Source organism: Taudactylus pleione, unplaced genomic scaffold (assembly GCF_031769625.1).
Source record: "Taudactylus pleione unplaced genomic scaffold, aTauple2 ptg000370l, whole genome shotgun sequence".
Lineage (NCBI taxonomy): Eukaryota > Metazoa > Chordata > Amphibia > Anura > Myobatrachidae > Taudactylus > Taudactylus pleione.
The window spans coordinates 2,587,269-2,659,357 of NW_028284771.1; the positions used below are offsets into that span (position 1 = coordinate 2,587,269).

The 72,089-nt window shown below is 42.3% G+C and overlaps 1 protein-coding gene across 1 annotated transcript; it reads right to left on the reverse strand.

The window, feature by feature from the left end:
- Positions 1–1,641: 1,641 nt before the first annotated feature.
- RGMB (repulsive guidance molecule BMP co-receptor b) lies at positions 1,642–35,554 on the reverse strand. The gene is made up of 3 exons (XM_088444623.1): positions 35,141–35,554; positions 19,552–20,060; positions 1,642–5,405 (listed from the first exon to the last, which is right to left on the reverse strand). The coding sequence occupies exons 1-3, from the start codon at positions 35,244–35,246 to the stop codon at positions 4,740–4,742; spliced, it is 1,281 nt and encodes a 426-aa protein (XP_088300749.1). The 5' UTR covers positions 35,247–35,554; the 3' UTR covers positions 1,642–4,739.
- Positions 35,555–72,089: the final 36,535 nt, after the last annotated feature.

Below are 72,089 nucleotides of genomic sequence, written 5' to 3' on the forward strand. Positions count from 1 at the left end.
AACGGAAAAAAATTGGGCGCTACATTCACCATCCATGGCACTGTGAGCCCACCGGATGACTGTGATCCTCCAGCGCTGGAAGACATCATCACAAACATAAGGGAATGATGCTGTGTACAAGATATTTTTTCTGAACTGGGGATATGTACCAAATATATTTATCATCCCCAGACAGACAGCTCATTTAATCATAACTTGCCGTGGTAATACAACTACCCAGAAAAAAAATACAAAGCTTCTGTGCCCTACTACCTCAACCTAACAGAGTGTCCAAACAGGAGGCAATATAGGAAGAGATGCAGGAAGCCTTCTGAAAAGTGGGAGGCTTTGCCTACAGCATCCAATCAGCTTCTACAGATCATTTTATAGAAGATACTTGATAAATGCTACCTTGAAGCTGATTGGATGCTATGGGCAACGTCTTACACTCTTTAGAAGGCTTGATACATCTCCAGTCTTTAGAAGGCATTATACATCTCCTTCTAGTTCACTTACTATTGGCGGGATGCATGACGCATTGCATTCGGGATGAGATGCATCCAGTCACCCTTCACATGCATGCCGGCGTTGGTAACACCGGTATGCATGAAGAAGACCGCAAAGGATAGCTCTCTCGGTAAGAGCTGTCCTTTGCGAATGAGGGACTTCCGGGTCTATGGCCCAGAAGTCCCTCTGGTGTCCTTCTGCACATGCGCAGAAGGACATGCCTGCTGTGGGGGGTGCTGGAAGGGATCAGTCTGGATCCTTCTCACAGCACTCTCCAGACAGAAGCCCATAGGCTTCTATAGGATAACGCCATCTGAAAATGGCTTTACCCACCGCATTCTAGCTCTGGAATGCATCGCAATGGCGCAATTTCTGTGTTTAACAGCGTTTCTCCCTTTGATGCATCCCGCCCCCTGTGCTACACCCCCACCTCTATCGCATGCATAGCAGCGTTTAATAACACCGGTGTACATGAATATACCTTCCTCCTGGGATAGCTCTTCAGCTAAGAGCTAAGTTCTGACTTCCTGGTTTGTGACCTGGGAGTCCTATTGCACCTGGGCGGCCAAAGGGGGCTTTGTGTGGAAAGAAACCTGTAGGCTTCTACAGTGCAGAAGCTCCAGAAAGTTTTGCGTTCCAGAGTTTGCCGCCTACTTCTGCACATTACAGCCCCAAATAATTTTATGGGGACTGCAGTGCCATATCTGCTGCGGACCATTTGAATACTACTGGAGAACCATATGTATTGCGGCGAATCTCATTAAACACCAGTTTTTGGAGATTTTACCATCTTTGTTTGATTGATACATCCTGTCCCATATCAGAGGTCTTCCCCATTTCTCCAGAAAAGGTCACAAAATAGTTTAGCGCATAATGAAGCATAATGTCTTTAAGACTCTAAGCCAGCGAGACATAACTCAGAGTTATAGTAAAATAAAGGAGATCAATGATCATCAAGCACACACATGGTTACAATTACCAGGCATTGCTAAGATATGAGTCACAGCATATCTGCAAGGTGCGTAACAACTTATCAGGACTTGTTAACCCCACCTCACACCTTGTCTGGTGAACACACTGATTAATCAAGCATGAATTTTAATCAAAAAACAAAAAACACAAGGTCACTATTAACATGACACAGGAGACTTATTACTTTAGGGTAAATCAACTTTATTCTTGTAGCATAATAAGTTAAACTATTTACACAATGCACATTCACTCTTACACAGACAGATACTTATTGGCGTAACTATGAACCACATCTAAAAGTTTCTGCAAAAAACACATTGTGGGTTTCTCCAAGCATGAGAAGAGGCAGCCATTTTCGGCACATCCTCTCAAAGTTTTTAAGCTCTCACCAGAGACCATTTACTAAGTTCTACGTATCCATATGTTTGGCATTATCTAAATCTCCCTTCGCTACAACAGACTTCAAGAACATGTGCAAATAACATTTTCTTAATTCCCAGAGCTGGGCCAAGAGTGAAAAAACTAAGAAGTGCTAAGCTAAAAGAAAGATACATAACTCACTTAGAGTTTTCTGGGCACACTTGCGTCTTCGGTCACTGGTTGTTTTTCCATAATGAGATTACAAAATGAATTTTAGCCATAATCCTTCAGCAACAGTTTTTAGGTTGCTGTGACAATGTCACAGTGTAGGCACCAGTTTCTAAACAGTACATATATACGTTATGCAACGTTTTTATCAAACCCATTTTTAAGAAGGTCACATTCCAAGAATTTGCAAAAAGTTAAATAAAAATGAACATGTTTTCCTTAGGAAACAGAGAGTGATATTTCAAGGCATAAATATCATTGTGGGTTGTGTCATTTTTTTTATTGCTTTTCCTTTTTGTTCACTTGTGAGGAGCAAGAGTTTTACTAGGTCAACATTTTCAGAGTAAGGAGAAAAAGTAACTGATAAAGACTTATCTCGCTCACTTTTTTTTTTTTTTTTTGCACATTCAGATGTAAATTTGATAGTAACGGACCATAAACCCAACAAGTGGTTTTACTGGAAACTAATCACACATTGTGGCGATTCCTAAACTGGAAGATGGCAACGTTTCCACTTGTATTGATCATTATGTTCTATCAACAGGCAGTTGATAGAACATCAAAAGATAAATAGAAAGGTCTAAATGTGTATTTAGTGCTAGTAAAAGCTGTCCTGAGATATATCAAAGCTTAGAGAGCGATAAAATACCAACCAATCAGCTCCTGTAATTTTTCAAACACAGCTTGTAAAGCGACTGTTAGGAGCTGATTGGTTGGTACTTTATTTCTCTTCAAGGCTTGATGCATCTCACTCACTATTAGTGAAAAAGAAAGTTGTGCTGTGATTCACAGTTCTGACAGGAAGGTTAAGCATATGTTGAAGAATACACACTATACACATAATAGGGAAACATTTCTTTGATTAAACCATGCTCTCGAAAATGAAATAAAGAAAGCTTTTAGGCATATGGGAAATAAATAAAAAAAATAAAAAATTATTATTTATTTTTTATTTATTTTTATTTATTTATTAAGCATTAATAATTTTTGCATCGAGGTGGGCCTAATAATGAGGAAATCTGTGCAGCTGCATCCGACAGCAGGATCTGGGGGGCAGCCAAAATTAGGGAATCAATTTACAATATGAAAATGTTCTTCCTGCCTTAGCAGAAATGTGTGGTTCAGAATAATGACTAAACCTTCTTTTATAGTACACAATACCAATATTTATGATTTCACGTAAGAGTGGGGAAGAATGCCATCTCAGTCGAAGCCTTAGGCAGAAGAATTGTTCGGTTCACACCAATTTATACAACAGTAAAGAAAATTAAAGAAAAAAATAAAAAACTGAGGAAATAAAAACCTGTCACTATTTAAAAAAAATTGTAATTTGTAGAAAAACATATTGGACGCTTTCTGCCTTAGGGTAATGGCGTATTGGAACTTGGGGGGCCCATGTAAATAAGCTCCGGCGCTAGGACGCATACAGATGCATCTTCATACACTATTGCCGTAGTCGCACCTAACAGCCCTCCGTGCATCAGCTCTCGTGCGACTCTGCTTGCACCAAGCATCTTTTTCACTTGAATATGTGTCTTTGTTGCAATGCAACAAAACCGCTTAACAAGACTGCACTGATTAATTTGATATGCGACACTTCTACACCTGTGTGCAACTGAGTCTGAATCTGTATACAAAGTGCTACGATGCAGCACCCGCTGTTTTTTTTTTTTTTTTTTTACACCAAGTTCTGCTGTATCCGGATATTTAAAACTAAATCCTGTGCAATTACAGTTAGTCTCTGTTACTAATTGAGTGGTGTTTTGCTGCGTTACGGTGCTAATAAGATGCAAATTTAAAGAAAAAGTTGTCACACTACACTGCAGCGTCTCATGCCACATGGCGTATTGTGGCTTGGCGTGTAAGAACACATCTGTATATGTAGACAAAAGTAGCATTTTTCCCGACGATGACATTGTGGTCAGCGTACAGGCTGGTGTACAACTGCCCTAAAATAGATTTCCAGTACATTTAACTTAAATATGTCAGGTCATTTGTGTAAAAAAATATTACAAAAAAATAAAAGCCAATTTTTGATACACTACTTTTGAGAATATGGCCTAATAAACAGTCACTAAGTAGTTGAAATCAGAATAAAATGTGTTAACTGGCAAAGTACTATAATTTATTGCTCTAGAGCACATATAGTATGACGGTGTGAACAGCATCAGGATTTCATCGTCTCTAATATTGACCTTTCATGCGGTCTTTCCAGAACAGAAAGCTGCTCACATGGTTTCCTAAGAACCAGCTATAAAACAAATTCCATGATCTACCCATGGCAACTTTTCCGCCATTACATGGAAACTACATCTAACCTGGCGAGTCACACAATACAAAAGTTCTTAGGTTTCACCACAATACATAAAACAGACCTTGGTATGTGTGTGTGTGTTCACACAATTTCTCACTGGACATAAATATCTTATAAAAAATAAAGTGCTTTCTAAAAGGTTCCAGTGATGGAACATATAAAACATTTTACAACTGAAAAACAAAATAAAAAAAAATAAAAATAAAATACTACATCCAGCTTAAGTAAAATCAATTACACAATATGTACAATCTCATGGGCATCCTAAGACAAACATCCCTTCATATACACGGTATATACATATATGCGGTTATCCTTGCTCAATATATTATAACAATATATATTTTACATTTGTTTTTGTTTATACACAAGAAAACTCCTACAAAAAAGCAAAGAGGATCAAGCACACAAGCCCAAGAACGACAGCAGGCAAAGCAAGTGTCTTGACCCCATTTCCATTGTTGGGGAAGATTTGCCAGAGCTCCTTTTTGGGGTGCAAGGCCTCCACATCCTCCCAAGCACTGTGAGCGGCTGCAGTGAAATTCGCATCCCCTGTCGTGAGGAGATCAAATACACAAGAGTGAAAGTAGATGTGCCTGACTTGTATCTTCTCAAGACATTTAGCAATGGCACTTTCCAGAGTGTACACTGAACGCGCTTGTCCAGATGATGAGGTTGGTGGATTTTTCCCGGTTACAGGGAAACGGAGGTGTCCACCCTCGTCAATGCGTTCACTAGAGGGACAGCCATTCATACACAGCTGCAAGTCTTGGCTTTCCTCGTAAGCCATTGCCAATTCCTCAGGCATTCGAATTGCTAATGTTAGGTAGTTGCCAAGCTGCCGTACAATCACAGTGGTCCCAATGTACCTGGCATGCATTTCAACATGCTTTCCACTGACTTTCTCTATAATCCGCAAGGTTTTAGAGTCACCATCCCCACCACTAGTTGTGCCATCCACAAATGCCGCAGGTAAGTCGTCGGTCACGGCCTGGTACACCTTCTGGTCTGTGCAATCTTGGTAAGATTTAAATATTATAGTTATCTGGAAGAGAGGAAATGGCAAAGTGGGTTAAGGGGGTAAAACTTAAACATAGAAACATAGAATTTGACGGCAGATAAAAACTACTTGGCCCATCTAGTCTGCCCTTAAACTTCTTGATCAAAAAAGGTTATAAATCCGAATAACAATTTAGAGAGGAAATCGTTGGACATCCTGAGACCATTTAAAACTATCGTTTTGTAAAAGCATTTGTGTACAATATTGAAATCTGTTATATACAAATTGCGAACTATGCCAATATAAAATCCCTCATAGCACACAAGCCCATGTTAAAGTAATTTTGCAAGAGTGTTGTTTCAAGCTTTGGATTGTTCACTGAGAGCATTTTCCACTTGTCTTTAGCAATGAAAGGAGTATGTGCATTATATTGAGCATTTTGTGAGCAACACATTGGTTTCCATACTTTGATAGAAACCGTTCAATACTCAAGATCATACATAGATTCATCTAGCATATTCACCTTGCTATTCACACAACAGCACAAGGCCTGCAAACCATGATCCTCCATCCTGCTAGTTCCAACACATTAAAATGAAACAGTAAAAAGAAAGACATGCAGAGTGAATAACTTCCCAAGAAAGTCTAGCTGAGGTCAGAGTAAACACAATCCTAATTTTATTATTTATATATTTATTATATATATATATATATATATATATATATATATATATATATATTTTCCAAGGTTATAGCCGGCACTCCAAAGTATAGGTGGCCAGCCAGGGTGCACTACCCGGACGCCCACTGCAGACCCCTTCAATAGGTGAATAATGGCAGCACTCTGTGGACTTAGAAAATAAATACAATACTCCGTCTGGTATCACCAATGTGGTGATACCAGACGGAGTATTGTATTTATTTTCTAAGTCCACGGAGTGCTGCCATTATTCACGTATATATATATATATATATATATATATATATATATATATATATATTGCCCATATGCCTACGATCGCAGAGATTAGGGAGCATTCATGACCTATACACAGTGAAATGGACAGAGGTGCAGGGGGTGTTGGTTGAGTACATAGCGCAAAAGAGGTGCAGCCATGCCCCAAAGTGGGGCACACTGCTTTGATGGATTCTGAAATTCACATGTTGTGCCCATTCCCCCACCCCACAGTGGCCACGCCCACCTTCACACTAGGACCTGGCATTTCTCTTGGCAGCCCTGTGTGTGGGACCACTGTATGTAGATAACTGTGTCCTCCCAATGGGAAATCCCTTTCTCCTAACAGCCATCCGCATATCCTGTCCATGACTAATAAATCATGTGCAATATTCCATTTCATTTTTAGGATTTCACTTTCTGCCAGCAACTTCATTTAATCACATCGCCCCCCCTCCTCAGTTTTGTCTTCAAAAGGTATAAAATGCAAATCAGTGCTGCCCAGGGGTGTTTTATAGACACTGTGGAGTAAGCAGATTAAAGATGAATGAAACATCACTAGATTGCTTTCAAATCATTATCGTCCATCCTGCTGGTTCCAACTGTAAGTGAAACATCAAAGTAATTAACTGCAGAGTGGATAAGTTCTGCGAGTCATCCTCAGGAAAGAGCACACATAATCAGGCACATAAAGAATGACTGCACTCCTCACCACATCTATGTACACTACAGTGTACACATAGTAAACAAAGAATTACAAAAGTGACATTTAGAACGGCCGCAGCCTACAGGGACACCTCCATACGCTGCAGAACAGACAAGCCCTGCAACATTTTACTCAGGTTTACTCAACACCTGTGAGAGTGAAATGAAGTAAGAGGAGCAGCTCTAGAGAGAGACAAATGACAAGTCTCTCCATTTAATAGCTACCTTAGGCAACCCACAATCATAACATTAACACACTAAATTAGAGAATCAACTCTTCTTACAAAGCTAAGCAATTTGTCTGCTTGACAGCCATGACTCATAAAAGTCTCTCCAGTGTATTCCGGTTACTGAAATACTCCTATACTCTCTGAAAACAGCAGGACACACACTTTGGCATGGATGCTGGTATTTGGCTTGTAAAGAAAACCAAATAAATGATTAATATTAATAAAAATGACCAAACAGAACAATCAGTCTGTCTGACCAGACACATAGGTGGTTGGGGATTTCTACAGTTTAGGCCTTAGACGGAGTCACTCACAAACTCGGCAGCATCTTTTGTGATTTTCATAATACTGCGACACCTGCTTGCAGGGACTTGCGGCAGTGTCTTTACATGCCGATGTGTCGTTAGACGCACCATCAAAACTTTGCACGCCATTTTGTACTAGAAAGTGATAAACTGGAGTGATAAACTGCCAGCCACTCAGCTCCTAACTGTCATGTTACAGGCTGTGTTTGAAAAATGACAGTTAGAAGCGGATTGGTTGGCAATTTATCACTTTCCAGTGCTTAGTACATCTGCCCCTATGTATGAGATATTCCCAATACCAAGACAAGATTTGTCTATACAGATTGCATCATATGACATACAACCCAAACAAATGATGCCCAATATTCTGCAAGGACTTTAAAGAATAAGTCTAACCAAAACAAAACATTTTTAAAACAAAAACTCTCACTTATTGAGCTCACCTCATACAAGCGGTCCTATACCATTCCTAGTCAAATTGTAGGAGGACAGGTAAGTGGGATTTTCCTCTAGAAAACTTACTGTACCTAATTACACCCAACACTACATATTTAGTTTTCTGTTCAATAATCCTTTAAAACACAGAGACAGACTGATGAATTGTTTGCAATGATTAGTCCTTGCTTACGGCTAAATGTGTTTAGCCCTTGTACTTTAGACACCGCAAAATGTTCAGGAATGAGGCAGGTTTGTACCCTCCCAGTGTCATTTATTGATGATAAATAAAAAATGGTTTGTTATTTAAAACATCAATGCTTATGTTAAGTTTCTTTCCCGGACGAGCTGCTACACACTCATCCATTTTTAAACAATTTGCTCCTTGGCTGCTCACCAGCTGTGGAAACAGGAAGATCAAGGCACAGAGAAGACCAATGTTTCACACTTTAGTTTAGAGCATTTACCTGCGATGTCCCCACACTGTGACTAATACATGGAGCTTCCATATAGCTTCTAATTTCACGGAGAATCTAATGTCCTCTACACATTCCTATAGAGCACAGATAGTATTTGTTCATATATCTCATAAATCCAATTAAAATAGAAACTGTTTTTGAGTAGTTTTGGGAACCAAAGCTTAGAAACTCATTCAGTCAATATAGACAACTTAAGTGACGGGAACTATTCAATTATTTCTGGGTGTCCATCACTACCGCGGATGTTGAACCCAAAATACAGAGGTTTAATCCCTCCTAAAGAGACAGTGAAGGCGCCCAATAGTCGAGCACAATGCAGTTAAGATGCCCAAAAGCCCTACTTTGGGTGAAGTTTTACTCGCACATCCGGAGGCTGTGAGCAGAAATTGCGATCAGTAATGGAAAGATGAAATATGCATCTATCAATGCCAATTATTTTTAGAGCTGCAGAAATAAAAAAAGACCTACACCACAAACCATACCATATTCTGGATACAATTTTGTTTCAACAATTCATTTTAAAGTTCATTTTATCATTATTCCAACTCTGAGAGAGAGATAGATCATCCCTATCTGTAAATTCATCTAAAGTGACGGGAGATTGGAGAGAAACATTCAATTGTTTTTGGGATCCCATGCCATTTTGTGCATGCCACGCCCAAATAAACGGGGCAGTGTAAAATGGCTAAACCTGTCAATTCCTGGTTAGTGAGCTCAAGCTGTTTGGGCACACTATTTAATCCAGGACATTTTGCAGATTTCTGCTCGCCACCTCAGGAGGGTGCAAGCAAAAATGAGTCCCCTCACGGCATTAGCGTCCGAGCGAAGCAACAAATGAATTGCTCTGTCAGGGGCCCATTAGTCACAGCCGCTGGTGAAAACAATTGAATCGTCCCAACAGAGTACAATTTTAAAATATTCCAAACCATTTACCACCCTCTCAGAGTCAAAATATTTTTTACTACTGTTAAACACTAGTAAAAGCATGCAAATTAGGAATGGGAATGTAACTCATTGTTACCAATTACCACATGCTTGCCCCCTAGCATTCAAAGGACTTAAAACTAACAAGTCTGCTGTGATAGGGTCTACAACAGAGTTAGGAAACCAGTGATCGCCCAGTTGCTGTGTAACTATAAAATCCAGCATGCCTTGGTCATTTCCGGTCTAACCCATTCAAAAGTAGCTAGATTTAGACTTTAATAAATAGATACATTTAAAAGGAGAAAAAAAAAACCAAACAAAAAAAAACTCAGTTTAGTGAACTCCAGGGCAATACAAATGGAGACCACTATTCTCCCCAACCCCCCCCAATAGAAAAACTCAGACAAGATCCATAGGTTATGGGGGGCATCCACTAGACGATTTTATCCCTGTCCAACCTCTTAACGATTTTCCCTTGAAGTTTCCCTTGAAATATAATCTTCCACTCTGAACAATTTGCAAAAGATTTGCAAACGATTTGCAAACGATCTAACAATAAACTATGTTGTTTTAATCTGTGATTGAGAGCTTTCAGCTATAGTGGGCAGACAGTGGTTCATCATTTGATCGTTCAGCGTGAACGATGTGTAAACGATTTATAAGCAATCAAGTGAAATTGACCTGCATGTTCAGTCGATGAAGGAGACGATCAAACGACCAGCGGGAGCGCGCATCGTACATCGTTAGAAACAATTACTGCACGATTTGCAAACGATGTTCAAACGATGTTTGTACGATTATCGAACGATTTTATCATTATCGTTCAACTTTATCGTCTAGTGGATACCCTCCTAATTGGAGCATACCCACGGTCAGATTTGTCAGATGAACGATTTGAACGCTTTTACCAAAGTTTTGAACAATTTGAACGATTTTTGACTGCATTAAAATGAATGGAATCGTCCATGTCTGACTGCAAACACATCAGATGTCAGATATCGTTATCTGACAAATGGGAACGCGCATTGTAGATCGTCCATCGTTCAGGCATGTCAGATATGTCAGATTTTCCTTCAGATATGAACGACTGAACGATTTTTAAATCGTTATCGTTCATATCTGAAGGAAAAATCTGACCCTGTGTATGCACCATAAGACTTTCTTTTTGTAAATAAACACATTAAACCAACAATGAAAACAAAACAACAATTTGTTCATCTCTTAGGACTTATTCTTATCGCTGTAATGTTAGTGACTTTCACATTACACATGGTTGTGAAACAAAATAAACGCACATAAAATACAATGATTGTGGGGAACAGAGTGGGAGAAAGTTTAATTTTAAATTTGGCACCAAACAGGACGGAAACGTTTATGTAAAGTTCTCAAGCACTGATGAAAACAGGCTGCAATTTCAGAGCACTCAAGTGAGGATAACTGAGACAGAGGAGTAGGTCTACCTTTGCTTTATGGTTTTAGGACTGATCAATATTCCTTCTTTTCTAGAACAATACAAATATTCATCTGTAGTCTGGCTTGAAAGTTGCCTTCAGTGATGCCAAATCTGTATCAAGCGACCACAAAGCCCCCCACACGCAAAATAAAATACGGGTACTCTATATCTCTATATCTGATTTGGAGCAATTTAAGAAGATTTTATTTCACCAGCGATTTGAGCTTTTCCCATTCATTAATGGTTTCCAGTCTGTGCACTACATATAAAAATCACATTTAAATGAATGACTAACCTCCAGACAAGCACTGTTTAAATAAACTAATAAATTAGACATTGTCCACACACCTCAGAAAAATCAGAATTCTAGCCAGCTTAGGATGGTTTTCACTATAATAAGATGAGTGTAGGGTCTCGACCCCCCCCCTCGCTATCTTGAGCTGTCAACCCAGAATTAAAAAGCACTATACCTGCCACCCCCCACCAAGAGTGTCTGGGTCCAGGGTAATGGACTAAACTGGGATTCCTGAAGCAGCAACTTTGACACACTATTCATAATCTTTACATGAAAAATGTAAAAAAAAAAATCCCCCAAACCGGTGTTTAGCTTTTTGGTATAAATAAATGTTTTCATCTTTATCCATTACAGTCCAAATAGACCTACTAACTAAGTAATCAAATTTGAGTGTAACCAAGACCTTCTAGCCAATTGCAAACACAAAGCAGGGGAAAATGCTTGAAATTGGCACTGAAGGGATTCTCAGGAATCCCTCAGTGCTAGTGAGCTGGTTGATCTTTTCCTCAATTAAAGTTTATTTCAAAACGTAAGCAATTTATATTTACTTTCTTAGTAAAATGGGCAAGAAACTTAGGAAGTCCTGTCCATTATATGGAGACCATGGGGCTCCCAATCTTGTTCACCACTCCATCCCTTGTAGCCCAGAGGCATCAGGAGAAGCATACTTTTCAGCGAAGGGTGGGTAGTCTTGGTTTAGAAGTTTCATACCTCCTATACCCAGAGGCACCAGAATGGCTCTGCCCAATCTGAATAATTCCGATACTGCTGTATCTAATGTGTAGAAACACCCTGCGTTATGAATGCCACCCGATTAGTGGGCCATAGATACATTCCGAACTGGGGTTGCCATTCTGTGGGTGTCGTCCACTTTGTAATATATTCATGCAGCCATGTCCTATACCAGTGGTTCTCAACCTCAACTCTCAAGTATCCCCAAATAGTCATGGTTTTAGGATTTCTGTCTGTGGAAGAAGGTGGTATAGTTACTGATCCAGAAATATAAATTAACCCTGTGAATGATTAAAGAAACCCACAAAACGTGACCTGTTGGTGGTACTTGAGGACTGGAGTTGTCAACCAATGTCTGATACAATTATGTTCACTTCTATTTTAAGTAATCTAATGGTGCTTTTTGCAGAATGCAATCACTAGTGTTAAACTGGGCAAAAACATGAGAAATATCCTAAAGGTCTAGACAAAAATGAACAATAAACACATATACTGTATTTGTCCTGCAGCATTTAGGCCATTATAAGCTAATTCCATCAATACATGATGTCTCATGTGTAGCACAGTGTGAAGCAGAGCCTATAACAAAGGCTTAGCCATGCTGGTCCAGTCATTAAATATCAGGAAATGTCTTCTCCATCTGGCCATAATTACCATTCTGCATAAGTGATCAACAAGTTCCAATGAATGTCTTTTTCTGTAATTACTTACACATCACAATGGGGTTAGGAAGCCAGCTGTAAAATATAAGAACTGCTGAATCCCAGTATGATTAGAAAGGCTCATTTTCTACAATTAGAATCATTAAGTAAGACATCTGTTCAAGTTACCATTAGAATTCTGTGTAATGCAATCAGCCCTTCCAGAAGAGTATACATGTATTGTGTCTCTTGAAACACAATCTGTGAACTGGTTGTTTTGCATGATACAAACATGCAAAAAGAGAATATAATGTATAATGTCCAGCTATTGTTTTCACCACTAGTCTAACCCATGCAAACAGGAGTTCATATAAAAACCAATGTTTCTAATCAATAAATCAATCTATATATATATATATATATATATATATAATATATATTTATATTACACACACACTTCCGTTGTTACTAGTGTGCTGTGGTACCGTTTTTCCACATATTTCTTGCTCCATTCACTTGCACGTGGATGTATTGGGCAAAGCCCAGGTTATCCCCAGTGGCCAAAACCCAGGTGATCCCCAAAGACATCTCAACCACAAGTAACAACTTTATGTTTAACCTATTTGTACTTGTGTCTTATAAAGGGGAAAACAACTCCAATATGGGGACCTAATGTGCAGTGTGTAGGATATTAAATTCTTATTAGAATACATTGTGCACTGAAACCTGGAAAAGTAATACAACTTGCCATTTATGGACAATTTCATTTGCAAATGAGCTAAAAAGAAATGTCATATGTTTCTTATAAACCACTGGGTTTGATGCGTGCCTAATTGTTTAGTAAAACTTTCTTACCATTAAATCCCTTCTATTGGGTCCTTTGGTTTAGTAAGTAACAATATTTACAGAGAAAAGGCATATGACACTTTCAAACTTTCAATTTAGAACTATGGAATGTACATTATTGGTGCGGGAAAGAATCCATATGATAAATTAGCGCTCTGTACACAAAAATGTATCTTTATGAAAGAATCACACTCCCTATAAACACATATTGCATTTGTTTTATACCAGTAAACCATAAACAAAATGCATAAAACTTTACAACACACTGCGCTGCCTTTCTCTGCAGTTTTCACTGCTATGCCAACCTTGGCATCCAGGGCATTTGAAGCAAACGCCATGTAAATCATCATACAGGAAGGAAGTGGGCGTCCCAATAAACGCCCTGGGTGTTAAGGTCCACCAGAGCAGCAAGACAACCAGAGAAGAGGAGAACCCAGCAACAGGAATCTTGGAAACATCTGCCAACATAGTGACGTTTAACTATTTGTTGTCACAATCTGAAAACTACTTACTCTGTTGGAAATAATAGATGTTAATCAGTGCATGGGGCTTACCCGCTGAGCTCCTGATGACTTCCCTGGTTTGTCACATAGACCCTAACAACCAGCATTTGATATATAGAGTCTCTACACACACTGGTTGCTGGGGTGCGTTATGCAACCTGTGCTATAATTGTTAGCACTGGTGGCTATCAGTGCTTGGTGCCCAATGGAACAGTTCAATTGTTGCTTTGTTCCGGCTCTGAGGAGGCGAGCAGAAATGTGCGAAAAGTCTATGGTATTGGCGCCCAAATCATGACTTTAGCCAGGTTCAGCTGTTTTACACGGCTAAACACTGTCTTATTGGGTGTACATTAATTAGCGAGCCTTAAAAAGCAGTTGAAACGCCTCCACTGAGTGTTAAGCTGGAACACACTTGAAAGATCTGGCGATCTTGGGACAGACCGATATAATGTAACGATATATCGTGAACGAGTGCACACAACACGATCCACCGCAGGATGGCGTGGTATATCGTTACAGCATTAATGTTAGCGAACCGCATCGTATGTGGCATTATCTTATCTGATGTTCAGGTCATCAGATGGGAAGATGCCACCACACAATTTATCAAACGATGAACTGGGTGGATTGGGTGTACACACCATACAATGGTCATTGTAGTCCATTTTGGAACGCAAGATTGGCCAATATATTTTAACACATTCAACCAAGTGACATAAATGGTCTGTATTCAATCTCTGGGGGATGGCCAGTCTCTATGTTCAGATGCACTTATCCCTGAGAATTACAGGACAGCAACTTGCAGATGAAATCACATACATACAAAGCTTTGACTAAAGGCATCAGTCAATAAACAGTGTAAAACCGAAAACTGTATTAAAAATCCACGAAGATTAAACGTTTTGAGATCAGTCAATGACTTTTACTGAAAAATGCAATTTCTGAGCACATTAAACAGGTCCGTCCCATCTGAGCAATAACCACTGATTTAGATTGGATTTCAGGAGTGGAAACACAACACTGTAGGACAGCCATCGCACAATAAGTCACTGCATAACTGTTTTACGCATTTGGAAAGAAATTAATTTTGTGCTCAAACATAGCGGGGTTGTTGCTAAAATGGTATCTTTAATGAATCTCCAAATTAATTTCAGACATTAGATCAATAGATGAATGTGTTCTGTAATTCAATTTCCTATGTTTCCTAAGAATTGTCTTCCATCACAGACTGTTAAATTATTTCAAAGATTACTGTTGGATTAGAAAATAGATACTCAAAGTAAGACACCATGGTGTATATATACTAAAGTGTGGGTTTTTAGAAGTGAAGATGTTACCCATAGCAACCAGATTCTAGCTACAGGTATTAACTTCTAGAAGGTGCTAGTTGAATGTTAAGTAGAATCTGATTGGTTGCTATGGGCAACATTTCTATTTCTAAAAACTTTAACTTTAGTAAATATACCCCCCAGCCACAGCTTTTTGGTGGGTTTGACCTCAAAATTTAAAGCGGCACTAATATTTAGTGCAAAACCCAGTGTATTTTGCATAAGATTGTCCTTTTAAATTTTGAGGTCAATCTCACCAAGAAACAACCTGCCACTTTGTAAATATACCCCCAAGGCGAAGAAAAAGTTGACATAGATATGTTGTTTTATACAACATGTTTGGAACATGTTGCAGATTTAAATGGCCAGATGCCTTTCAGGAGATGTGGAGGGCAGGTATAAAAAATGCTGGCGACTTTGCGATGTCATTTACAACAAGAATGTATGGCTTATCATGTATTGGTCTACTCAGTGGTTACAGAAATGGGCGTGGCTTGGCAACATGTCCGCACCCACCTTACAGGAAAGCAAGCATAATTGTCTGCAGTCCAGGTCTCTTTCTAATTAGAGAGTGTCTTAGATATTTCTGAAGAGTAAGCAACTATGAGATAGGCAATCAATTCCCCAGGAATCAGTACCTCATGCACAGGTCAGGCATCATTAATATTTGCCAGGCTGTGTCTTATGCTGGGCATACACGGCCAGGTAAAATGCCTGTCAGACCAACAGACATTTTATCTGGCAGCCTGTCAGCCCGCAGATGTAGGCGGCATACATAGGGGTCTATTTACTAAGCAGTGTTAGGAGACAGAGTGAAAAGTGATAAGAAAGTGATAAGGTGCCAGCCAATCAGCTCCCAACTGTCATTTTCAAACACAGCCTGTGAGATAACAGTTGGGAGCTGATTGGCTGGCACCTTATCACTTTCTTATCACTTTTCACTCTGTCTCCCAACACTGCTTAGTAAATAGACCCCATAGTGAGATATCGCACAGTGTATTAGCCAGACACCTGCGCTCCGCCCCGGTGGGAGGAGACATTTCCCTGTTCCTTCCATGGGAAGGAACACAGGAAATGTCTGTCTGTCGGCCACAGCTGGGTATACACTGCCCGATGCGGCCAACATTTTAACTCACAAATATCACATCGGACGGGCTCGCTGGTCGATCCGGCATGCCCGACCGAGCGATATTTAGCCCTCGGTCGCTCGCACACACGCTACAATTATCGGCTCGATCTGCGGATATCGGGCGGATCGCCCTGATAATTGTAGCTTATATGCCCAGCTTTAGTAATGTCAATTATTTCTACCAATTGACAGGCCATAAAGTGGTTCAGCGCACGAAATGGAAGCCTCAGTTGTCTGTCGGTGAAAGCATAGAATTTGGTAGCAGAGCAGAAATCTTTACATCAGAGTTTATTAAGCCCCCAAAAGCTCAGCTCATGTTTTCAGGATTTATGTATGTTTAAACGAGTATACAGAAGTCACTTATGCACAATAAGGACATCCTGAAAACATGTGCTATTGGAGTTACATAAAAACTGGAGAGAAGAAAAGCTACTCTAAATAAAGCCATTTTGTTACTGGACTTTTACATATTTCCACCAGGGAAACGAGCAAAACTGTTTTTATTGCAAACCAGAAGAAATAAACCAAAAAATAAATAAAAGAAAAACCATGAACAAAAGTGGAGTTACCCCTATATCAGTAATGAGTTATTTAATTTATCTCTGAAAACAGGTACAAAGTGTGAAACTTGTCATAAACCTCCCAAATACACAGATTACCCACAAATTGAAACCTGTTATAAAAGCGTATTGTAACAACATGCCTGTTTGCTGAACACAATGCACAAGTCAGCCAGAGCAGACAGATGCAGAACAGTTTACACATAGCACACACCTTGCGAGGGCTGGGTGCCCACGGCCCATGAATGCAGCATTCAGTCTGTACAAAGAGAGGCTTGAATAAAATACATGTTATTAGCTGCCACAGAGTCTAACCCTTTCGTTGCCACGTTGTTACATAATATATTATTGGAATGAAAGATTCAACTATTACACGTTTTCTTAACTAAAGCCAATAAGGTTTGTCTGCAGAAAATTACCATGTCCCACAGATGATGGGGGTCATGAGGCTGAGGTGGGGACCATGCTGGACAGAGCACAGACTGTATGGCCAATCAAGAGCACCAATCTATTTTATACACTACAGAAGGTTTGGGGGGGTTTTTTTGTATATGCAAAGTGAAGAAAGAAAAGTTTTTTTTTCTCAAGTTAGATTTCTAATTAAAGTTGCTTAAATGATACCTGTCACTTAACTCATAGTGGAAGCGGACATTTTAAATGCTGGCTGAACGAATGTTCAACTTATGAATTCACAAGGAACAAGTGACATTACTTTGTGCCTCAGGGTTTACTGATTTTCCGTCCACAGAATCTGCCACCATTAAGTGAAGACTATATATACACACTATGATAAAAACGGTACCAGGTTACCTGAAACATACATTTTGGGAGGTTTTCATTTTTATTTAACCATAGGAGTAATTGAGTGTACGAACATTATTTAAACCACTCTTTCTAATTGGAGTCATTCACATTTGCTCATTTTAAGTGGCTCACACATTCTGACACCCCAGACATGACTGGAAAACACCCATTTAAGCAACAAAGCTAGGAGGTATGTATGGATCTAAACAGCGGGCTAAGAAGACTTTAAAATATAAAGAGAATATTGACACACATGAAACCCATTGTGAATGCAAAATGGTGGCGTTGTCCATATTGGATTCATCATTAGATGTATTACACGTAATGTGTAAATAAATTAAATCTGCCAATTTAAAATGGCGGTAGAGGGGTGTGAGCAGGAGATTTCTTGACTTTAGCATGTGATTATTGAGACTGTAAGCAGGAGAACCAATCACATGCTAAAGTCAAGAAATTCTGGTTTGTGATTGGGTCTCCTGCTTACAGTCTCAATAGTCAACTATTTAAAAGTCATCCACTGTATTGTATCTGTAGCTGCATTTAGAAACAAGAATGATGAGGTTTTTCCTATCACTATATTAAAAATCCCTCTTATCACCAAATACATTTTCTCATGCAGTTAGAAACAAATCATGCCCTACTTGTAGAGTTAGGAGGTATGGAAATGTGTTGGTGTGGCATGACCCCAGCCTACCACTACAACCCCACTGCCTGTTATTTAATCAAGCCCCGTCCGCCCGCTTAGTAAGTGTGTAATTATGCTCCCACCCGCAGTCTATAAAATAAGAAAAGGTACAAATTGCTGCTCATGTAATGTAACACACAAAGACTATGTTAATTATATAAGTACATTAAAGAAAATTAAGTTTAATAGCAGTAAAACGTTTCCCCCCAAAAAACATTACTTTGTTACGAAAAAAAAAAAAGTCCTTGCAGTATGGAAAGGTCCCTTTTTGCACTCCTAGTACAAAGTGTAATCTGCTTTGTCTGACAAGTCAGAGCTAAGCAGAAACTGCACTTTTTTGAATATATATTACAATTTAAAGAGGATTAAAGTATACTGAGAGAATGACTAACAAAAGTAACCCAGATGGCACTAACGTATTTCAAGGTGTCATCTTTATGTTGCAATTCATATTTTACTGGAACTTTTTAGGAAGTTAAATTGTACCCATTACCCACACAGATGGCAATTTCTTTTTGTGGGCTTAATCATTATTCAGCCAATCTGTAGGATATCTGAGACATCAGTGAGGCAAAGTCCAATGTCACCAATCCCCAGTGATTGATGGACTGCATCTCATAAATACATATACAATATGGCGGCTTCCACTATGTGCAAGTGATAATACACTTTAGGGTTGACTGCCAAACGGTGTTGCAATACATGCTAGTGACACCATATGTCAAACATGATCACGTTTGACATGCTGTGGTTAACAAGTCCTTGCATTAGCAGTTGGAGGACAGCAGATGGGAAATGGAGGACAATCTATTTACCCCAATAGTATTCGCTTACAGTGAATGTACATGAATGGGACAGGCAGCATTGGAAAACCAAAACCACAACACAAGTGCTCCAGTCCACAAGTTCAAGGGGGCATGGGATCATTGCAACCAATGGGATTCATGCCTGTTTCAATTTCTTGTCTACCATTGAAAATCCCTTGTAGAGGCCTCCATAATGACGTCAAAGGGTAAAGGGCCTAACAATGAATGTAAGATATTATGCACAAGTCCTGAACATTGTAGTTGCCTCTGATAACAAATTATTGCTTTTGTGTATATATAACGCTAGCACCCCAAACACATGTAGATACGTCTCAACACTCACTAGCCTGCTAAAGCTGGTTAGCCATTCAGTTACCTTGTTTGTAGCAGTAGCACTGGATCCAGGGACCACGGGCACATTTGTCACTTGAACGGACACATAATTATTATCTATTAGTGGCCAAGCTCCTTCCACCTTACAAGTTTGAAAATGGTCTTTAAAAGTTCTCAGGTGTGGGTCCCCGAACAAGCCGCAAAAGAGGTAATTGGGCTGTGTCTGCTCCCCAGCCTGTGCTTCTCTCGCCGTCACCCTACTGTGGAAGTTACAAACGTCATTGGAAAACTCCGGGTTTGTAGAAGATGTGGGACCATCCTTTGAGCAATTTCTCTGACTCATCAGATCGCTGATACCCAGCACAGCAGAATGGTAAACTAGGTTTCCACGGCATGCCTTTGAAGTCCTATGCGTGCAACCAGCATATGCGCGCAAGGCTTTGCAGAACTCCGAATCAAAGCCATCGCTCCCGGAATTCAGGTGGGAAGTTAGAGAGACAAAGTCTGTTGTGCACTTCTGAATGCGGCACTGTGTTTGCTGCTGACTGTACCCTATAGGGGAAAAATAAAAACCATCATAAACAACTGCATCTTGACAAACCACTGCGATTAAAGTAAAACACAGTACACCACCAAACACTTAGAAACTGATGTAAATTTCTATAAGGCAGTAAAAAGAAAAAGTTTTGGGAATTGATATTGTGTACTATACATATTTGAATGCAATCTACCTTACAGTGCAGAATTTCTGCCACAAAACCATGATGTAAACTGCCTGCAATTACCAACACTTCCCACACATAATAAGCCTGTTTAATATAACTCTGGTATATAAATACACTTAGCATGCTTATATGAACGTGCCTGGAATGAGATCAAATGAATAGTTCATCAGGAAGCTTCAGAGCTGCACAAACCATATACCATAGCACCAGGTGTCTGTAACATCTTTTGTTTTTACAAGGGAAGCACATTAAACATCACTATAGTTATTTCAATGCAGCTGAAGTCCTCCATGGGCTTGTCTTGTGTCAGGAGTCTCACATCACTATTATGTGCTTTTGGAGGACCCTGTTCCTTTCACGGTTCAACTATCAGTCTGTGGTTTGCATCTGGTCTCCATTACCCTTCTCAAACCATGACACTGCCCCTGTAACATGCAGCAGTATCCTCACTAGCATAATCACATAAGACAGGGATGGGGAATCTCAGGCCCGGGGGCCGTATAAGGCCCGTGGAATCATTTGGACTGAGCTTTTTTTCTGCTAGCCTCATCTGGCTAGCAGGCTGCCTAGAATGGCACCCTGCAGTCAGAATCTATGCAGCAGTGCCGCCTGGAGCGTCCTTAGGACGCTCAGGCGGTCACACCACTGCCCTTACAGCTCCCCGGGGCATTGCTGTAATCACAGCAATTGTGGCCCCGCCCCTTGTGATGTCACACGGAGGCACCGTGGCCTGCACCGGGCCCGCAAATAATGTTATATATATCAAAATGGCCCTCAGCAGAAAGAAGGTTCCCTACCCCTGACATAAGAGGACAGACTGTCGTCTCCCACAAGATCAGTGCGCTCATTTCAATAATCTGTTTGGCTGCATATTGTTGTATCCCTGTCCGCTTAAAAACTCAGGACAACTAGGATTAACAGTATAGAGCAATACTGAATACAATAGAGGGTGCTCAGACCCTAGTTAGATACCTCACAAAAATTATACAATAAATATATAAGCTTTGGGGAGCTTGATTGAGTTGGATAGCAATGATTTAAGTTAGGATATCTGGATTTTATTACACTAGAATGTAAATGCTCATGGTGTGCGCAGGGTGTCAGGAGCGTTGTTTTCTTCAAAACTGCATTTATTTAGTCTATCTTGTATGTCTTTTGTCCTGGGTTCTATGTTTTCCTCAATGGAGCGTTGTGGCACCTTATCATTCAATAACAATTGCAAGGGCTTGTATTCACCATCAACCTAAATGATCTGGTTGCGGACACAAAACAGCAGTCACATAGGTAGATCTATCTCCCTTAGTCAGTATTGTTCCACTACTACAGTGTTGGCTAACCTTGACACTCCAGCTGTTATGGAACTACATTACACAGCATGCACTGCTACAGTTTTGCTATTAGGGCATGCTAAAACTGTGGCAGGGCATGCTGGGATATATAGTTCCACAACAGCTGGAGTGTCAAGGTTAGCCAACACTGCACTACTGGCTATGATTTTGCTTACACATTAGTTACTGAAATGCTAGATCCCTTTTAAATTAAAAAAATACTTCTAACCATAGTAATAGATTATATACATTACAAACTTATATGAAGCCATGATGGTATGGAAATGGGCCATTTCCATACCATCATGGCTTCATACAAGTTTGTAATGTATAACAATTTTTTTATGCACTAAATGCACTTTCAGTATGTGACCCAAGGTACTATTTGGAGCCATTGTATTTGCTGAATACAACTTTTCTATTCTCATATAAATCATTGGGTGCTGGTTGTCCTATTTTGGATATGCTAATTATATATATATATATATATATAATATATTCTAACAAAAAACGCAACAGCGGCACTCACAGAGATTTGGCAAATAAAGGAAGAAAATTAAGACACAGCAGATATATATATCTGCTGTGTCTTAGTTTTCTTCCTTTATTTGCCAAATCTCTGTGAGTGCCGCTGTTGCGTTTTTGATATATATATATATATATATATATATATATTACATACACACACACACACACACACACACACACACATACAAACAACAATCATAAATTCACCTTTGTACAAAACAAGTGCCTCACTCTATGACCTTCTGGCATTTTATCCTACTGTCATGCATAAGCTCCTCTGTAAGTAATTGCTAGCTTATTATGCAGTTTGGGATTGTTGGGATAAGTGACCATACGACAATACAGATACACACAGGTAATGAAAGTAGAGGACATTTACCAACTTACATTCCAGTGAGAATGTGTGAATACAAATAAAAGAAACCGTGTGGTCATCAAGCTGGATGAAATAGTATCATAGTCAGCCAATGAGTCAAACCCAAGAGCCAATTAGTCATTTTTCAGAAGCCTAGAGGTGCACCCATTGAAAAAAACATAATACCCTTAAACCCAACAACCTAACAAAATGGAAGCACGGACAGCAACATCTGTCCAGCAATATTTTACAAATTAAATAATAGAAACTATGAAGGCTCTCCAGTGAGGTAGAGACCAATAAAGATACAGTATATCCGCAATATGTAATCAGGGGACTACTCAGGCAGTTTGGCTATAAGCAATATACGTGTGTCTCCCCCCAAACATGCACTGCACTGAGGAAAAGCTCTCCACCAGTCCTTAAGCCTTGATAAAGAACAGGAGAAATGATTGTGGCTTACAGTCTGCTGAGGATCTCTCTACTACTTATATACAACTGAGAAGTTTAGCCAGTCTGCCTTGTTTCAACTAATTTCAGACTCCAATTGCATTTACATTGTGTCACTCCACAACCACCAAAGTTAGCATTCCAATATGTCCAGGGAGACTGTGTAAATTAATAGCAAGTACGTGCAACATACAAAGCAACACTTTCCATGTAGAGCTCAAGTTAGTCCCTTATCCACTTTAAATAATGACAAAAATGACATTAAACACTTTGAACCCTTTCCATGACATTATGAAGTCACTTTGTAGACACAACAGTATAAAACCCTGACTAATCACACAGAAAAAAAAAATCTGCTGCAACACATTTTTGTGGGTATTAGGTCTGACCATGCCGATGTTACTTTCCAGCCTGGGAAACCATGCCAGAGAAACACAGGTGGTAAGCTAATATTCCAGTCCATGTACATACAGAGGAGAAAGAGGGGGGGAATCATCTCAAATTTCAGACTATGCAAAAATACAAATCTAGCTATGCTGTTCACAGACAGAACAATCTAGTCCAGTGAGGCCTGGAGCAACTCACATTTGAAGCTTGCTCTGCATTTTACAAGACATCGTGGAACAAAAATAACATATGCTGCAATCAGGCAAAATACATTTGCAGCCTGTCACTTCTTCAAAGGTCAGGAAAATCCAAACAAATAGGCTTGCCACTTAACAGGCCTCCGCTGATTGAATGAGGTTTTTCCTCACAAAACATGTCTGTAAAATTGCACCTCTGGGAGAATTGTAAATTTCGGACACGACATGTACTGAACAGTTAGCTGGTGCCACATTTGGAGGCTTTGCAGAAATCAGAGATGAGGAAAATCACAAACTAGGTATGCTTAAGGCAATGACTCTTCTGAAGTAACTTTCCTGCCGAGTAAAATAAGGTCACTACCACGTTTGAAAGACCAATTGGTAATGTAAGCAAAGCCCTTGGTAAGTATGGTGCTATTTTTCATAGATGTAATTAATAATTAGCTATTGTAATGTTTGGACCAAATAACTGCATTTTATTATCCATACCATGGAATATTGTAGATCCATTATTATTTATAGGGTCCCAATAATATTACTCTGCGCTGTATGCAGAATATCTGATCTGTCACACTAGTGCCTGCACCATGAGAGCTTACAGTCTACATTCCCTACCACACATACAGGGAACTGAAGCACCTGGAGGAAATACACAAAAACACGGGGAGAATATAGAGAAAATCCACACAGAAACGGCCTGGCTAAATTCCATGCTGTGCCCCAGCGCCATGAGATGGCAATGCTAACCACTATGCCACCATAAAAACATGCAATGTACACTTCGCTGCCAATAGAGAGCTCTGGGCCTGATTTAAACCCTGTCGCTAGGCTGCGTTCGCACGCAGCCATCAGCAACCAACGTATGCAAATCCCGCAATTGCTAGCAAGATATTAGCACGCCCACTATGTCGTGCCGTGCGTTCGCGGTATGTATTTAGATGCCCACCTGACACAAGACGGACACTTTCCATTAGTAACATATGTCATCTCCAGGAAGTGTATTAAACAATCAGTAACATTGGACCCATACGCAGCACTTGTGGCTGACCATACCCTACCGCAAGCACTGCGAGTGCTGCGTGTAATTCAGCCATGTGACGTGTATGCTGACAATGCGTCTTAATTATGCAAGCCCCTGAAATGGCGTTTCAACGCACAGACACGCTTGCATTCGCACCACCACACCCCATTACCTTCGACCACCCCCTGTCACCATCCACAAAAGGCTGGTCCTGCCACTCATTCTTGCGGTGCGTCTGTGTACAGGCTGCGAACGCTTCCCGATCTGCTTCTTGTATGCATGCACAGATTGCAAACATCGGCAGGCTATGTGCGAACGCAGCCTAGTGAACGGGTCTGAATCAGGCCCTCTGTCCACAGGACCAGACCACTTATTCCACTAGGCCTGAATTTTTAACCCCTTATTACCTCAAAGAAACAAATGTGAATGCCCCCAAACCATACAATACAATATAGAGATATTTCTCTGTGTGTGATTCTCTAATGCCCAATTTCCCATTTTCAAGTACTCCTCAGAAATGTTAAGTATGTGTGAGCAATCTATTATACATGTGAACATGATAATGGATATTTGAAACAAAACTTATCAAAAGCAAAGCCTAAACTGCTGATATAACATGAAAATATCCTGCTTGCAAAAACATAAACAGGTGAAGGATATTCAATTATTTCAAAAGCCTTTTGTAGCATACATTGCTGTTAACAGGGCACTTTACACATTAAGCCAGTGATTCTGGATGCAAGCCAGTAGTTGTTTACTGACTTAGGGTAACTTTTTGCAACAGTGCTATAAATTTCCCATATGATCTAGGAGGATATTTTGAATAATTCATTGAGGTTATGGCTGAGAAGCTTCAGGTTGTTAACTTTTCTGATGGTTCATAATAAAACACTTTCAGCTGTGAAACCCATCTACTTTACACATGGCACTAAATGCAGCACGGGATGTGAATGGATAGGATGCTTTCTTGTAAACAATGGTCCAGGCCACAAAATGGCTGTCTCTATTGTGTAAAGTAGGCGATCAAGACAAGAGTATATTGCTCCACTAGCTGCAATGAGGGATGCTATGCTACAGCTAAAGCTGTAACAAGATGGATCCTTATTCTTCTCAGCCTTTCTGTATAGGGATTTCGGATTTAAAAACCTTATCAATTAAAATTTTAGCTTGTACAACCCACCCCCAGAAATATCCATTATTCATACACGCACTGTATAACGACAGTGCACACTTTGGTTAGACAGGGAGCTATATATATATATATATATTATATATATAATCGGTATGCCAAAACAATGCTTAGTAAATAGACGCCTTGGGAGCCAGCCAACAACAGCCAAGAAGTGTATGAGTAAGCAGACTATGCCTCAGTTGATCTCCATTCAGGAAATGCACGCATTGCTTTGTTGAAATCAGAAGCCTCAACCTGGCGTTTGTATAAGATTACAATTTGCATTGATTTACAGTTCCAATTTCTTTTTTAAATATTTGTTTTTATATATTTAGGGATCTGAAAGCAGGGAAGTGTGTTAAATTACATTTTAGTGCACTAAACAAAACAAAAAATGCTATATGTGTTGCCTATAAACACAGTGAAGGCAGTCATTCTGTGTGTGCAGCTAACTGACTGACTAGTAGAAGCCATCACAGAGGCACTTCATAACCAATGTTCACAGGGCACTAGTTACAAATAAATTGATAGGCTGCAGTCCTGTGATAGAGTGGTTAATGTGTGGAAAAGCTATGCTGGCACCACAGGTACATTTAGAAGAAATCCTCTCATTCATAGGAGTCTCTTTATTTTGGCAACAGCAGGCATATTGGACTTCTATTACTTTCAAATAAATCTATTCATTGGATAATTCTGACTCCCATACCTTTTACTAAGGTGTTTATTTTTGCTGTGGTGATTTTATCACATGAAATATATATTGGGCTTTTGCTTATTACTCACACAGATGTAAATACAGTGTTCACAGACATATCGCTGGTACACACTGGCCAACGAGCACGATAGATTGGCCGATCAATTGATCGGCCAATATATCTGCCAGTGTGTACCCAGCTTTAGAGCTGAAATGTATCAAGAGTCCCCGGACAGATATTACCATAAACTCATGGTTAGGTCTAAAATGAAGTGGGCTACAGGACCTCTGACATCGCAACCATGTGACCAGCGACAACAGGGGGAGGAGCAAGGGGAGGAGCAGGGGGCCAAAAGTGTACTTTAACGGGCTCACTTCGCTCGCCACGCTTCGGGCACGGTGACAGTTTATATTTCCCATTTATGTCCACGTGGAGAGTAAAAGTGGTAGCTGACCGACCCTGCCGTAGCGGTCACATGGCTGTGACGTCAGAGCGTCCACCAAAGAACTCACCCCTCAGGAGGTGATGCACAATTGTAGTTCAGTGGCCAGATTTTAAGTAAACGCCAGATTTTATATCTGATAAGACTGTGCATGAGCTAGCACTGGAGCAGAAGTGCCCAAAGGCAGCAGCAGGACTGTAAGTAAAGGTGTTATCTGACCAGCGCTTTTTGTTGATTGAAAACTTGCCAGCATGCTTCACCGCCATAGCTAGTTAAGGCAGCGGCATTTTTAGTGAAAACAATAGTGCCACTGGGCAAATCTCTGATTTCTCTACAGACTACATTTAATATATAGTAGAGTAATGACCCCCTTTTTTTTCGGTGAAAGCACAAATAAAGAAGCTCATCACTGCTTGATACATTGACCCCATATTCACGTATTAATTCTAAGATCATTTCACTTTAAAATGTTCAACTGCGCATTAGCAATAACCAGTAACCCATCGCCGGAAGCAGAGAGGACATTGCGGGAACTCACCGGACAGATACATTTTCTTATATTCCTGCAGCATGTATGTTAGTGCCACTGTGATACTATATAAGATATGCCACAGGTAAGAAGCAACGTTCTTATGAGGAGAATTCAATTTATCGCCACCGCAGCTCCTGTGATTCTTTTCAATTGTCATGTGGTTGGATGTCCATTATTTCTGCTCGCACCTTCCTGAGGTGGTGAACAGAACTACACCCGAAGTCAGAATTTTGGGTGCCCAAACAGAGCGCCCAGTAGTTGCACTGGTTTAGCCTCTTTACGCCACTAATCATGGTGCATTTGTGTACAACATGCGTGATAAGTAATGGGTGCCCGCAGCACTCACTCCCAGTGGAACAACAATTGAATATCGCCCATCAATTTAGTCACAAGCTGTGGGTGCGAATAAACAATTCAGTTTCCCCATTTAAATGGAGCACAAAATGTTTTCTGCTAAATTCTCCCTTTTTTTAACACCATCTTATGGTTATTCACCAACTTGTTTTCAAATGCCGCACTTAACATTAATTTGCACTGCGTTGAATTATTTTAAAATGCCTCTTGCCCAATTTTGGTACATCAGACGCACATCAATGCATTTCAAAATGCACATTTACCTCTAAAACGCACATACAAATGCAATGTGGCTCGTATGAATTAACAAACATCAAAAGAAAAACCCATTTCAAATGCCAGTGCTTATATAGTCTAAAACCCAGGCCAAATCCGCTGTTCTAGAGAGAGATGTAATGGATTGGACATATTTTAATGCAAATGTATTTTATCAGATTTACTTCAACTTTAAAGCATATCTATTAAAGAATAGGAAAAAAAAAAGTGTCTTAAGTACACGCTATGCGATTCTTGTCCTGACATGGCTATCTCTGAAAGATATGGCCGATAATTGTGTAGTGTGTATGCATCACCAGGGCCTGACGGTCGGATTGGCTCATGCGCGTGCTATGACGTTCACGTCGTCTTGGTAATGTCCAGAAAGTGCAGTGTGTGTTTGTACGGACCTCGGCCTGATGTTTAATAATTAATTTCCATTCTCCTAAGGAGATGAGACGATTTGGAACTGAAAGGATTGGTCTAGTTGTTAGCGTTGTTACAGTGTGTACCCATCTTCAGCCACATTACGTGCAATGTGTGGTGGAGAGAAGGTTATTTAGCTCATCAGTAAAGCAGCACACTGAACAGGCAGATAATGTGGCAATGTGTTATTACACTGTCTTACTCCATAGTGACAAACATCACACTTCCTAATCTTGTGGGATTAATACAACATATCATACATTCTCATCATTTCTCTGAAATACTCTGAAAGACTAAACTAACAAATGGAATCCTGGTAATAAGCAAAGCGAGGTTTTAAATTCACATTCTGGCCACCCGAGAAGAGATTAAAGCTTCATTTGTTGGGCATTTTCTGAGTGACAACATGATGAATGTGAAATAAACACCGTGCATTACCTAACAAAGTGCTTTTAAATGGGTGTGCTGACCAGTAATGATATTATTTTCTCTATTTTTCCTAATCAGTATTATGCTAGTAGTGTCAGGAGAAGTGTCTTTGTGTCTGGCTTTTTTCACTAAAAGTATTATTGGAAATAGAAAACCTCATATTAAAAAATGAGTTATGATATACACTGTATTGTAGTTTACGTATTCAGTAAGCGAAGGTAGACTGCAATGGGATAAGATCAACACTAACCAGATGTCTTTGAACAATTGTAAATAATAATAATTCTCTGAGCATTCTAAAGGGCATATTTATTAGAGAGATTTTGCAGAAAATCCTTCAACAGTAATCCTTGCATTTATTAAGAGGGTACCGCAGGAGATAAGGTTCCCCCTATTCTCGAACACAAAGCAGTCCTCATAGGCTTCTGTGGGTACTGTGAAATTTAACAAACTCTGAAAACATTAGCATTTTGGAGCTTGGCTTCAGATAGCAAGTGCCATCTTTAGATGACATTAACCTGGTTAGTGGCTAAAACATTGCATTAGAAACCACCAGCACATGTCGTCATAAGACCGCTCATGTGCGTATATACCAAATGGGGTTCATTCCCGAAAGTAAAATGAGAACGCTAGACCAAACAAGCATGAGCTCTTACTGGAGCCCATGTTCTGACACAAGTTTCTTGATATATTCCCCCAATAAATAAATTTCCTTTGCACAGAAATACAGTGATAAGAAATGACATTTATTGGAACTAAAATCTGAGGTATAATAATTATGCCCCGCAGCGATTTTAAGTATTTGATGCAAGTGTAACTGGCACAGTTTTACAGTAGCTAACCTACTTCTCTAGACCTAACAAATATGCTGAAAATTGAACAAGGAAAACCAGACGAATTACAAAAAAAAAAAATCAACATTCAAAATTAACTTTAATGGATAATTAATGTTAAACACATTTTAATTTGTAACATATTTCAAAATATGCTTTTAATACAAGTCTATAGAACTCATAGAAAGAAAGCCACCCAGGAAATGCTACTAAGGCTCATACACACTAGACGATATGCTCCATGAGCGATTTCTGATCGTAGGAGATGTTTAGAGCAGAAATTGCCAGTGTCTATTAACAACCAGGATGTTGATATAGTTGAGTCTTTTAAATTTTTGGGTATCCAGGTTGCGGCAGATTTGACATGGTCTTTAAATACACTGTCCCTAATTAAAAAGGCGCAACAGCGTTTGTTTTTCCTAAGACGTTTGAGGGCCTCGGGAGTTAGCAAAGTAACTATGCTAAACTTTTACAGATGCTCAATTGAGAGCATTCTGACGTTTGGTATCATTATCTGGTATGGCAACTGCACAGCGAGTGAAAGAAGTGCACTGGAACGGGTTGTTAGGACCGCCAGCAAAATCATTGGCGTGCAGTTGCCAACTATTCATGATGTTTATGGGCTTAGGGTTCTAAAGAGAACCAAAGGTATCATATCGGATCCAAGCCATCCATTTCATGAATTTTTTGATAAGCTCCCATCTTTAAAGCGGTTTAGAGTACTTCGGGCACGTACGAGTCGCTTGAGGGTTAGTTTTCTTCCATCTGCTGTGCGCATGTTGAATGCTATGATTGTATCTCTTTAGTTAATTTTAATTTTATTATTTTTGTGAAATTGTTTGTGATAACCTTTACCATGGATTGCTATTCACTGTTTTAAAAAAGTGCAATGTAATTTCGTCTGTCAAACTTGTTTTGCTGATGACAACAATAAATACAATACAATACAATACAATACATCATCTAGTGTTTGGCCTTGAACTCCCGGGCTGTCCCGGGCAACCAATTTCAGTATACACACTGAACAATATTGTTAACAACATCGTTCAGTGACGTCATGCTGCCACATGCCCGAACTTGCAGAATCTGACGATATCATCAGATTGGCCTGCAAGTTAGGCGATGGAGATATTGTTAACGATACGTGGGAGCGTGCATCGTTATCGATATCGTACATACACACTGGACGATCTTGAACAATATCATTATCATCCACTTTATCGTCTAGTGTGTATGCCCCTTTAGTATTAGACACTAGCTGGGATATATTAGTCACTAGCTGGGATACCTGGCGTTGCCCGGTTTGAAGCATGGACCTTGAAATACATCTGCAGCCCTCATTTTTTACATTGCAGACCATGGCATATGAAATTGTGCTTGGAGGAAATGAGTAAAGCTGGCCACACACATAGCGATTTTTTCCCCGACCTGGCCGATTCCGACACATTGGAATGACAGATCGGGTAAAAAATGACCAAATCGTGAGTCACCACTCACGATCACGGTGCGATGCGCGCCCCCGCAGGTTGCACATCGCATCTTCAGATCTGCCGAGCTGTAGGGCAGATCTAACGATCTAGACTCAAATGCACTGTGAAAAAGTCTGGCTGCAGGAGATCGGATGAAGATTGGACAAAGATTGGACAGCATATCGTGTGCAGAGCTTCCGGGAGAGTTTCAAGGGGAATCGGACACATCATCGAAACGTGAGTATAGTTGGTATATGTATGGCCAGCTTAACTGTCAGTGCAGGTGCAGTGTGACAGTTGATCCTCCAACTCACTTGCACCTGCTCCCCACTGGTACATATCAGTCTGTGCCTTCAAATCACTGCTGTTTTAAGCACTGGAAGACATCCGGAGTGAACTTGCTTAAACCAAAATTTCAAATCGGAAACTCCACGGCCCACTTGGTGGGCACCATGTAGACCTCCATGGCCCTGATGAACTTCAAACATAGCCAAAAACCAAATCCTGGTCAAACTACACCACCATGCCAAATTTGGTGGAGCTAGGCAGAAAACTCTGGCTGTGCATAAAGGACAAACAGACACACACATACATCTCGCTTATTGTTGTATTCGATACTCCGCTACAATGCGTGGCTATGCATATCGTAGCAGAATATGGTACACCAACATCACCTATTTACTGTAAATCTTTATAGGAAGCGAGGAGCAAATAAAAATGTTGGCAGTCTAAAATTAAATTCTGACTACATTTTTTGGGCAATGTGTGCAACTGAATACTCATTCACTAATTACTTATAGAATAATATAGAAAACAGACAATGTTTCTGGTTAAAAGCTTGTGCCACAAAACTTGAGCTGCAGGGATTTTACATGACTGATGAGACAAATCAGGAAAATCACTTTAACAGTCTAGTGCCAAAGTGCAACTAATGGGCATACATGGTAAAATACGATCAACCAATCTGGTTGCCATACAAACTGTCCTGACTTTACCACATAGAAGGGCGCCAAGTATCCATTCAGTTGGCCAATGGCCTCACAGTCATGTACAGGGTGTCACTAACTAATAATGTTTTTTTGCACAATGATAGACGTCTGCCTACCAAATAACCATATCTAACCAAACTGGATACTGGATACAGTATATTCAATCTGTCTGTGAACCATTTAATGATACATCAGGTGCCATACACACTGTACGATCCAGTGTATGACGGCACAATGTATCATTACATGCTGCATGTTAACAGCATAGCATCGTTCATTGCATCTTCCCACTTGGTGTGCAGAACATTAGCTGGGAGGATACGATGAACAGCCGTCGGGAACGATGGATCGGGCGTACACACTGTATGAGGTGTACGATATTCCGATCCGCATTGGAACGATATGCTATCGTATAGTGTGTACCCAGGTTTAGAAGAGACAGGCAATCGGAGCAAAGCATTATTGATGAAACATTTTTATTTCTCTCAGTATATACAGCACAAACAATCATCATGGCAGCTCCTATGCAGTAAACCACGATTGCAGAACAAAGGCATAAAATACCATTCATCACCTTGACATGCATCCATTAAGGCAGTGTTCTTCATTTTAACATATCTGGATTTATTTCCACATAAACAGTACTAGTAAGAAACACAATAGTCAAAATTGCCTTCAAATCTAAAAACAGATTTAATTTGAAATATTAATCTGTAGGACTATGTCCCTTGATTTAGCACAAAAGTGTTCAAAGTACTGATATATTAATTATGATGTAAAGATAAAAGATGTTATCCTAATACTGTTTTTTAATACACTGCAAAGATCTACCAATGTGGTCACTTAATAACATGCTGATAGAAATCCAGATGTAAACATTTAATAGATAATCACTCTTTGTTGATCAGATTTAGATTAGCCTGCCTCAACCTTACCCGGCTAATCGCTGCAGGAATTATTCAAGGTAATGATCTTGAACAAAAGCACCTCTCAGCCATCCAGCCCCAGTACAAACTGTTCAAATTAGTCACAAGCCACAAATATTAGGACTTATGCAAAGGTCAAATCACATATGTGGACCCTGCATGTTTTAAGAAGTCTAGTATGCAATCCTAACCTCTCCTGAGCAGCCCAAACTACCCATTCACTGCCAGAGGGGAGGAAATAGATTCAGAGATGTAATGCAATCTCTTTCTTGTGAATGGCTCTTGCAAACCACATATTATTGCACACATCAATTGTAACAATTACAACCATGATTAGCTTCAAAAAGCCTTAGAAATAAACAGCATTTAATCCATGCCCGTACACCATCTGAGTTGGCATCTCTTAATACGGTGTATAAAAAAAATAAAGTCTCTGCTGTTTAGTAAGTGAAAACGGTCTATCGCAGCAAATGTCTTGCAGGGGTTAAATTCTTTCCAACTCCCATCCATAGCAGAATCAGCACAAGGCTCCCCTTTCTCCTTGTAGAAGCTAGAAATCTGATCTCAGCCTGACTCTCAGCAAACACCAGGAAAGGAATTGGGGTGGAGGGGGGGGTGAAGAAAAAAAAAAAAAAAAGACATCTGGATCATTACACACCATATACCTAACAGTGATGACTTAACTCCTTATCTGCAGTACAGTTTAGAGAAGAGGTTAGAACTTCTGACATGCAGTCTTCATGGAATTTTGCCAATGCACGTATCAAACACAATCAGTTCTCCAAATTAAAAATATGCATTTAACTAAAAATATGTGTTAATAGTGAAATGTATTTTTTTTATATATATATTTATAGTATTACTGTTAAATCAGACACTGTGCTGTGCAAACAAAGGTGCCTGGAAAGTTCAGAAGTGAACACATTAGATGGAGTTTTGGTTAAACATCATACTGAAATCTAAATGTACTCCAACCCTGAGATCACAGATGCCTCAGAGTACATACACCATTGGGGCTGTCCAGCAACCGTGCCAGTCAATGGCATCAGATACACACCTCATCTAATGTACAGGACACGGATGCTCAGCCATCATGTACAATGTACCATTATGTATAATAATAAGCACAGCAGAAAATACTTTTTTTTTTTTTAAATCCAAGTTCTGTAAAAAAAAAAAAAAAAATGTATACATTCTAGAAAGCTAATAGTCACTCTGTCCTGGTTTTATGGCAGGGCAAAAGGGGTCAGTTCCTGAATTTAAATAATTTTCTACTGCATGTTACCTACAGCTTTGCTAAATTCATGCGATTAATATAAATACTCTATACTTTTTTATTATTCCTTAATTAGACAATGGATCAGTTTATTTTCTGCCCTAGGCCCAATCAATTCTAAGCTCAGTCCCGTGAGCAATTACACTAGTGAAAAATGAATGCATAGCCTGAAAACAACAAACAAAACACTGTCACTGTCACCATTTGGAATCCGCCACTAATCAAAATCTATGTCAGCAACTCTGTCCAAATAAAATGTTGGTGTTCACAAGCCAGGCCCTCTCCTTCTGTACCAGGAGAAGTTGAATGCACGTCACATTGTTTATAACCTGGCTGTAGCCGAGCTGCAGAATATGTTGGCACTTTATCAATAAATAATCAGGATAAAATGAAAAAATATCAATAAGAGGTCTGGAGTAAGTGCCCGCATAAGGACGCCTCTGTCCGGGGTATAAGCATTAGGATGTGGAGGGCCTGAAGTTCCTGATGAAGAGTAATAGTGATAAAGTGCTCAGCTAGGAGATGTGCATGGATGATGGGCTGTCAGCCTGCTGGGACACTCTCAGGGACCATCTCCAGGGTGCCTATAGTGTTCATCATTACAGATAGCACTGTCTGGTTCTACAGCCCTGACAAGCCCATAACAACTAAATATTATCTTAATAAAACAATCTTCTTTATTATTATTTTGTATTTTGCAGAAACTTCCCAGATGTACTTTATTGAACCAGATTAAGGACCTGACCGGTCCTGTTGCAGAACACATGTAATAAATCAGTCATCAGACCTGTCACAGCTCTTGGTCACATAATGCATCTGACAAATAACAAAGGAGGCTGCTTACCTGTGTCCCCCCAGAGGGCCAGTAGTAGCAGGAGGTGCAGGGGGCCCAGCGTGCCGCGGCGGTCAGCCCCGGGGTAGCAGAGTGCGGCCCTTCTCCCCATACCCATCCATTCAGGTCGCAGTGCCGGGCTCGGGGGCACAGGGCAAGGCTGGCAGCGCTGGCTGGGGGCGCACCGGGCGGCTCGCTTCCTCCTCTTCCTGAAAGTTTCCAGGAGACACAAGATCACAAAGGGGGAGCGGGGGGAGAGGAGCCGGGACACGGGGAGAGCGGGGAGACAGGACGAGGGAAGAGAGAAAGAAAGATGGTTAGACGGGTGCGCAGGTCCCGGAGAGAGTGTGTGATGTGCAGGAAGAGGGAGGAAGGGAGGGAGAGAGAGCGGCTGCTGCTCACTGGGCGTCTCCCAGATCCTGCACCGCTCCCTCCTCCTCCTCCTCCCCCGTCCCATCGACAGCGGCCGGCACCGCACAGCCCCCGCCTTCCAGTCACACTCCTGTCTATGCTATTCCCGGCCAGTGCAGCCGCTTCCTTCCCCTCCTCCTACTCCTCCGACACACACAGAACCGGGGGTGGTAGACAGTGGTGACTCGTGCGGCCGGTACCTGCTCAGCAGCACCCGGTGGCCTACACACCCTCACTGTCCTATTGCAGGGGTTCTTCTCACCTCAGGTTCTCCCAACCAGTCATGTATTGTGGATTTTGTTTTAATCATGTACAGAAGAGTTAATCTATCTTCTTGAGTCAGACAGAAATCCCCCAAAAATTACCTGCTGGGGGGGAGGTTGGTATATATTGGTCGATATTCATCATGTCAACATTCATGACAACATGATCATAATGTCGACATTCAACTTGTCGTCACTGATGAATTGTTGACATAGAATGTATGCATGTAATTCTATCTCTTACCCTATTGTTAATGTTGACATTTTGTCAATGTCAACATTTCATATGTCGACGTTTTCATGGTGTCAAAATTGTCACTGTCGACAATGTGACTGCATACTGTTGCATTATTACACCACTGCTAATAGTGACATAACTGCTAATAAGGGAACAGCTGCATGATAATTGCATTATTGCTAATAGTGACATCTGCAATATTTACAGTACTGCTAATAGTCGCACAGCTGCGTGATAAGTAAGCCACTGCTAATTGTGACACAGTGGTGTAATAACTACAATGCTCCTAATAGTGACACAGATGTATGATAACTACACTACTAATAGTGACACAGCTGCATAACTACACTGCTACTAGTGACACAAATGCATACGTACATTACAGCTAATAGTGACACATCTGCATAATAACTTACACTGCTACTAGTGACACAAATCCATACGTACATTATAGCTAATAGTGACACATCTGCATGATAAGCACATTACTGCTAATAGTGACACAGCTGCATGATAACTACATCACTGCTAATAGTGATACCACTCAGTGGCGTAAGTTCATCCCAGACGCCTGGAGGCAAGTTATCATTTAGTGCCCCCCTATCCCCCATATTTACAGCCCTAAATGGGGTGAATATATTGTGGGTGATGAAGGAGGTGCCCCTTCAGTGGTGGCACCTGGCGGCAGGTGCCTCCATTGTCTTCCATACTTGTGCCCCTGATACCACTGCAAACGTACATGACTGCTACTATTGACACAGAATCAGTAAGATTCACCGCCGGCCGGCCGGGATAAAAATCCTGATCGTCAAAAGGTAAGTATTCACTAACCCTATTCTACACCCTAACCCTCCCTTAGGTGTGCCTAACCCTAACCTCCACAAGTGCCTAACCCTAATCCCCCCCAAGTGCCTAATCCTTATCCCCCCCCCTTCCCTGCAGCCTAAACCTAAGTCCCCATGGGGGGGGGGGTGCCTAACCCTAACCTCCCCCCGGGGATACCTAACCCCAACTTCCCCTAGCCTAAACCTAACATCCCGGGGGGGGGTGCCTAACCCTAAGTCCCCCCCGGGAACCCCTAACCTAACCCTCCCCCCCGCGTCTGTCCGCGACTGGCTTACCTTCGATTGGTAAGCCAGGTGTCGGGCTCCCGGCGTAGTTCTAATGACAGGCGTCGGGATTTTGACACCTGTCATTATTGCCTTGCCGGGATTAGACAGTCGGGAAGCCGGCGGTCGGGATTACGTCTGTCAGCTTCCCGACTGCTTTCATTTGACACCACTGCATACGTACATTACTGCTAATAGTGACACAGCTGCATGATAACTACACTACTGCTAATAATGATACAGCATCATAAGTACACTACTGCTAATAGTGATACAGGAGCATGATAAGTACACTACTGCTAATAGTGAGACAGCAGCATGATAAGTACACCACTGCTAATTGTGAGACAGCAGCATGATAAGTACACCACTGCTAATAGTGATACAGCAGCATGATAAGTACACCACTGCTAATAGTGATACAGCAGCATGATAAGCACACCACTGCTAATAGTGATACAGCAGCATGATAAGTACACCACTGCTAATAGTGATACAGCAGCTTGATAAGTACACCACTGCTAATAGTGATACAGCAGCATGATAAGTACACCACTGCTAATAGTGATACAGCAGCATGATAAGTACACCACTGCTAATAGTGATACAGCAGCATGATAAGCAGACTACTGCTAATAGAGACAAGAGAACAAGACTGCTGATCATCTGTTTTTATGTGTGTATCAGGTCTGGTAACTTAACCACCGAGCCAGCACAGAGACCAGGTGAAAATTCCTGGACTCATTGTAGGATTATAGAACGTGGTGTTGTCCAGCCTTCCAAATCGGAATGTAACCATAGCCAGCCAGCAAACTTCATTGGCTGAGAGCAGAAAGTGGGTGAGACTAAGGCTGCTTTGAAGCCTCCCCCCCCCTCCTCCTCAAAACCCAGGGCCCCTTCTGACTAATACAGGGATCTCCAGTAGACTTGCAAAAAACACAAAATTGAAAAAGCAGCAGTGCTCATGTCCTATGTATTGAAGGAAAGTGAAAAATCACTGCTTGCTGAATACACATTCATACATCTGACAAAGATGTTGGGAGCCATCCATATGTTCATGTACAATCATTTCTGAATATTGTTATTTTGCCAGTTAGTCAAGAAGAGGATAATGCAGCACAAGGCTTCCAGATCCAGACAGCTTTATTCTCTTTATTCTTCATATTTTAACTTATAGGGGTCGATTCAATTAGCTGCGATGTTAGCGATCTGCCATTAGCAATGGTGTAAAAACACTGGAAACGGTAATGCATCTCGCCCCCCCCTTGCCGCCTGGACTCGAAGATTTTTTGTAAGCAGTCCTATGGGGCTGTGAACAAAAAAACAGGCACGCCGGAACTACTGTGAGTGCGGCATATAGCTGCACGGAATCGTGGGGTGCCAGCCAACTGAATCCACCCACAGTGTGCTGCAAAATAGTTTTATTGAACACACACTATACAATGCTGCAGTGTGACATGTTTAGTAGGTTGTGTTATACATTTAGTTATAATTCTATGTAGAAGAGTAAATACCATGAATACATGTAGCCCCTGTAATAACTGGCTGCAGTGTGAAATCTAGTATTTATGGGTGGTCCACCAACTAGTTTTGCTCTGACAAATTTCTGGCATGTTCCAGCTATCCTAAAGTAATGTTTCTACATGCTATCCAGCATCCAAAAGGAAGCCACTAGTAAGCTATGTGAACTACAGTTACAGTATGTACTCACCTTTTTTTTTTTTGGGCCAGACCTCTTATAATAGTGTCCATTCACGGCTGCTCCAGGAATGTGCTGACAACTGCCACCTACAATGTGTCATTTTCTTGTTAATGTGCTGAAGCACAGACTCATATTCTGTAGCCAAGAGCATGTTTACTAACCAGGGAAAATATTTTCCTTTTAAGGCAAGAAAAAATGTATTTATATGAGATATTTTCACTTATCACCTGTATGATGTTTGTATATGGAAAGTAGGAGGCAGAGGATTGCTTTAGATTTAAGAAGCACTTGTCAGTTACAATCACATATTTACTCGATATAGGGTAAATAATTTAGTGGTGTATCATGAAAAGCATTATTACATGTATCGGTTTTAGACTTTGTTTTTCTATCTTTTAGCCCCAAGGTAAACTCAGCCTTAAGGTGAGTACACACTACAGCGATATATCTGCAGATGATGGTCGTTCATACACACTGAACGACCATCATCTGCATGCTGCAGCGGGTCGGGCCGGCCTGGGGGTGGGTAGTGGGCGTGACCTAATTGTGGAAGGCGTGGCCACGCCCCCCTTTGGGAAAAAAAGAAAAATATAATTTGCGTCGTGGCGCTGCATGCTCGGGAGGGGGTCACTGTGTGCCCCTCAGCCCGGCACACAGCCAGTGGGGGGCGCGATCAGCATGATCGCTCCCCCCCTTTGGCATAGGAGACTGCTCCGGCTGCTGCTTTAGCAGCCTCGGACAGTCTCCCAGTGCAGCCCAGCACACAGCAGCATGTGCTGGGCTGCTGTGACCTAAAAGGGAGGGAGGGCAGTGCCGGACCCGGGTAATTAGTACCCGCTCACCCCCCCCTCGGCGCCCCTGTGTACATGCGATCAGCTGATCCCCGTACACAATTGTCGATGGATTGATATGTCTGCAGACATATCTGTTCATCGGCTGTGCAGCACAGCCAATGAGATATGTCTATGAATGACGTTGTACACAGACATATCGTCTGTACTCACTGACCGACGGGGCACAATATATTGGCTGATCAATTGATTGGCCAGTGTGTACCCAGCACTATACTTTCCAGGCTTCTTTATTTGCAAGTACTGTCCTTTTATTTGCAATGTATCAAATTCTAAGTGTAGATTGTTATTAGCCAATCAGATGGCTGGGCAGCATCATCGCACAGTGGTTAGCAATGTATCACATCGTTAGCACCTTGGATTCTATTCCCCAGTGTTTATATCAGTTTCCTCCGGGTGCTCTGGTTCCCTCCCACAGTTCAAAAACATACTGGTAGGTTAGTATTTGTGTGGTAGGGAATTAGGACTGTAATGCTGGGTACACACTTGTCGAGGGTTGGGTACACGATCCCGGCGCATACAATACCATGGGTCAGAATTCCGGCGCCAAAATCCTGATGGTGGAAATCCCAAAGTATGGAGGTAAGTAATCTAACCCTATCCCTAACCACCCTTTCCCGCAGGCTAACTCTAACTCTCCCCTCTCACAGCCTAACCCTAAACCTCCCCCGCCACAGCCTAACCCTCCCCTCCCACGGCCAATCCCTAATCCTCCTCTAGTGGCTACTCCAACCCTAAACCTAACTCTAATACTCACCGTTGGGATCTCAGCCGGCAAGATTCTGGAGCCAGGATTCTGACTCCTGACGGGATTCCGGCGCTGGGATTCTGAGTGCCAGCATTGTGTGCGCTGGGATGCCAACTACATCCCCTTGTCTATATACTGTTCATTTGATTGACAAACAATATATCGCAAGTGCTTCGGCGGGTGTGTACACCCAATATGTCTGTGAACAACGCTGTTCACAGACACATCAGGAAGGCCCTGCAGCACAGCCGATGCCGATATATCTGAACAATATATCGGTGTATCCGCATATGCGTACAGGCGAGCCGCCGACAGCCCTTACACTCTCTCCAAGTACTGCCGACACTGACATCACAACTGGGCTAGCAAAGTTGTGATATCAGGCCAGACACATTGAGCGGCCGATTAGTAATTGTGTATTGCTTAGAAATCGGCTGCTCGGACGGCGGATCGGTCTGCTGACCGATCCGATGTTATAGTGTGTCCCCAGTATAAGAACCACAGGGACATGTATGTACTAATGTGAATGATTAAAATCATTCTCTGTGAACCACTGCATAATATATTTGAACTGTGTAAATAAAGGCTAATAACAGTCACTGACCTAGGGATTTGTAATTAAGGTGAAAAGTGACAGCACAAATACTTATAGGTCACCTGGATGACAAACACGTCTGTATGCCCCTGATACCAAACAATCCGCCTTTGCTAGAAAATTTTGTACGGTTCTCCAATCTTGTAGTAAAGGATCAACTTTGATCCTTGGAGATTTCAATATGGTTATTGACCCCTCTCTTGACAAATCTTCTACAAAAATTAAAACTCGCTCTCACCCTATCCAGGATCATTCCCATAAGTTTAGACATATTTTATGTGAGTACGATTTATATGATATCTCAAGGGCCAAACACCCCGGTCAATCCTCTATTTTACCAGTTGCCTGGTCTGACCATGCAGCATTAAACATATGTTGGGATGTTACACGTTCCTGAATCCCTCCAGGTCCCGGGCATCTGGGTGAACATCTCTTTTCATACCTAGAAGCTAAACAAACTATTTCCAATTCCCTCTCTTTATTTTTGAAGATTAATAAACCAGAAGATACATCCTTCTTCATATTTTGGTGCGCCTTAAAAGCAGTAGTTAGAGGGTCGGCTTTTCAAGTTGCGGTGCGTATACGTAAGACAGCTATGTCTCTCCAAGCACATATAGAATCCCAACTTGCTGACCTTGAATCTAAACATAAGCTTGCCCCATCCAATAACAAACTCTATCCTGAACTACTTAAAGTTCGAGAGGAGTGGAATACTTTAGCTCTGAAAGAGGTTCACAAAATTTTTTAAATTAAAGCAAAAGTTCTATGTTCTATAGGGATAGGGCAGGTCATCTGCTTGCAAGAAAACAAAGAGGTTAAAGGGCGAAGGAACGTATTACTAACACAGGGGGCATGAAGTTGTCGGATCCATTTTCTATAGCTGATGCCTTTGCTAAGTATTATTCCACTTTGTATAATTTGCATGCAGACTCTGAGGTCCCCCAACCAACAATGGCTGATATAGATGAGTTTTTTAAAAATAGTAAATTGCCATCTTAAGATGCTGACACACTTCGCTCTCTTGAGTGCCCATGGTCCAGAGAGGAAGTTGAATCAGTCATTAAATCCCTTCCATTAGAGAAGGCCCCTGGTCCTGATGGATAAATGAATACATTTTTCAAATATTTAAAAGACATTTTATCTAAAATCCTGGTTGTGGTTTTTAAAGAAGCCTCCTCTGTGGGGTCATTCCCTAAAGAAATGCTGGAAGCAAGAATCGTTGCATTTACTAAACCGGGGAAAAATTCGGCCTTGTTACCTAATTATCGTCCAATTTCACTCCTCAATGCAGATGTTAAAATATATGCGAAACTAATAGCAAATAGGATTAAAACTTTACTTCCTACACTTATCCATCGGGACCAGGTAGGGTTCGTCCAGGGCCGTCAGTCTCCTGACAACACGAGAAGAGTGATTGATATTGTCGATGCCTTCTCGGAATTCGATCAGCCCCTTTTATTGTTATCATTGGATGCTGAGAAGGCATTTGGCAGGTTGCATTGGGGGTACCTTCGTGCTGTCCGTCACAAATTTGGCTGTAGCGGTTTAGCATTGTCTTCGTTTTCTGCATTGTACTCAAGCCCATCAGCCAGAGTTTTTGATAATGGCATTTTATCACTTTCATTCCCGGTTACTAATGGTACACGACAGGGATGCCCACTGTCCCCACTGATATTCGCACTGGCGATTGAACCTCTGGCTATTAGGTCTCATCACTCTATACGTGGCCCTGTCCTATTTGGTCAGACATATAAGATCAGTTTATTTGTGGCCGATGTTCTCTTGATTCTTATAAATCCTGATTCATCCCTACCACACTTACACTCAGTACTAGAGATACTCTAGAGTATCCTATTACAAACTAAATGGTTCTAAAACCAAATCCTTACCTATAAATTTCTCACCAGCTATGTTACAATCCCTAAAATCAGAATATACTTACTCCTGGCAAGAGAACAGTATCACATATCTAGGGATCCATTTAACCCCTACTACTAACAGTTTAATTTCGGCAAATTATTTACCTCTGCTGCATAGTATCACTTTATTGATGACTGATTGGATGATGCAAAATGTCTCCTGGTTAGGTTGTATATCGGACATTAAAATGGTGATTTTACCAAAGATACTATATCTATTTCGGACTATCCCTTTATTGGTCCCCAGAACTATCCTCAATAGGTTTCACTCACTTTTCATTAAATACGTATGGAACGGTAAGAAACCAAGATTAGCAAGGAAGACTATGTCTTTTCCGAAATAGAAGGGTGGCTTGGCTTACCCTGATTTATGACGTTATCAACTAGCTACATTTATCTCCCAAATAAATGCATGGTTTACCCCAGGGCTTAACAAATCCCAGGGGCCAGGTCGCCATGGCTACCAGATTTTGCTGCCTGGCTACCAGATTTTGCAGTGAGGGAGGAAGCAGATCCTCATCAGCCCCCGCGGAGATTCGTGCCTATAGTATTGCAGCGTTCATTTCATGCACAGGAGTGCATGTGCTGAGTGTCGCCTGCGGTGACTGCTGTGCCTGTGTCCATCCTGGCCTGCACTGACTCCTCCTGTCCGTCCCATCCTGCGCTGACTCCTCCTGTCCGTCCCATCCTGCGCTGACTCCTCCTGTCCATCCCATCCTGTGCTGACGACTCCTCTCCATCCTGGCCTGCTCTGACCCATGCTGCCTGTCTCAGTCTACGCTGATCCTCCTGTACGTCCCAGCTGTCTACTGTCTCCTATCTCTGGCTGCGTAGAGTTCCCTGGTAATAGGGTCTATGCCTGGCCAGGGATTGCAGAACGGCTTCAGAGGGATAGTGGTGTGACCACGAGGGAAGGGGTGTTCTGTTGTACTTTCTGGCACCATTGTTTTATATGAAATGTGGTCCGTTATTAATGGAGGGTGGGGGGTGGAGCAGGGGAGCTGTGCAGAGCAGTGAGGGGGCCTCCATGTTACTGTATCCATTCAACTGTGACCATTCCTGTGGACTAATATAGTGTGTATAACAGTTGCATAACACACAGAGCTGTGCTCCTTAATCACTCCTGCAATATTTTTTGGGGGACGGTGGTCTGGCTCCTATACTTTCATCCTGGCTCCTAGATTTTAGAAAAATTTGTCAAGCCCTGGTTTAGCCAAATTGGGGGCCCTCTTGGAGTGCAGTATAGTCTCCCTTTTCCCGCTCACAGATTGTCTTTGGCTACCATCATCAATTATGGTAAAGGTATTAGAGAGAGATCACTTTCTGTCACTAACTCCCACAAAGCCTGGCTAGAACTGGCCACGATGACATCGGACACTCTCTTTCCCTCTACTAACTTTTCCCTTGAAGGATTAGCCACCTTGATCCCGAATTTATCTTTTGAAACTTGGAGAGCTTGAGGAATCTTTACCTTGGCTGAGGTAACTACCCCTGACTCCTTATCATCATATACAAAGATTCAATCACTATATTCACTCCCTTCCAGGGACTTCTACAAGTACTTACAACTGAGACATTAGCGAAGTAATATTACCCCTTCTCCACATATAGTGCAGAGACTACCCAAATTTGTCAATGATCAATTGTTAAAGATTGAAAGTAGAGGGGGTATTACGTGGTGGTATTCATATATGACTAATCCCCACAAATTTACCAAATTTAAATCTATACTGAAATGGGAGGAGACCTCTCTCTCTTGTATAATATCTGAAGAAGATTAGCAGTTAATTTTTCGAACCTGTTTTAGCCTTTCCAAGTGCATTTCCCATTCAGAGCAATTTTATAAATTACTTCACCGACACATCAGTATGAATGCACACCCTTTGGCCCTCCCAGTCTAACTTATTTTGGCGCATTTGCGGTAATGTAGATTCCTTAGTGCACATTTTTTGGTCATGCCCACATATCACTGCTTTATGGTCATCAGTATTTGCTCTAATATCCAAAGTACTGAATGTCTCTATTCCACCTCATCCATTAATAGCAATATTCCATTTATACCATGGTTGCTTGTCCAATAATGAATGTTACATTGTGGGCCACATCCTCCTTGCCACTAAACTAATGTTAGTGCGACACTGGCTTTCTCCCTACATTCCCAGTATGGATGCTATTGAGAAAGATGTACAATCTCATTATGAATTCGAGACGGCGGGAGTCTCCTACTCCTCTTCAGCTTCTAACCCCTTTATTAGATGGTTTGGTTGGAACGAATATTGGGAAGCGAAAATCAGGGCTTAATTGCAATGTTCTGTCTGTGATTTTCTGTCGATTCCATTGTTATATTTTACGCTCGGTAAACCACTGTATTGTTTAATGTTTACTATTTGAATTTTGCTGTCTGCAGGTATATTCCCTGTTAATTTTTTTTATGTATTTTTCAAATTGACAGTACTATGGGTTATTTACTATTATTGGTGTATTTGTATGTACATCTTGATTATGTGTACCTTCCTTGAATGTTTTTCTTTTATCTCCCCACCCCATTACCGCTTTCTTTTCTGTACCCTGCCCCATTTTATTTTCTCTTTAAATTCAATAAAAATATCATGTTGTAAAAAAAAAAGTGACAGCACAGACACATCACAACTGCGCATGCTAAATTACACCTCTTTGCTTACACCCCAACGACCAACCATGTGTGGCTTTTATGTGGTTGCAACAAAAAAAAAACATCATAGGAAGGATCTGCCTACTATATTTGGAGCTCCCCATCATTAATATGAACTTTTGACAATTTTACCCATAGTAATGTACAAGGTGTTGGTGAAAGTGGTTTCAAAAACCTCTGCAAAGGCATTCATGTATTCGCACACCTTCCACTTGGTCCCAAGAGCACCCAATGCAGCTCATTTCAATTTGCAGTACACATATTTAAATCATTTTTTTTTCAATTTAGACACTGTATATAAACCATTGAGAGATTTCATTGGTCCTGAGCTGCCAATCATCCAAAAATGCTCCCAGGCAAAATTCATAATTTGCCATGCAGACTGGTACCCAGTGATGTAAGGCAGGTAAAGAGCATGAAAAAGCAGCCAAGCAATGTCATACCACTGGGCAAATGGCTTATTCTATGCTTATTCCAGGCTCACACAGAATGCTGCAGAGATGTATTAGTGTTAGCAGACACCAGTATTTATAAGGCATGAAGGACATAGAGATATCTGGCTTCTAGGTTAAGAGAGTGCAGAAGTGTTCCAAACCCTTAACATCTGGTCATTTAGTGCCTGCATTGTACCCAAAATGTCAATATCTATCATTTATAACATGGCATTTGGTGCTTCTCTTATGCTGTGTGCTCATTTTCTATACTTCTTTATTCAACCATATACTACCCTGTTTGTGATGTTTTCTGTTACAAAAAATATTGCCCTGTGATATCACACATGCAAGTTTGGATCCAAAAACATACCTCTCATCTGCTCTGTTTAGGTGGGAAGTTTCCAATTTGAGATGACTTCCCTGCCATCATAGTAGTCAGCTCTGCTAGTTGGATGGTATGGCCCTGCTGCTCACCAGAGGCAGGTGCAAGTATGTATTAATTCAAGGATGTTTTTAAGGGAGGGTAAAAGGACGTCACTTTGTCTGAGGAGGTCAACGTTGGAAGTTATGACCGAAAGTTCTATCTAAGACACTTTCAATATTGTGGGTAGTGGATGTGGCAAAGATTACTGGGATGCAAAGGATAAAGCTGGCCATGATTGGTACTATCCTGCCACTTGGTTGGATTTCTTCCAGCATCACTGGGATAGTGTCATCAGCAGATTTCCGCATTTATAGACCAGCAGAGCTAATTCCACATTTGCCAGCATAGCTGATAATGATTACATTATTTTCTGGCATGAGAGTTTTTGAGAGACAACACAAAATCGGGATATATGCCCAGTATCACTTCAAATATCACTGCGATTGTTACAAGCCTCTCCCCAAAAACTGTTCACACACAAGTTATGGTGCGTACACACTGGGCGATAAAGTGGACGACTGAACGATAACGATATCGTTATCATTCAGTCGTCCACTTTATCGTCCATTTTTAACCCCAAAAAGATGAACGATAACGACGGCGCGCGTTCCCGCGGGTCGTTCGTCATTATCGTTCATCGGGCTGACATGCAGGCCAACCTGACGATCTCGTCAGGTTGCTGCATGTTGGGGAATGGGGGAGAGAGCCCGGCGCTGAACGATATCGTTAATGATATTGTTCAGCGGCTGTGCTCAATGTCATGAACGACATTGAGCACAGCCTGCCGGGGACACACTGCACGATATCGCTCAGGGAGCATATCGTGTAGTGTGTACCCACCATTACATTGCTGACAGTTGAAAGAGTGGCATACATCGCTAGACTTTAGAAGTGACACCTAATGGTCTAATTACCATCATACACAGAGGAATACCTGCTTGGCAGTATCACAAATTATACTTTGACTAGAATATGTCTTACATTAGATTATCTGTGTACTACTCAACACAAAGGAGCCTATTTATCATTAAACATTTGCAGCATATTCCCTGAAAATCCCCTGTTTCCGGGGATACCTGCAATATTAAGTATCCCCCAGGTCTACTGTGGAGGGATCTCAGCAGATCTATCTGATATCCGCTGTGGTCCCTCCATTTCTGACAGCAGACACAACCCCTATAGTTTTCTATGGATCCCCCATAAGTTTCTATGGGGGTTGCGAAGCTGTCAGATCTACCAAGCTCCGGAACTGTGAAGATGGCTTAAGCCGCTGCAGCCTATTGGCTACACTTCGCAAAATTTATTCCGTAGCACTTTACAGAGAATATTTGGAAATTCACATTAGTCCCTGCCCCAGTGGAGCTTACAATCTATACTCCTTACCACACATGCACATACATTTGTTTTGTAAGTATCCAAATAACCTACCAGTATATTGTTGGAGTGTGGGAGTAAACCAGAGTACCTGGAGGAAATCCATGCAAGCACAGGGAGAACATACAAACTTTACACAGTTAGGGCTGTGGTGGGATTTGCACCCAAGAACTCAGTGCTGTGAGGCAGTATAAAAAAAATCCATGCCAATCACTGCTGTCTTTTATGTAGTTTTAGTAGTGCAGGAAGCTGAGTGCTGATACATCTCTTTTTTTAAAGCTTTTAGTCCATCCATACCACATGGGCTTATCCAAATACCTGGTTCGCTATAGATCTCTTCCTCACTGACAAGCTGTTTTGAGCAAGGCTTTTGTTGTTGTTATCTTTGAATACATTTATTTTTTTATTCTACTTTATCACTTTTTAAATAAATATTGTGCCTTAATCTAGTTTGTTAAATTGTTTTAATTAAATGCTTAAGGAAACTTTACCGGAACCAAAAACTGTTTTGTAATTTAACACATTTTCTAAAATATACATGTATACAAAAAAACAACAAATAAATATTATCTGATTGTTCTCAGTAGCCGTATAAAAAAGACAAAGTGAATGCCACTTCTTGTGCTTACTCTGCATTTTCAAAAATATCTTCCTTTAGTGTCTATTATCTAGGGCCTGTCTTCACCTAATTAGTTCACAGTTTTAGTTGAAGCCAAAGGGAGAGGAATGTATTGACAACATGTATATAATAGAGAGGGGGATGGGGAAAGTGGTCTGCACAAGGCAAGGATTTGATGCAAAGTATCCTGCTATTTTTTTCCACTAGCTTACTTTACGTTCTGGTATAGGTATTAGCAACTTGGTATGTATTTAGTCTGTATAAATAATACATTGCAATAAATCACAATTCACATTTAGTGGCAGTGTAGAAAGATTAGAGGGTTTTGTTATCAGTAAGTGTGAAGTACCATCTAATCTACATGAATGCTCTCTGCCACTTGTATACACACTGCCATTCCCATCCCCCCACGCCCCATCTACACACAATCTGTTAACTCTCTGAATGGTCATACTGAACTGGGACATCCTGAATCACTTGCTATTTGGTGTCGGTGTTTTTCCTTAAACATCTGGGATTAGTCTGTTTGTGAGGTTTTTATTAGAATTACATTTTTCCAAATATCTGGATTTCAGCAAGTAGAAAAATACATTTATATACTCAGATAGGGAAACCTACAAATATCCGAACACTACTTTTATTAGAGATGTGCCCGGGCCCCCGTGTTTTGGTTTTGGTTTCGGCAAAAAGCCCCTAAAGCATACCTCCCAACTTTTAGGTCCCACGAAGAGGGATAGTTCAAGCGCTGCAGGCGCATGCGCGGCCAAAAAGTAGGCGGGGCTTCGAAAAAGGGGTCTGAGCCTCAGGAAATGGGTGGAGCCACGCGGCTTCCCCTGTTTACGTCACTATGGGGGTGTGACCAGCACTCTCCGAGATGCTGGGCAGCCCCCAGGCTCTCCGTATACTGGTGAACAGGTGCCATGCGCATAGCAGCGGTTTGTGCTCCCTCCAACATCCCTCCACCACGGGACACTGCGCCTGCGGGTGGGACAGCGGGACAGTCCCATAAAAAGGGGACTGTCCCGCTGGATGCGGGACAGTAGGGAGGTATGCTAAAGTGTTTTGGTTCGGATTTGGTTTTGGTTTTAGATTTCTTTAAAATTGATAAAAACAGCTAAAATCATGTAAAATGGTCCCAAAAGCCAAGATTTGGTTTTAAAATCCGAGTTCCGAAATTACAGTAGACCTGAGCCGGGACTGCTTCTACTCGGAACCCCAAAGTTCAGGTTTGTTTGTTTTTCAGGAAAACTGAACCAGGCATCTCTACTTTTTATTGTCCACTAAATTCAGTCAAAGTTTATTAAAATAGGCAAATTATGAGCTATTCATCTGTTAAACTACAAGTCGCAGCATTCACTGACAGCACAGTCAGGGCCTCCTAGAACTTGTAATTGACAAAAGCTGTAGAGCTACTGGTCACAAATGCCTTAATCTTTTATTTACTTAAGGCCCCCATACATCAGCAATTATTGTGGCAATTCTGTGTTTTGCAGATGATGGTGTAAAAAAAATCTGCAATTTCAATCGATTGCAGAATTGCCACAATCGATTGAAAAAGGGAAAGATTTTTATGCACAATCGATTGCAAATTGCACGATTGCTGCAATCAATCTCTGATGTATGGGGGCCTTAAAATGTTGGATTTCACAGATCGATTGGAGCTGTAGATTGCTAGTGTATGGTAACAATCAGCAGATTTGCAGACTGTTACTAGTTAAAGGATGGGCCTTTCAATATTGGCAGATCTGTATTTGCTAAAAACGATCTGCAAATCACTGAAAACGATCTGTAATGTATGGGTGCAGATTGCTACATTGTGAAATCATAAAATCGGGCAACAAATCTTCAAATTGTTCAATTGTGGTTTTCTGGTTGCTGATGTATGTGTTGTATAGCTAATAATTTGTGTTTTCCCAAAACAAACAACAGAGGGCAGTATTGAGTTACACAATTTGAAATTGTACCAAACAGCAAATCATCTTTAGCACAGCCGGAAAGGAAAGTCTGGTAATAATTTAGTGTGCCTGCATTTGAATATTTATGATTATTATGCATTGATAGCCATGTTACAAAATATTAATTTTCATAGCTATACTGCAAGATTACACAGCTTTTACAATGCAATTACACTATTCACTTTCTGTGCCACTCTGGGCACAATCTTCTAAATGATTAACTGCATGCATCAGTGTTTCTAATATTCTTTTCTATATACAATATTCTCTCGGCATATTCCTGCATTGAGACTCTGTGACCTGAAGTCATGTTAAGAAAAAAAAATGTTTTGATATTTCCCTTTATTGGTTCAACACATCTTTGATTTGCCAAATATTGTTCTAACAATGATCCTTTGGCGACATCACATTTCCTAAGTTTTGCCTAGGGACTGTCAGGAACACAGCAAAATGGATATGCAGCTGGTCTGTGCTGAAACACATGCAAGACATATTAATGGGTTTTAAAAGGAATGAATTCTCCTTTTCCGGAAGCCATATGTGAAACGCCAACATTACTCTGCTATTGGGAAGGTCACATTTTACAAGTATAAAACAGAACCTGGAATCTTGGTCAGAGAATTGTGATCTCTGATAACTGTTTAATATGTTACTGGGCATTGTAGTACATCATCCTTAAGTTACAAGCCACTAAAATGCTAGATGATAAGGGCAGTGGGACATATTAGAAAATAAGTTAGGCAGAGAGGGAGATAGATGTTGTGGATAGAGGCAAGAGAGAAAGGAAAATAGATTAGAGAGAATGAAAGAGAAGCAAGAGAAATATTCAGGCAGATAGATTGAGGTGAATAAAGAAACGAAAGGGGGAGGTTAAGGAAGAGGAGACCTGGAAGGTGGGCATGCAGGAAGCAGAGATAAAGGGGTGTAACATTGGGTTACAATGGAGAGGAAAAAGAGAGAGAGAGAGAAGAGGAAGAAGAAGAAGAAGATCAGAAAGAATAGAGAAGTTGGAAGGTCAGATGGAGAAAGTGAAGGCAGTAAAGTGTCAGAATGTGGAAGTAGAGTGGACAAAAGGAAAAGTAACAGGTGGATACACAAACAAACAAACATATTGCTCAGGACATGTAGTAATACTTACATGGTACAATAGATTTCAGATAATATGAGTCAGTGAGTCATTGCAATCTTCAAGCTGTAAAACATTATCAGAATTATTTTTGATAATTGGTTATATGCAGACATAGTATAGTGCTGTAAAGATTGTGAGCTCTTTAGAACATCAGATTCATTATTAGCACTCACATAAGCCATAGCAGCAGCCTTCTCTATAGAACAACAACTTCCTAATTGTAGAAGGTTGACAGATTATAAATAAATAACCACAATAATAGTCATTCGCTAAGGATTGGGAAGTTGCATCTCCAGGTCAAATCCACAGAGTTCCATGCCCGTCATTGCCAAAGGTAAGTTGCTAAACAGCACACAGCCTCAACTCCTAAAACACTTTTAGCTCCCCATTAGTCAAGCACTCAGGAAAGCTTTGCAGTGAATACTTAGTCAATAATGTATTTTCAAGGTGAAGTAATGTAAAGTCAATTACTAACAGGACCAGATGCTCTGATCTTTATTTATCCCACTATTGGTTCAAACACAAAATTCAATACATACAGTAATATAAAATCAAATGCTACAATTTTGCAAGTCCTAAAAATTTAAGTGTAATATCATTTACATTTTTACTCTGTACAATAGACATTTTGGGACTTTGCATACTAAAATATTTTTGTATTAACTATAAAACACACATTCAAATTAAATAAGCTAATAAACACTCCAAAACACTAATGGTTCCATTCTAAGACCCCATAACTTTATAAGTATTATGACAGCTTACATTTACTTTAAGTTCAGGAATTATTAAAATGAGTGTGGCATGTTACAATGTTACTTAGTATATGACAGTGTATTTAAAAAATGTGTAGCGCATAATTCATTTAAAGATATATACAGAACATACAAACAAAACAAAGACCTATTGAAGCAGCTTATATTCTAGTATATACTGTGGTCTGTAACACTGCACAACAATTACAAGTAATGTAAGTGCACAGTATGCCATTGACGGTGTCCCTCTGTAATAACATGGAAATGCTATGCAATGTGTATTTAGGATATTTGTATATTCAATATTTGCACACAGCCTAGAAGGCTCAGGTACCAAGCTGTACAAATATATTTCAAATGCCTTTTTTTTTAAAATAGAGCAAGCCTTTGCTTTGCTACATGATTGACACTTCTATGATTTTGACATTTATTTATTTGCAATGACAGGTGCATGGATTAAAGAAGAATAAATACATTTAAGTATCCCCAGCTCAGAAGCTATGATAATGTTCTGCATCTGGACAAACATGTGAAGAAAAATAGGAGAATGGTTCTGAAGTCACTTACCAGTAAGGAGACAGGAGAGGACTTTGTGCCTTATGCCCAGCTGTTGCATGTACGCTGCACTGACACATACCAGAGACAGGTCAGGGAGCTGCTGCCTTTATCTGGGGCTTGGAAGTGCCTGCATTGCCTCTAGTTGCTGTGCTCTCTCCTTCTTTGTGTGTGTGTTTTATTTCTCAGCTGTAAGAGGAAAATTAAGGTTCTCAACACTGCAAAGAGTGACACACATACTAGCATGAAGTAAAGACAGCCTGATGTGGTGTTTGGCAAATATAAGCCACTGTCAGAAGCCAGATACCAATATGTGTACAATTCACTGCACATCATTACAGACAAAGGGTGGACCAAGCTAGACTGCAGACTACATCCACAACTATTGTTCGTAAAAGCTGATCAAAAATCAGATGAATGAACCTACAGCCATGACCTGCATATTATATACAGTACATATATTTTTTATTTCTTACAGCTAAAATCAACTATTTTCTACATAATTAATAGAAACTTTTTATAGAAAAAAAATCAATGTATTGCAAATATCATTTTTGCTTGTTTTTCCATGGGTGATATGAGAATACATAAATGATGTAGGCACATTTATTTTTTTTATTATGGCTTGTCAAATTTGTTGGACGTATTAGAGACATTATTATTACATGCCACTTATATGTGACAGTCATTGCATTTTCACTTTTTTCAAAGATAGAACTTTGTTGCTTGATAATAACACAGCACACCTGTTCTCTGGTCACTATACAGGTGTGTTTGCTGGTCACTGCTGCTGCGAGGATCACCATTAAATAGACCTCTTAAATGCACGAGTTGCCAGATCTTTAGAATAATCATCATTTTGGATGTCCTGTTCATGATAAAAATAGGAAGGAGATGTAACTACTTTCTGCCATTGAGAGACTCTGGCAACCCCCAAAGCAAATAGGATGTGTCGTATCACATCACAATATCACCAACCTGTAAATCGGTGTTAAGGTGGCCAAACACGGTGAGATTCAAAAGTTGGTCAGATCAGTTGTATGATTTCCTTTGAAAATTCTTCCCTTCAGATACAGGATGATTTGTATTTAAAATGCAACTATTCACATAAGACCATACGATTTGATCAATCACATCACATAATGTGTGTCAATTCCTACAGATCAGTTGAGATCTTTCTGCAAAACCATCTGATCTGCGATCCAACTAGACAATGGCAGGGATGCGCATCGGGGTCGCAGAAGACTCAAAATACAACAATTTTCAAATGATTGGTCTGTCCAACCTGTGGAAACTGCCCAAATCGTGTGATCATTCGTCCCGTGTATGGTGGCTAGCATTAGTGATACTGGGATCTAGATGCAAATTGTCAGATACTTGAGTATATTAATTGTTCAGACAACACAATCAACCAAGCAAACGGTTGCGCAAAAGTCTAAAGCTGGGTACACACTTGGCTGACCGGTTGGCTGAATGTCTGAGCTACCGACCTATCTAACGATTGGTAAGTGCAGGTACACCAATACCAATTGTTCTGCAGAGATCAGCGCTTACATCACAGGGTGCCCAGTTGAGATGTCAATCATCGCCAGGTCTTTGCCCGTACACACAGCCAGATGCCCCAATATATCTGAAGATATATCTGCCATTGGCTGTGCTGCACAGCGGACGTGATATGTCTGTGTCACAAGCGTGGAATTTAGGAGCTGTGTTCCCGGACTGGGCCTTGGATCTGTATTACTTGGCGCAGACGCTCGCTGGAGGAGACTTGGCTTAATGAAGTTTCTCCGCATGAGAGGGTGCAGCGAACTGACAGGAGTTTGAGGAATGCGGCAGTAACGAGGTAGCTAGGAAGCTACGTGGAGCGGCTGGATAGCCGAGGGTAGACGTTGGTAGCTGAGTGGCTACGTGGAGCGGCTGGATAGCCGTGGGTAGACGTTGGTAGCTGAGCGGCTACGTAGAGTGGCTGGATAGCCGTGGGTAGACGTTGGTAGCTGAGTGGCTACGTGGAGCGGCTGGATAGCCATGGGTAGATGTTGGTAGCTGAGCGGCTACGTGGAGTGGCTGGATAGCCGTGGGTAGACGTTGGTAGCTGAGTGGCTACGTGGAGCGGCTGGATAGCCGTGGGTAGCCGTTGGTAGCTGAGCGGCTACGTGGAGCGGCTGGATAGCCGTGGGTAGACGATGGTAGCTGAGCGGCTACGTGGAGCGGCTGGATAGACGTTGGTAGCTGAGCGGCTACGTGGAGCGGCTGGATAGCCGTGGGTAGACGTTGGTAGCTGAGTGGCTATGTGGAGCGGCTGGATAGCCGTGGGTAGACGTTGGTAGCTGAGCGGCTACGTGGAGCGGCTGGATAGCCGTGGGTAGACGTTGGTAGCTGAGCGGCTACGTGGAGCGGCTGGATAGCCGTGGGTAGACGTTGGTAGCTGAGTGGCTACGTGGAGCGGCAGGATAGCCATGGGTAGACGTTGGTAGCTGAGCGGCTACGTGGAGTGGCTGGATAGCCGTGGGTAGACGTTGGTAGCTGAGCGGCTACGTGGAGCGGCTGGATAGCCGTGGGTAGACGTTGGTAGCTGAGTGGCTACGTGGAGCGGCTGGAGCGCAGTGGGAAGGCTTGCTTAGCTAAACTAAGAAACTAGTTGCACTGGCAACTTGTGTGAGCATTGGGGATCCTTTTATAGTGGACACTGGGAGCTGACAGGCTGAGAGAGAAGGAGAAGGCTCCTCATTGGTGGTAGTGGGGTCACATGGGCAATCCAAGATGGCCACGCCCATGGACCGGAGGACAGCGCTTCCTGGAGGTAGTCAGCGGGGACCAGCGGTCAGCAGGAGCCGGCGTGGCAGCAGCACAGCAGTGGGATCCTCCAGAGGACAACAGCGTAGACTGCCTTGGGAGAAGAGGAAGGAGCGTACAGCGCGGGAGCCGGAAGACAGCGCGGGTCAGCGCCCGCACAGGTAAGCGACGGGGTCTGATTCTGGGGTCTCCAGGCCGGCGTGTGACAGTACCCCCTTCTTCAAGAGTGGCCACCGGACACTTCCTTGGTTTATGAGGAAATTTCACATGGAACGCTTTGACCAGACGGGGTGCATGGACATCGGAGGCATTTATCCAGATTCGTTCCTCCGGACCATAATTCTTCCAGTCAATGAGGTATTGAAGACGGTTGTATCGACAACGGGAATCTAAGATTCTGTCAACTTCGAACTCCTCTCCCTGCTGTGTTTGAACACTAGAAGCTTTAGGCAGGACCTTCTGAAATCGGTTTAAGACTAGTGGTTTTAAAAGAGAAATATGGAAAGAACTTGGAATGCGAAGAAATGGAGGAAGCTTTAACTTGTAAGCCACAGGATTCAAGACTTTGATGATTGGGAATGGACCAATGAATCGCGGAGCAAATTTCATCAAATGCACTCGGAGTCTTAGGTTTCGGGTAGAGAGCCAGACCATATCCCCAGGTCGGAAATTTGGAACCACTCGTCTTTGGCGGTCAGCAAATCTCTTGTACCGGGCTGACGTTTTAGTCAGAGAGGAACGAACCTTTTCCCAGATGTTGGAGAACCGTTGAAGGGACATTTTGGCCGCAGGCACATCTAATGTGGGAAGAAGAGGGAAATCTGGCACTCGAGGATGTTGACCAAAAACTGTAAAAAAAGGAGTTGAGCTGGTGGATGTGTGATAATGATTATTGTGGGCAAATTCGGCCCAAGGAAGAAGTTCAATCCAGTCATCTTGGGAGGAGGAGACAAAAGTGTGCAGGAACTGTTCCAGGTGTTGATTGACCCTTTCGGTCTGACCGTTGGTCTGGGGATGATAAGCGGTAGAAAATTTGAGTTTTACCTGAAGGGCTGAGCAGAGTGACCTCCAGAACTTTGCTACGAACTGTACTCCCCTGTCAGAGATGATCTCTTGAGGAAGGCCGTGGAGCTTGAAGATCTCTTTTATAAAGCTCAGGGCGAGTAGAGGTGCAGACGGAAGCCCAGTAAGTGGTACGAAATGAGCCATTTTAGAAAAACGATCCACGATAACCCAAATTGTGATGTGGCCCCGAGATGGAGGAAGATCAGAGATGAAATCCATAGATAGGTGAGTCCATGGCTTAGATGGAATTGCAAGAGGTTGGAGTTGACCGTGTGGAACCCGCCGAGGTATCTTGTGTTGGGCACATTTGATGCATGAAGACACATAAGACCTGACGTCCTTTTTCATCGAAGACCACCAATAGGACCGCTGGATAAATTGTATGGTTTTATCCATACCCAGGTGACCAGAGAACCGGGAAGCATGAGCCCAATGCAGTAACCTCTTGCGGAGTTCCGGAGCGACGAAAGTCTTCCCAACCGGGGGTATAGAAGATAATTGGGTAGAGGCGAAGAAAGCTGAATTCAAGATTGGTTGGGGCTGTTCCATGGGTAGATCAGGGTTGCTCGTCATGGAACGGGAGAGTGCGTCGGATTTGAGGTTTTGTGAACCGGGGCGATAGGAGACTTTGAAGTTAAATCTGGAGAAAAACATTGCCCACCGGGCTTGATGAGGGTTCAAGCAATTATCAGATTTAAGATAAAGAAGGTTCTTATGGTCAGTAAAAATTGTAATGGGGTAATGAGCTCCTTCTAGAAGATATCGCCATTCTTCGAGGGCTAGTTTCATGGCGAGTAACTCTTGATCTCCAATGGTGTAGTTCTTCTCTGCAGGCAAAAACTTCCGGGAAAAGAAACCACAGCGATGAAGTTTTTCATCTTTAAATCGCTGGGAGAGCACTGCACCGACACCTTCAGAGGATGTGTCCACCTCCAGGATAAAGGGCCGGGTGGAGTCTGGTTGCTTTAAGATGGGAGCGGAGATGATGGCTTGCTTAAGAAGTTGAAATGCAGAGGTAGCTTCGACGGGCCATATAGTTGGATCTGCTCCCTTGCGGGTGAGGGCTGTAATCGGAGCTACCAGAGTCGAGAAACCTTTTACAAACTTGCGATAGTAGTTGGCAAATCCTTGGAATCTTTGTATGGATTTTAAGGAAGAAGGAAGAGACCAATCAAGAATGGCTTGTAGTTTTGACGAATCCATTTGAAGGCCTGTTCCGGAGATAATGTATCCCAGGAATGGTACACTTGAGACCTCAAACAGACACTTCTCTAATTTGCAAAACAGTTGATTGGACCGCAACCTCAGAAGGACTTGTTTGACCTGGTCTCGATGAGTTTGGAGGTCTTGAGAAAAAATCAAAATGTCGTCTAAGTAAACGACCACACACTTATACAAGAGGTCCCGGAAGATTTCATTGACGAAAAACTGGAAGATGGCTGGAGCATTACAGAGGCCGAAGGGCATAACGAGATACTCGTAATGCCCATCCCTGGTGTTGAAGGACGTTTTCCATTCATCGCCTGGACGGATACGAATTAAATTATAGGCTCCTCTTAGGTCGAGTTTGGAAAAAACTGTGGCTCCCTTGACTCTATCAAATAACTCTGTAATGAGAGGAAGAGGGTAGCGATTCTTAATAGTTATTTCATTAAGACCCCAGTAGTCAATACACGGGCGCAAGCCACCATCTTTCTTTTTTACGAAGAAAAATCCAGCCCCTGCTGGAGACGTGGAAGGTCGAATGAAGCCTTTATTTAAGTTTTCCGTAATGTACTCCGACATGGCCTGAGTCTCAGGGAGAGATAGAGGGTAGGTTCGGCCTCTAGGAGGATTCTTCCCGGGAATCAGATCTATGGGACAGTCCCAATCACGATGGGGAGGTAACAGGTCTGCGCTCTGTTTGCTAAAGACGTCCTGAAACCCATCGTAGGCTTTGGGCAGGTCTGTAGAATCCCGTACAACGGAAGATCTGATAGGTATTACCCACTGACGGCAGCCTTTGAAGCAATTGGAACCCCAGGAGATTATTTGCATGGTGGTCCAATCGATTTGAGGTGAATGTCTCTGTAGCCAGGGTAATCTGAGGACTAAAGAATTAGAGGCTTTGGGAATCACTAGGAAGGATAGTTGTTCGGAATGGAGCACCCCAATGGTAAGTTTAAGTGGTGTTGTACGATGGGTGATGGTTCCACTAGAAATGCGACTACCATCGATGGCGGTTAAAGTGATGACTCGAGGCAACACTTCCATGGGGATTTGATGCTTCTGGACAAATTCAGTAGTGACAAAGTTCTCTGCCGCTCCGGAATCCAGGAGAGCTAATACAGCTTTGGAACCTCGAGGACACTTTAAATGAGCCTGGATGGTGGAATTAGACTTCCTTTGTGATTCAATGGCAACTCCTAACTTAACCTCTCTTTCATAAGTTAGGAGGAGGCGTTTCCCGGACGAATGGGACAAGTTTTAACTAAATGTTGAGGAGATCCGCAGTACATACAGAGGTTCTGCCTCTGCCTTTTCTGCCGCTCCTCAGCCGATAAATGAGAGCGGTTGACCTGCATGGGTTCTTCGCCCAGAGGAGGAGAGGGTAAGCGGGAAACTGGACGTGGCCTTCCACGATCAAATCTGCCTCTTTCCAAGGCACGCTCCCTGTGATGGAGATCCACCTTGTTGCAGAGAGAGATTAACCCATCCAAACTGGTTGGAAGGTCACGGGAAGCTAGGTCGTCTTTGAGCCTTTCAGAAAGGCCACTCCAGAAGGCAGCGATGAGGGCATCCTTGTTCCAATTGAGTTCTGAAGCCAGAGTCTGGAACTGGACTACGTATTGGCCGACGGTCCTGCTGCCCTGACGGAGGCGTAAAATATCAGCTGATGCGGAAGTGGTTCTTCCGGGTTCATCAAAGATTTTGTGAAATGTAGCAACAAATTCGGGGTAGTTGGAGAGCAGGGGATCCGACTTCTCCCAAAGGGGCGAGACCCAATCGAGTGCTTGGCCAGAGAGTAGAGAGATGATATATGCCACCCTGGTTCTGGCCGTCGGAAAGTTGGCGGATTGTAGCTCGAATTGGATTTCGCATTGGTTTAAAAAACCCCTGCATAATTTGGGGTTGCCATCGAACTTGCTTGGAGGGGAAAGCTGAAGACGAGCAGGAGGTAGAACCGGAGGAGCAGGTGACACCACAGGAGGAGAGGCGGCTTGGGAGCCAACGGGAGCGGGATGAGCCAGTAAGGACTGAATGTTGTCCAGGCGTGACGACATATCTTGGATAAATTGGATCAGTTGAGCCTGAGAGGTCTCCTGTCTTTCCAGACGGGATAGTACATCCTGCGAGGCTTCTATCCCAGATCCTTGACCACTTGCCGAGTCCATCTGGCCAGTGCAAACTGTCACAAGCGTGGAATTTAGGAGCTGTGTTCCTGGACTGGGCCTTGGATCTGTATTACTTGGCGCAGACGCTCGCTGGAGGAGACTTGGCTTAATGAAGTTTCTCCGCATGAGAGGGTGCAGCGAACTGACAGGAGTTTGAGGAATGCGGCAGTAACGAGGTAGCTAGGAAGCTACGTGGAGCGGCTGGATAGCCGAGGGTAGACGTTGGTAGCTGAGTGGCTACGTGGAGCGGCTGGATAGCCGTGGGTAGACGTTGGTAGCTGAGTGGCTACGTGGAGCGGCTGGATAGCCATGGGTAGACGTTGGTAGCTGAGTGGCTACGTGGAGCGGCTGGATAGCCGTGGGTAGACGTTGGTAGCTGAGTGGCTACGTGGAGCGGCTGGATAGCCGTGGGTAGACGTAGGTAGCTGAGCGGCTACGTGGAGCGGCTGGATAGCCGTGGGTAGACGTTGGTAGCTGAGTGGCTACGTGGAGTGGCAGGATAGCCGTGGGTAGACGTTGGTAGCTGAGCGGCTACGTGGAGCGGCTGGATAGCCGTGGGTAGACGTTGGTAGCTGAGTGGCTACGTGGAGCGGCTGGAGCGCAGTGGGAAGGCTTGCTTAGCTAAACTAAGAAACTAGTTGCACTGGCAACTTGTGTGAGCATTGGGGATCCTTTTATAGTGGACACTGGGAGCTGACAGGCTGAGAGAGAAGGAGAAGGCTCCTCATTGGTGGTAGTGGGGTCACATGGGCAATCCAAGATGGCCGCGCCCATGGACCGGAGGACAGCGCTTCCTGGAGGTAGTCAGCGGGGACCAGCGGTCAGCAGGAGCCGGCGTGGGAGCAGCACAGCAGTGGGATCCTCCAGAGGACAACAGCGTAGACTGCCTTGGGAGAAGAGGAAGGAGCGTACAGCGCGGGAGCCGGAAGACAGCGCGGGTCAGCACCCGCACAGGTAAGCGACGGGGTCTGATTCTGGGGTCTCCAGGCCGGCGTGTGACAGTCTGTGAATGACATCGTACAGACATATCGGCGGACCAAACTTACACACAGTCAGATGCGCCGATATATCTGACAATATGTCTACCATCGGCCTTGCTGCACAGACAACACAGAGTGTTTGTGAATGACCCAACATATTGGGGGTACATACCTGCCGATGTGCAGGTGAAGCTCTAATAGTCTTGCAGCCTTGTCTGGCAGATTGGTAGTTCTCCTCTGCAAACTTGTTGCATTATCATAGTGTATTAGTTTTAGAACTTGCTCTGTGAGACTTATAATGGTAAAGTCTATCTACTGTACACTGGCGAAGAGCACCCCTCTATTGACAGAGCACCCCTGGATGACACAGCACCCCTTTATGTACTGCAGCCCCCATTTATGTACTGCAGCCCCAGCCCCTTTGTGGACAACATAGCAGCACCCTTTTATGTACTGCAGACCCAGCCCCTTCATTTACAGGACAACACAGCAGCCCCCCTTTATGTACTGCAGCCCCAGCCCCTTCATTTACAGGTCAACACAGCAGCCCCCCTTTATGTACTGCAGCCCCAGCCCAACAACACTGCACCCTTGAACAACAGAGAGAGAAACCGAGAACAAATGCACAGACAGAGCAGCACAGAGAATGTTCTGTACACTCTCCACAGCCGGAGTAAAAATGGTGCCGATCACCGGGACCTGTATACAGTCCAAAACCCGCGAGAATCTAACAGTGGGATGATGATGCTTTGCCTCGTTTTGGGATCTGACTTAGGCGGGAAAACCCGAACCGGACTCGGATACCGGCCCAGATCGGGAAGTTTGGTGGGTTGGTGGGTCCGTTCAACTCTACTAATTACAAATTTTGCAGTTAGTAAATGATCCTTTCATGACCACATAAATAATTGAGGGTTACCATGCTTACAACAAGGATATATTTCACAGAATTTCAGAAATCCATGGCATGTGTAAGGGCATTTTGGCACATTGCTTCATTAATCTAAAAAAACTCCTTGATCAGGGGTCAATAACCTCCGGTGTGCATGCCAGAAGTTACACGCAGAATAATTTCTAGTAGCATGCCTAAGGTTCACTATCATATATAAGCCCATCTGCTTTCTTTGCTGAAATAGAGCAGGTGTAAGCAACACTTGCCACTATTCCCACAGACTGGTACACAAGAATGTTTTGAGACATACCCCCGTATGTTAGTCCCTCTCCTACTATGCGTGATGCTCCTCCCTTCCTGTTCTACCTCCTTCCCTCAAAGAGGAGACCTTTTTGGTACACCAGACCCTCTACAAAACAGAGAACACAAGTGCGGCCTAAAGCAAAGCCTGGGCCCATGGGTGGATTGGGCCAGTCGGGCCGGTTCCCGCTATGCTGGTCCCTTCAGTGGCCGGTGGCTGCCCAGCTCTTACCCATGCCCGCTGCCGTGATCGGAGCTCAGCTCCGATTGGGCAGCTCTACAACTTCTGCTACGCATGCGCAAACGCTACTGGTAAAAAAAGGCTGACGGGTGAGCCGCTGCACATACCTGCAGCAGCTCCTCCCACAAGCCTTTGTAGAGCCTGTCAGTCACAACTGATGGCTCCGCCTTTGTCCAACCCTCTGCGGCCTGGCCCGGCTCCCCACCTCCAGGACAGCAGTCTGCACGGTGATGCCGCACTAGAGACAAGCAGCGGGCAGCCAAACAGAGGACATACACAGGGGCTGAGACACACACTGGGGCTGGGGGGAATGAGGCTTACACACATTGGAGAAAGACACACACTGGGGCTGAGACACACTGGAGCTGGGGAATGGGGTTGAGGCACACACTGGGGCTAGTGGGAATGAGGCTGACACACACAGGGGCTGAGACACACACTAGGTCTGAGACACAAACTGGGGCTGGGAAATGGGGTTGAGGCACACACGGGCTGGGGGAATGGGGTTGAGGCACACTGGGTCTGAAGAATGAGGCTGAAACACACTGGGGCCGGGGGAATGAGGCTGAGAGCTACAGGTGGGCCTGGGTATGGAGAAATGCAGGGAGGCCTGGAGAGAGACTCAGGGGGTCCTGGAGAGACATATGGGGTCCTGGAGAGAGACAAGGGTGCCTGGAGATGGAGAGACATGGAGGCCTGGAGATGGAGAGAAACAGGGAGTCTGGAGAACCACAAGGGGCCTGGAGAACCACAGGGGGGCCTGAGAATGGAGAGACGTAAGGGGGTTTGGAGTAACACAGGGGCCTGGAAAGACACAGAAATAGTTTGATCAGGGAAATTCACATTTTGCCCTGCACATAAACTTCTGCTACTATACATTATCTGGTTATGATGATGACATTGGTTATATTTCTACATAAATAGGCATCTACCAGACAGTGTGATCTATATGTGAATACCGGCTGAAGACTCTGTCTAGTGAGGCACAGATTCTTCAGAGGTTCCCTGTTGCAGAGAATCCGCAATATAGGTAAGAAAAGACTTCCAAACTGACTGGCCTGTACCTAGTGCAGAGGGATCAAGGGCCCCAAAAAGAGTGTATCATTCACCAAAATTTCTGTTGCCAACTCTGCCCCCCTCACTGGCTTGCAAAGCCCCTCCAGGCCCTAAGAGGAGGGAGTATCCTGCCCTCCTCCACAGACCGTGCCCCCTCATTGACCCACCCATTCAACAGACCCGCCCCCATAAGTGCTGCTTCCAGAAATTTCCCAGGCTGGTTTTTCATCCCAATCCACCCCTGCCTGGGCTTCTAGTGAGTGAACTCTTCCACAGTTAGTCTTGCATACATTAAATAACAGTACACAATTCTGAAACCTGAATTCATCTCCAGCCTACATATTATCAACCTAACCTGAGCAAGCTAGCTTCAAAATAAGGAAGGACATGGAAGCCACTAACATTTTCATTACCCATCTATTCCCAAAGGAAAAAAAGGTTGTCTGCCCATTTATGGTCATAAAACATTTTAGTCACTTCTTATAATGTGATAAGAGTAGATACATGCTGTATCTAATAGAAAGATCTGGTAGATCCAGGATGAATTTCTATTAATAGAACTAACTGGCTTTCTTCATAAATTAGTAACTATAAAACTCACCTATGATCTTTTGGATAATGTGGTAAATTGGATCTGGGTGGTCAGACCTGGTCGTATCCATTCTCTTAGTCAATGACACGCTAATTATTGCACAATCACACCCTGCTGTCAGCATATAAAATATATAATTTCCATAAAAAGTGGAGCTACATCTACTAGGATTATAAAAAAAGTTAATACATTTTTTCTTAATAAAATGATAGATCACTAAAGACTTCCTTTTATACCTTATTTTCATCCCGTATTGTCTTCGTATATTACGCATTCAGTATCAGTTCTATGTAAATTTACTTATCTGAATATTTATACACCACTATACTGATCCTCAAAGGACATTGTTTTACTTAATCTTTTAATCATATAGTATTCATTTCCAGGCAATTGCTGAAAACCATTGCGTTACTTTTCTTTTTCTTCTGGTTATGTTTGACTTTTATTGTCTATTGATACATCAGCATGTGATTCTCATTTGAGCACGGTCCTTACTATGAGTGCATCATTTGTATTAGCTTTGGATTACTAATATTCATCTGAGCTCACACTTCCTGGCAATAATAGAAGATTAGTAAGAATTCCCCATGGGACTTTCCTTAATGTCATCACCAAAAACCCAGCACACAGCTGGTGTCATGACATTGCAAGTAAAAGAAAATCTAACCTGAGTAAAGGAAGAAGTGTGAATTGTTAGAAGAATAATGGTGAAAAAGGATGTTTTCACTGCATAGAACAGCTGACCGGGTCACAGTGCAGGATAGGAGACCAGCTGATTGGACCCCCGGAGGGAGGACATCACCGAAGCAGTGATGACCGGAGGTAAGTGAAATTAAGGAAGGGGGTGGGAGGTGTGGTGTGGGGACTCCCGGGGGGGGGGAGGGGAGACGCGGTCATGATCACGGCGGGGGTGTAGCCAGTTGGCGCATGCGTGGCACCTTGTCACTGTATTTTTACAGAAAAATACAGTGATAAGGCTGTGGAGGGAATTCACAGGGAAAGAGCTTTATCGCAAGCTCTGTCCCTGCAAGGGATTTTTAATTAATTCCTGGGATATTGCCTGAATCCGCAATGCGAATTCAGTTAGAAATATCACACCACAATCTGCATTCCAAATGCGGATTGTAGTAAATAGGGCCCATAGTGATGTCACGGAGTCCAAGTGGAAGCACAGTGTAAGTGCAGGTCCCAGAGAAGCAAGAAACATTTCTCATTATCAGTGTTCTGCTAGCTGAACAAAAGTAATAGACCCAAAGCCTAGAAATGAGTATCTGCTGTAGATATAAATGAATCACGCTGGTTTTTCTCCCACAAACAGGTAACATACCTTATCTATTGCACTTTATGCTTAAGTGGTAATTCTCTATTAGGTGTGCGAGATAATGTTAATTCTTCCCAGTGGACCCGACCACTTGAGCCAGTGAGTGACATACAATCCTTTCATATATATACATCTTGTCAACTGTAGTTAGGTTTAGTACTGATTTAGATTATTCTGGTGCGTTACTGAAGAGCTAGCACTAAGTGAGACCCTTATTAGCCTTGATTTATGTTTCACCATCCACGGCTTCCACTGGGAGTTAAGTCATTTAAGACCAGACAGTCGCTGAACTCTACATCAACAGCTACAGTAACTACCCACTAGGCTGCCATAAGGAGAACATCAGAGGAGCAGGTTAGTAGCAGCTACTAAATTATGAACCTGCGAAATTGAAACATAGAATTGTAAGTCCCTCCCTCCTCATGTTCATCCCTAGCATCAGTGCTTCAGTGCTCATTGTCTCTTGTCTTGTTCTCTTTCAGCCACTCTGTGTGCTGACACTTGGTACAATATAATTGAGTGTTAAACTGCCTTTCCCTCCCCACTAGGGCCGTAGAAAGCTTGGCCAGTCCCAGTTACTTTTCGTTGGTGTGGCCTAATAGCAGGAGGTGTGGTCACGCCGCCTTAGAGAAAATATAAAAAAAGTATTTGCATTGAAGCGATGCTAGGGGCACACTGGGGAACACTGTGAGCCCCTCAGCCAGGATCAAATCCGGGGGAGGGGATCAATGTGATTGCTCCTCCCACACTCCTGTACAAGCAGAGGAGACTGCTGCTCAGCCACCCTGACCCCACTGCAGCCCAGCACACAGCAGCATTTGCTAGGCTGGGGAGAGAGGCTGCTGCTGACAGGTAAGAGGGGGGATGGCTTCGGACCCGGATCCAGGCCGGGCCCGTCCAACAAGCCTGGGCCCTGGTATTTAGTACTAATTAGTATCCACCTTCCCCCCCTCTCTGCGGCCATGCTCCCCAAAACACACCTCCACTTGCCCATCAAGATTCAGTGAGGTACTCAATCCTCACCCCTTGTCCTACCTAGTTTATCAGTTTATTACTCAGTGCTGTGCCAAAAATATTTTAAGTTACACTTTACAAAAATGAGTGTAGGGGCAGCGCCAACAGGACCTAAGGAGAACTAGTGGGTTTCCCAACTTAAATTAAAGGGAATAGAATTGAAAACAGGAGAGTATGAGGTGCTGAGAAGGGTCATTTATAGATTAAAACTTCATTGTGACCCTTCTGCTATGCGGTGTTGAATGAACACACTCTCTGAGGAAGCCGCTGGGTGCTGTGAAATGCATTGCAATTTTAAGTGAGAAATTAATTTACCTTTTATACTTTATTTATTAAGCCTGACTTTTTAATTATTTGTAGTTTTAATTATTCCTTTGACCATTGTTGCTTACAATATTGAAAATGATTTTGTTATTTAAAAAGTTTGTTTGTCCACGACAATAGTGAGTTGTATTATTATGCCATTTATCTAAGTAATAAATCCTTTGATTATTGTTTAGCAATTTTTTATGTTGAGTCATCCCTTATTTGCCAATTGCAGCCCATATTTCATGTTTGGGTAAGAGGGTGTTTGACCACTTAATTAAGTGCTGACACTACCTTTAACAGTCTTATATTGCTTGGCTCCCATTTATGGAGAGTAAGGGACTAGTTTTGCATAGCAGAAGTGTCACAATGAAGTCTTGATCTATAAAGTCTCAGCACTTTCCTGTTTTCAAAGTTACACTTTACACCTAATATGTCACTTTCTCTGTTACTTGTATATTCCCTGTATGGTGCCACAGAAAATAAGTAGTGCCTTAAAAAATAAAAGATAGTATAAAAGAATAATAATGACAATAATAATAATAGGGCAAGTGTTTTAAAATCAGTATTAGGGGTAAATGTAATAGCCTGTGACGTGCAGGAACCAGTGTGTTCCTGGTGAGTCTGCCCTTTAAAACATTGGGCATAATCGCAGGGTACTAGACGATGCCTGCAAGTTGCAGGATATTACATTCACCCCTTACAGTCAGGAACACAGCACATAATTGATTAGAGATACAGGTCAGATCTGGATACAGAATCATAGTTTCATTTTTTAGCAACTGGCAAAGTCATTAATAAATAGAATATAAAGAAATGTATTGTATGTGTGTATCTATGGGCCTCAGAATATCAAGCAAAATGCACACTTACCCACCTGATAGACAAACTTATTAACTTATCAACATGCGGAGAAGGTTAGTTCTGTAGGAAGAAGAATGGGTTTTATCACAGTTTGAGCTGTACAAGGTCAGTTGTAATTACTCCATGATCTCTCTATAAAAGTAATTTATGAAATGCAGAAGTGTGATACTGCAGCACAAAGGCTCTTTTACGATGTAGATTTGCACAAGTTTTATGTGGGGGACTGCATGTATTTACAGGATAAGACTTTAGTGTCTGAGAGCAGGGCCGGCTCTAGGGGTGCAGTCGCACAGGGGCACCACTCATAGAGAGCACACCCCTCCCCAACATCCCAATTTCAGCGGGGAGAGTACTGTCCCACTGTTCCACCCGTGGGCCAAAGTGGCCCGCGGGTGGTGAAATCGGGAGGTTGGGGACCCTGGAGACTCTCTGAATGGATGCTGCGCGCATGCGCGCAGCATCCATTCAGTGACGGGAGAGGGCTGGGGGAATCCCATCTAGTAAGGCTCCCCCCAGCCTGATGTTATTTGGAGGCAGACACGCCTCCTAATAACGTCACGTAGGGGGCGTGGCCTATGGTAATTAGGCCACGTCCCAGAGAGGGCCGGCACAGGGTGCTCCGACCCCTGGAGCTGGCCCTGTCTTATAGCACAAATAGTTCCAATTTCAAAGTGAGGAATTGGACAGATGGAAGGCATTCCTTGTACAGTGCAGACTAGACACATGAGCGGACTTTCTGTACTTAATGTCACAAAAAAAACACCCCCACCCATGCGCTGCGACCCTTCCCGTAATCCCCCCAGCTTACACTTACGTGCCTGGTAATCGGTGGTCCTCTCTCTGGGACTCCAGTCAGCTGGTCTCTGGGCTTCTGCATTGTGACCCCGGTCAGTTGCTCTATGCAGCAGCTGACCGGGGTCACAGTGCAGGAGCCCGAAGGCCAGCTGACTGGAGCCACAGAGGACATCACCAAAGCACCCATCACTGGTCCCTGGATGCAATTAATTTTTTTTTTAAGTAATCAGCCTGTGGTCTATTTAGACCTCACAGCTGATTACAGGGAGCTGGCTCCCGGCTCTGCTCTGCCTGTCAGAACGGAGCAGGAGTCAGAGAACTGGGAGAAAGCCCTAATAACACCATCTGAAGATGACTTTATTATTACAGGACTTCCGCTGGTATTTTTTCACAATATATTTTTAGTAAATCTGAGCAAATCACATTTCCCATCACAATTATTGGAAATGTGATCTGCTTACTAAAAATATGTTATATTTAGGGCTTGGAATAGAATTTTACATATTCTACTCCAAATGCCCTTTAGTAAATTTAGGTGAAACTAAAATAATGTGAAAAAGGGTGTGAAAACACAATTTTTCACTTTATTTTAGTAAAACAAATGTTAATAAATATAGCCCTAAGTCTCACCAGTCCTGTAGGAAATAAGGCTAAACCTTATCAGCATTTTACGTCAAAACTGAAAAATGATTGTCCTAAAATACTAAAGAGGTGGTTCATGCAGTTGTAATAGGCTAGGCATCTGTCCACTTTAAAAGCTAGGTGCAGGTTACTTGGGCATGTACCTTATAGTGCAAATAGATGAAACCATTGGATACAATTAGAGGTACAGATGACTCTGATGTAAAAAAAACCCATTAGTTTTAATATAGGATATAGGCCTATTCCTGATACCCCCATTACCTACTCAGTGAACTACAGATTCATTTATTTGATGTATTAGTGGTTTGTGGTAACTTTAGCTCTAATCTTACCCTCTGGTTTTTTGCAAGTGATAACAATTAGGGTGTTATTGTGCTAAGACAAAGTCTTCAAGGAATGAAATTGCTTTGCATGACTGGGGCAGGGACAATGTCCAAAAATAACTTTGATTAAAATCAAATATGGACCACTTACAAACTTAAAACTTTGAAAAGATCTTCATTCAGGTTCAAGCTGTGAACTGTAAGGCAATTTGCATACACTTTGATGCAAAGACATAGACGAATGATGTAGTCAGCCAACTCTACATGCAGTGACTGAATTAGCTCAGGTCTAGGCTGCCAGGAGCATGATGATGAATTGTCAATTGAATGGAATGGACATTTACATTTGGTAGTGAAAAAAACGGGTTGTGGTGTCCTATCAGAGACCCCTGCAAAAGGAGCGTCATCAGGATGGCTTCTGAAATACAATTGACTGTAGATACAGTCCAGGGCAAATTGCTCAAGTTCAAAATCAGAATGAATCCAATCTGAGATCAGGGGCAAGCAGCACATATGCAAAACAGAACGAGACAAAGAATCAGGGTCACCAGTAATAAAAGGGGCATGTAAAGTAGTTTAAACAACAGAGGTACAGTTTCCTAGTGAATTGCTTAAATAGACCCATGACTTCCTGGGTATGTGCACAAACATGCAAACCTGAAACCCGCACTTGTCACCACAGGCCAGGCACACATGTATGTTAGGCAAGAAAGAATGTATTATTTCATTTGTGAAAGGTAAGTGACAATACCAACCCTCCTAGAGTTGGCCTCCAGATGCTTCTTCTTAGTCTCGTAGAGATGTTTTCACTGAATTCTTCATTAGAAAAGGAATTGAACATTTGATGATTTTACCCAGGAACATAATGTGGGCCACAGCACCACCAATCCACTGGATTCCAAATTCTTTTGTTCCATCCACAAACAATAATTTAGAAGTATTTCTACGAGGATGATTCAATGAAAAACCTTTCATTGCGTAAATGTATTCAAGTTGTACATATATATATATAATCAATAGATTGACCTTGGTACAGACTATTTTTTCACATCGTCCCCATACTTGTCTAAGCATTCATTGCAATGGTATACCAAGGCATCTATTCCGGCATAGAAGAAATCAGTGTCAAGCGCCTGAAGCCAGGACATGATGGCTTGTTGAACTTCACCATCGGTTGCAATGGTCCAAAGAGATGGAACTCACTTTGTGCCAGGCCAGGGCTGTAGGGAGGATGGTCCTCCTGAATCAGACCTTCAATGAGGCACAAATTGTCATCTGTGGTGGACATGCTTGGTTGACCGGTTCACTGCTCGTACTAAACGTCTGTCCTGCCCTGTTATCATATATATGGTTTTCTGCTAATTTTCTGATCACAATGACCTCTTTTCAGACCACAATGACTGGTACTGGATCTGATTCTGTTAATTGCAACCTGTTTTGAGCTCAGCATGGATACAGACCCAAACCAGGACCCACAAGAGTAATTTGAATGAAAGTTTTTTAGCTACAAAAGAAATGTTTAACGTGGAAGGAAAGATCCGATAAGAGTCTGGAATTTTGAAGTCAATAGAATAATATGAACTGTTTTAAACCAGAATGAAAAGTAAAAAGGAGTTCAAGCCAGGAAAAGACTGCAGTGAATTTGGCAATGTTTTAGGAATTGTGGACCAGAGCCTATACAGAAGTAGTATGAGAGCAAGCACCAAAACTAAATAATTTCTGATGAATTGACAATAACTAGCAAAGGCAAAAAATCTTGTGACATTGAGCCTTTTAGGCTAAGGCCAACTCAGAATAATGTTAACTTCGTATCCATTTGAAAACCAGAGGTGGACACAAAGGTTTATCCCAAAATTGGGATCACCTCTTCTTTAGGAGAGACTATTAAAATGTCCTCCTAGTAGGAAGAAAATATGCAGAAGGTCCTGAAAAGCTGATGGGAACAAAATCGTGAAAAGACTCACAAAGTGGTCATAATGCCCATCATCTGTACTAGTATCTGTTTTCTGTTCATTTCTCTAACTTTAAGCTATGACTGGTATAGCTTTAGCTACCGGAACTATAGTAACTTAGACTAGAATGTCTGCTGGAAATGCAAAAACTGCCAAACTCACCACTGACTTCACTGTAAAGCTTTAGATGCTGAATAGATGGTTCAAAGATCTTAAACTCCCAGATAACAGAGAAAAGTACGTCCTTAGTAGAGAGCTCAGAACGCCAGACTCTAGAGAAAGGAACTAAGGAGTGATTTTGAAGGCAGATCTTCCTCTTCAGTCTCACTGCCATAATTATTCCACATAAGGGAATAGTCATTCAAAGTTCCAGAGAGAAGAAGGAAGGTTAAAGCACACCACCAAAGAAACTAAGGGCCTGATTCAGAGCCGGACTCTCTTTCAGAGCGCTCGCTCTGAATCAGTGCCCTCCCTCTCTTTTTTTAGAGCGGCCTCCTGGCCGCTCGCATAGCTGTGGGTGACCACCCACAGCTATAGCGAGTGGCCAAAAAGATGGTCTGCGATGAGACCCTTGTAGTAGGGTCTCGTTGCCGCAAGCCCTGGAGTGCTTTTGGCTCTATCAGAGCCAAAAGCACTCCCACTGACATCATTTGTGATGTCAGTGGGGCCGGCCTCCGTCTGGGCAGCAACGCCCCCGGCACG

Coding starts and splice junctions, on each gene's coding strand:
- RGMB (XM_088444623.1), bottom strand. CDS start 35,246: ATGGGTATGGGGAGAAGGGCCGCACTCTGCTACCCCGGGGCTGACCGC. Junction 20,061..35,140: donor GGCCCTCTGGGGGGACACAG/GTAAGCAGCCTC, acceptor TTTCCCCTATAG/GGTACAGTCAGCAGCAAACA. Junction 5,406..19,551: donor GTGCTACTGCTACAAACAAG/GTAACTGAATGG, acceptor CCTCTCTTCCAG/ATAACTATAATATTTAAATC.